General features: G+C 45.5%; 3 protein-coding genes across 5 annotated transcripts in view; 2 read left to right on the top strand and 1 right to left on the bottom strand.

The window, feature by feature from the left end:
- Positions 1-30972, top strand: part of LOC146959822 (kinesin heavy chain-like) — a 72965-nt gene extending 41993 nt beyond the window's left edge. Inside the window, exons 9-27 of the mRNA XM_085772874.1 lie at positions 5307-5411; positions 7797-7945; positions 8332-8480; positions 13643-13803; positions 14056-14124; positions 14658-14864; positions 16280-16426; positions 17708-17896; positions 18986-19103; positions 19215-19291; positions 19390-19499; positions 25190-25291; positions 26095-26155; positions 27422-27493; positions 27581-27685; positions 29635-29851; positions 29920-30075; positions 30804-30832; positions 30865-30972. Coding sequence (XP_085629000.1) covers positions 5307-5411; positions 7797-7945; positions 8332-8480; positions 13643-13803; positions 14056-14124; positions 14658-14864; positions 16280-16426; positions 17708-17896; positions 18986-19103; positions 19215-19291; positions 19390-19499; positions 25190-25291; positions 26095-26155; positions 27422-27493; positions 27581-27685; positions 29635-29851; positions 29920-30068 — 2187 coding nt within the window. The 3' untranslated portion in view covers positions 30069-30075; positions 30804-30832; positions 30865-30972. The remainder of the gene's footprint in view (positions 1-5306; positions 5412-7796; positions 7946-8331; positions 8481-13642; positions 13804-14055; positions 14125-14657; positions 14865-16279; positions 16427-17707; positions 17897-18985; positions 19104-19214; positions 19292-19389; positions 19500-25189; positions 25292-26094; positions 26156-27421; positions 27494-27580; positions 27686-29634; positions 29852-29919; positions 30076-30803; positions 30833-30864) is intronic.
- A 2262-nt stretch (positions 30973-33234) lies between these two features.
- On the bottom strand, positions 33235-56333 carry arhgap15 (Rho GTPase activating protein 15). Of its 3 annotated transcripts, none has more exons than XM_085772875.1 (13): positions 56276-56333; positions 44068-44317; positions 43442-43522; positions 43193-43336; positions 40864-40953; positions 40686-40784; positions 40449-40602; positions 39265-39399; positions 38484-38582; positions 37126-37203; positions 36528-36662; positions 35648-35753; positions 33235-33799 (listed from the first exon to the last, which is right to left on the bottom strand). In XM_085772875.1, the coding sequence occupies exons 1-13, from the start codon at positions 56287-56289 to the stop codon at positions 33616-33618; spliced, it is 1569 nt and encodes a 522-aa protein (XP_085629001.1). In that variant the 5' UTR covers positions 56290-56333; the 3' UTR covers positions 33235-33615. The 3 variants fall into 3 exon arrangements, with proteins under 3 accessions (XP_085629001.1, XP_085629002.1, XP_085629003.1); XM_085772876.1 differs by having other exon boundaries at positions 33238-33799; positions 43442-43510; positions 56276-56332; XM_085772877.1 differs by lacking the exon at positions 43442-43522 and having other exon boundaries at positions 33246-33799; positions 56276-56331.
- Positions 56334-58541: 2208 nt separating this feature from the next.
- Positions 58542-62553, top strand: LOC146959820 (myosin light polypeptide 6-like). The gene is made up of 7 exons (XM_085772878.1): positions 58542-58664; positions 59072-59099; positions 59197-59340; positions 60702-60775; positions 60864-60963; positions 62007-62084; positions 62167-62553. Exons 1-7 carry the CDS (start codon positions 58557-58559, stop codon positions 62193-62195), a joined length of 561 nt encoding a protein of 186 aa, XP_085629004.1. The 5' UTR covers positions 58542-58556; the 3' UTR covers positions 62196-62553.
- Positions 62554-71655: the final 9102 nt, after the last annotated feature.

The following is a 71655-nucleotide window of genomic DNA, read 5'->3' as shown; positions in this document are numbered from 1 at the left end:
ACAAGTAAAGTTTCAAGGAAGTTTATTGGACGCATCTAGAAAATGGAATAACAAAACATGAAACTAAGACAAGCTACATACACTATGTACACGTGTGTGTGTGTGTGTGTGTGTGTTGGTGAGAGTGTATGGCTATGTGTCAGTGAGGTGTGAAGTGTGACCTCAGACAATGGAAAAGATGGAGGATGGTTGCCTTGTCCTGAGACAAAGGGGGTTACAACCAAATGGCCTCCAAGATGGCCTCTAAGGCCAACCACATGTGATGTGGGGGAGGTGAACAAAGGTGTGTCCTTTGTTCAACGCTCAAGTTGCATGTTAAACATAGGTTAACTGAATATGAGACTATAGCTGACAACAACAAAGCAACAACAACAAAACTCAAGTATTTTAACTGATTTCAATCAATACATACATTGGCATGGTTGAAGTACTCTATGCTTAGTCAAGGTGCAAGGTAATCTAACTAGGCCCAGTTACGTTACCAAGTCACATGAAGGCGAGAAGATCCCGGTGCTGGTGGGGATCCTGCGGTTGCAGGGTTGCCGGTCCTGTTGCGGTTTGTCAAGTCCAGTGATTGTGTCTTTGTCCAGTGAACTACAGCCGCCCTGGCTGTGTAGTTTGAGTTCTGTTGAGGAGAGTCCTTGGTTGCTTGCTTTGTTTTGTGTTGTGGCTCCGTTGACTCAACTAGCAGAGCTTGCGTCGTGTTAGCTGGTTCCTTTTCTTTAATCCGTTGGTAGGCACTCGCGGCGCTACCAGTGGAGGCGTCTGCCTTTGGCCAGGCCTCATGGAGATTGGAGAGCTGTAGCAGTAGCTCCAGGTGAGGAGCTGAGAGGAGCGGCAGCTCCTGCTGAAGAGCGGGGAAGAGAAGAGGGCGAAGAGAGAGAGAGAAGAAGCGAACTTCTCCTTTTTATATGGCCTGTGACCTCACAGGTCCTGGGGCCATACCTGACCAATGGGGGGTCAGTAGTGGAGGTTCCACACCTAGGTGTGAAAAGGTGAAGGACGCTGGGAGGCTGAGTTCAATGGTTTTCCTTTGTCTGGGAGACAAAGAAGCCATGCAGTCTTATACTCCATTTTGACTGGGCTGAGTCCCAACATATATATATATGTATATGTGGCTGTGGGCGGCTGTGGCTCAGGAGGTAGAGCGGGTCGTCCACTAACCGGAAGGTCGGTGGTTCGATTCCAGGCTCCTCCTGGCGACATGTCGAAGTGTCCTTGGGCAAGACACTGAACCCACACTTGCCCCCCGATGTGTCCATCGGGGCATGAATGTGTGTGAATGGTTAGATTCCTGCGCTACAGCGCTGTATGAATGTGTGTGAAAGGGTGAATGTGACCTACAGTGTAAAGCGCTTTGAGTGGTCCAAGAGACTAGAAAAGCGCTATATAAGTGCAAGTCCATTTACCATTTACCATTTATATCAGTGGCGGCTGGTGAAAAATATTCTAGGTGGGGCTGTTTGTCCCTTAAGTTTTTGGTGACCATCTTGATAAAAGAACCCCATACCAATTTTTAGGGATAAACATTAATTATTTATTTGCCTTTGATAAATCAGCAGTTTGACAGATAATGACAATGAACAAACAGTTGTCTTTCACTGGTGGCACACAGTGGACGTGAAATATACAGCAGTGATTAATGTTAACTATAGACAAAGTGTGACAGGAACACTATAGGAGGAGCATAACGTGATTAAGTTTAGTCTGACCTGATGTGAGATGTTAACTGCTGCATTATCAGGTTTGATGACGAGTCTAACTGTGAACGTACTGGTCACACCTGTAAACATATTGAACAGTGCTGCAGCCTGATGCTCCGCATCACAGACGTCCTGTCACAGCCTGGGTGAGTAGTTTCCCCTGGTGTCACTCAGGAATAACAGTGTCCAGTCCAGTGTCCCAGAAGCTGGATGAACTAATAAAAACGCTCTCGGACGAGCTGTGAACGCACCGCGGACCAACCAACAGCATGTAGTCCAAAAGTTGTCTCCGAGCATCAAGAGAGAGCAGTCTCTGACGTGCCGGTTAACGGTGCTCCGGTCCTCCGGTGCTCCTCTCACACACTACGGCCTCCTGTCACATCATAACAGCCTCCCGCCACCGGCCCACAGAGTTTTATCCACCTGTTCGTTGTATTTCCTCACCGTGAAACTGTGTTTTTCATCCAGCTGTGAAGCTCTGCTGCTAGTCCTGACTTCTGCCTAGCTTGGCTAACATTAGCTGACAGCACCGTTCATGTGTCCCTTGAGAGTTCATTTTTGTAATCCGTTCAGATAAATAGGTCTCTAACTCCAGTAACAGCCCCTGTGGTATCTGTCCTCACTGTTTTAAAAAAGTAAATTATACGGGAAACAGAATTTGAAACTGATGAAAACTCCGCAGCCATCCTGCTACCGAGGACAGCTCCTCGGTTAATTTCCCCCTCGATTTCTGGTTGCCACGGGAGACCAAAATGTTGGTTTGGGGCGATATTTTCTGCGCCCCAAAGGCTTAAAATCCGACGACGCTGATTGGCTAAATTACCTGTTGCTCCGTATATTTTTTACTTAGCAACAGTCACTGATTGGCTGAGCCGGTACACTGCTCGGGCGACTTCTCCAGCGCCCCAGACACAGAGCGATAGATATAACAGAGACAGTAATGAACCTGTAGGCAAATTAGCCTCTAAATAATGGTTTAATTTTATATACAGCTCGATTTTAAGAATTCCTATCACATTCACAGGTACAATAAGAAAAAAATATTAATTTTAAATTATTATTTTGAAAAAAATAATAATCATTAAAATTCGCTTTTCATCAGGGGGGGGCGGCGCCCGAGCGCCCTCTATTGACCAGCCGCCACTGATATATATATATATACTGTATACATATATGCATAACGGGAGGGTTTTAACAGCTGACGTCCTGCTGTTAGCTTAGCTGCTGCTGTTAGCTGTCAGCAGCAGCTAAGCTAACAACTACGACAACCATGACTAATTACAGTAACGTGCACACAGAAATAGTAATGTTTGTTCAATAATTCGTTTTCTAGTCTTAACAAACATCAGATTTAGTCAAAACGGTTTTGGCAGCCCGGAGCCCCCACATTTGGTACCTACACAGGTCAGACCCCACCCCCCTTCACTGTGGTGTACCCCAAGGCTCCGTCCTGGCCCCTCTCCTATTGGCCCTCTACCTGCTCCCTCAGTCATATCACCAGAAAGTTTCCAGGCATCTCCCATCACTGCTATGCTGATGACATCCAGCTCCATCTATCATTCAACCCTGAAAACGTAGAGCCTCAGCATCCTCAGTGATTGCCTGGCAGCTATTGAGGGCTGGTTGGCCAAAAACCTCCTGCAGTTAAACACCACCAACAGAGGTCCTAATCATGGCATCTGACAGTGTTACAGCCGAGGTCCAAGAACATCTGGGTCCCCTCAAAAACCACATCCATACCGACATCAGGAACCTCGGGGTGCAACTCGACCAATCCATGCACCTAGACAAACATGTAAAATCACTATCCAGAAACTGCTTTTTCCATCTGAGAAACATCTCCAAACTCCGCTCCATAGTCTCTCACTCGGAATTAGAAATGGCAATTCATGCTTTCATCTCATCTAGACTGGACTAATTCATTATTCACATGCCTCAATCAGTCATCCATCGACCGCCTTCAACTCATCCAAAACGCAGCAGCCAGACTTCTCACCCGGTCAAAAAAGTCCTGTCACATCACTCCCATACTCGCCTCGTTGCCCTGGTTACCAATATCCTTCAGAATTCAATTTAAAGGGACAGTATGGGACATTTACCCCCATCTAGCGGTGCGGTTGCATGTCGGCACGTATTCTTGCTGTTGCGTTTACGTAAACTCGGGCAGAAGTCAGAAAAACAACACACGCTGCATGTATCAGGATAAACAAGCCTCTATGTAAACAAACGGCGTGACAATATGTTGTCATGGCGATGTCGTATTGTTTACCCGACCCACGTTTTACCGGCTTTCTCTCGTCGAGTAAAATAACATCCGGTCGGTTTGCCGACGGCGTCGCTCACGGCGTCATTCAGGTGTCTGACTGCACCTGAAGGCAACACCAGTGCCTCCGTCCTTCCTCACACTAGCTACACGGTGGTGACAGTTTTAACAGGCGCTGTCTGGAAAACTTTCTCCCCGAGCCGAGAAGCTCCGGCGGCCCGAGTTTGTGGTTACTGACGGCCACGGTGACACTGAACGTAAAACATGGCGATTCAACATGGCAGAGAAGGTTCGGTGAACCCCCCCTGTATGTTTGTAACGACTTGTAACATCTCATTCTAAGGTACGAGAAAGCGCTCGTTTGTATGCGGGCGCGATTCCACTTCAGTGAAATACGTATTTATGAAAGCGATATTTGATTTTTGTCAATAAAAAGCCAATAAAGTCCCATACTGTCCCTTTAAGGTTTTACTGCTTACATACAAAGCTTTCTATGGCCAAGCTGTGACCTCATTCACCACCACACCCCCCGTCGTTCCCTCAGATCAGCAGACCAGGGCCTCCTGTCAGTCCCTCGGACCCGTCTGAAAACCAAGGGGGACCGGTCCTTTGGGGCAGTGGCCTCGAAGCTGTGGAACGTGCTCCCACTGGAGCTAAGATTTGCCCAGTCGGCAGACTGTTTCAAGGGTCAACTGAAGACTTTTCTGTTTAAAAGGGCTTTTGGGTGTTAGATGCTGTGGGATGTGACTCACCTCTCATTGAACATGGTTTTTGATGTGAAGCACTCTGTGTATTCGTACTGAGAAGGGTGCTATACAAATAAAGTACTTACTTACTTACTTACTACACCGGTGGCTAACGCTACCAGTTAGCCGCTAACGCTACCAGTTAGCCGCTCGCTAGAACCAGTGGCTAACGCTACCAGTTAGCCGCTCGCTAGAACCGGTGGCTAATGCTACCAGTTAGCCGCTAACGCTACCAGTTAGCCGCTCGCTAGAACCGGTGGCTAATGCTACCAGTTAGCCGCTAACGCTACCAGTTAGCCGCTCGCTAGACTGCTACTAAAACCCACTTCCGTTGTGGTGTGACGCAATGAATCATGGGAAAATAAAGTGGTGGATAAACTCCAGCTGCATGATGATGATGATGATGATGATGATGATGATGATGATGATGATGGTGATGATGATGATGATGATGATGATGATGATGATGATGATGATGATGGTGATGATGATGATGATGATGATGATGGTGATGATGATGATGATGATGATGATGATGGTGATGATGATGGTGATGATGATGATGATCACCATGGTTACGATGATGTCATGCAGGTCAGTAAAACCGGAGCTGAAGGTTCCGTGTTGGACGAAGCCAAAAACATCAACAAGTCTCTGTCGGCGCTCGGCAACGTGATCGCTGCTCTGAGTGAAGGAACGGTGAGTACACAACTACACAACTACTACACAACTACATCTACACACAACTACACAACTACTACACAACTACACAACTACATCTACACACATCTACACACAACTACACAACTACTACACAACTACACGACTACAGACAGCTCGGCAACATGATCGCTGCTCTGAGTGAAGGAACGGTGAGTCACAGACACACAACTACTACACAACTACATCTACACACAACTACTACACAACTACATCTACACACATCTACACACAACTACACAACTACTACACAACTACACGACTACAGACAGCTCGGCAACGTGATCGCTGCTCTGAGTGAAGGAACGGTGAGTACACAACTACTACACAACTACATCTACACACAACTACACAACTGCAACTACATCTACACACAGCTACACAACTACAACTACAGAGACTCAGGGTGTTTTCACACATGTGTAGTGCAGCACCAAATGTTTCATGTTTCAGTTAGTGCGGTTGCTTTCACACCTGCTTTTTGTCACTCGGGACCAAACTTGGAGAACGTCGCGTCTCCATGACGACCGGCTGAAACCTGGAAGCGCTGATTGATAAAACTTTCATGATGGAGACTCCAGTAGCTCTGGTCATTTATTTCTAGATTGTTTCATGTATAACTCTGTTTGGTACTTCCGTTCACCCAGCTCGGTCCCGTTAGTTCCCGGTTAAACGTTAAACACGGCGGACTTCTGCTGCTCGGTAACCACGGTAACCAGCTGCTCCGCGGACACAAGGGACGGACTCAGCGGACACACACCGACCGGCTGCTGCTGCTTCGTCTGTGGGACAGAGCTGCGTCTCCCCGCTGCGTTAACCCGTTGTCAACGACTACGGGAGCCCTTTTAGCTCAAACGTGTTGAGTTCACCTGGCAGTTGGGTCGCACCAGAGTTCTGCTGGAGCCGAACAGAGACCAGACCAGTCCAGACCAGACCAGTCCAGACCAGACCAGTCCAGACCAGTCCAGACCAGACCAGACCAGACCAGACCAGACCAGTCCAGACCAGACCAGACCAGACCAGACCAGACCAGACCAGACCAGACCAGTCCAGACCAGACCAGACCAGACCAGACCAGACCAGTCCAGACCAGACCAGTCCAGTCCAGACCAGACCAGACCAGACCAGACCAGACCAGTCCAGACCAGTCCAGACCAGACCAGTCCAGACCAGACCAGACCAGACCAGACCAGTCCAGACCAGACCAGACCAGTCCAGACCAGTCCAGACCAGTCCAGACCAGACCAGACCAGTCCAGACCAGACCAGACCAGACCAGACCAGACCAGACCAGTCCAGACCAGTCCAGACCAGTCCAGACCAGACCAGACCAGTCCAGTCCAGACCAGACCAGTCCAGACCAGACCAGACCAGTCCAGTCCAGTCCAGTCCAGACCAGTCCAGACCAGACCAGACCAGACCAGACCAGACCAGACCAGACCAGTCCAGACCAGACCAGACCAGACCAGACCAGACCAGACCAGACCAGACCAGACCAGACCAGTCCAGACCAGTCCAGACCAGACCAGTCCAGACCAGACCAGACCAGACCAGACCAGACCAGACCAGACCAGACCAGTCCAGACCAGTCCAGACCAGTCCAGACCAGACCAGACCAGACCAGTCCAGACCAGACCAGACCAGACCAGACCAGACCAGACCAGTCCAGACCAGTCCAGACCAGACCAGACCAGACCAGACCAGTCCAGACCAGTCCAGACCAGACCAGACCAGACCAGACCAGTCCAGACCAGACCAGACCAGTCCAGACCAGACCAGTCCAGACCAGACCAGTCCAGACCAGACCAGACCAGTCCAGACCAGACCAGTCCAGACCAGACCAGTCCAGACCAGACCAGACCAGACCAGTCCAGTCCAGACCAGACCAGACCAGACCAGACCAGACCAGTCCAGACCAGACCAGACCAGACCAGACCAGTCCAGACCAGACCAGACCAGACCAGACCAGACCAGACCAGTCCAGACCAGACCAGTCCAGACCAGACCAGTCCAGACCAGACCCTCCTCAGGCCGAACTAGTTCTGGTGCATTAGAGTGAGATGAGCTTTCACACTGACCCAAACTGGACCAAATTTTGTGCGATCTATTAGTGCGCACTAACACTGCAGGTGTGAAAACACCCTAAGATGAGTGTTGTGTGTTGTGTTGTGTGTTACAGAAGACCCATGTCCCCTACAGAGACAGTAACATGAGTGTTGTATGTTGTGTGTTGTGTGTTGTGTGTTGTGTGTTGTGTTAAATGTTGTGTGTTGTGTTGTGTTGCAGAAGACCCATGTCCCCTACAGAGACAGTAACATGAGTGTTGTGTTGTGTTAAATGTTGTGTGTTGTGTGTTGTGTTACAGAAGACCCACGTCCCCTACAGAGACAGTAAGATGACTCGGATCCTTCAGGACTCTCTGGGAGGAAACTGTCGCACAACCATCATCATCTGCTGCTCCCCGTCTGGCTACAACGAGGCCGAGACCAAGTCCACACTCATGTTCGGACAGAGGTACGCACCCCGCCACAATAAGAGCCTCTAGGAACACCTCGCCACAATAAGAGCCTCTAGAACACACCCCGCCACAATAAGAGCCTTTAGGTATGCACCCCGCCACAATAAGAGCCTCTAGGAACACCTCGCCACAATAAGAGCCTCTAGAACACACCCCGCCACAATAAGAGCCTCTAGAACACACCCCGCCACAATAAGAGCCTCTAGAACACACCCCGCCACAATAAGAGCCTCTAGGAACACACCCCGCCACAATAAGAGCCTCTAGAACACACCCCGCCACAATAAAAGCCTCCAGACACCCGACAATGTGTTTATTCAACCTGTGTGTGTCTGTGTGTGTCTGTGTGTGTGTGTCTCTGTGTGTGTCTGTGTGTGTGTAGAGCTAAGACCATCAAGAACACGGTGAGTGTGAACCTGGAGCTGACGGCGGAGGAGTGGAAGAAGAAGTACGAGAAGGAGAAGGAGAAGAACCGCAGTCTGAGCGTCACGGTGCAGAAGCTGGAGAACGAGCTGAAGCGCTGGAGGAAAGGTAGCTGCTCTCTGATTGGTCCAATCTGAGCTGCTCTCTGATTGGTCCAAGCTCAGCTGCTCTCTGATTGGTCCAGTCTGAGCTGCTCTCTGATTGGTCCAAGCAGAGCTGCTCTCTGATTGGTCCAGTCTGATTGGTCCACTCTGATTGGTCCAGTCTGATTGGTCCACTCTGATTGGTCAGATGGTGATGTGTGTTCAGTTTGAACTTATGTTTTATTGTTGCTTTCTCGTTGACGTTCAGCGAACTCAAACTTTTGACCCTTAAAAAGGCAAGGCAGTTTTATTTGTATAGCCCGTTTTTACCACCAGTTTGTCTCAAGGGGCTTTACATCCCATCATAACAACATCCTCTGTCCTTAGACCCTCACATCCACTGAGGAAAAACTCCATGGAAAACCCTTTTAACAGGGAAAACCAGGAGAAACCTCAGGGTGAGCAACAGAGGAGGGATCATCACCCAGGACAGAGATGTTGTTACAGACAAGAAAACAGTTTATAACAGAGAATGTGAGAAACATGGAAATGTTAACAACAGCTGAAGGAGGAAGCTGCTGGTAGGCAAGGGAGGCAGGGAGAGCAGACCAGCTTAATGGGAGGACTGGATGGCAGACTGGTTCATAGGAAGAGAGGACAGACCAGCTTAATGGAGGACTGGATGGCAGACTGGTTCATAGGAAGAGAGGACAGACCAGCTTAATGGAGGACTGGATGGCAGACTGGTTCATAGGAAGAGAGGACAGACCAGCTTAATGGAGGACTGGATGGCAGACTGGTTCATAGAGGACAGACCAGCTTAATGGAGGACTGGATGGCAGACTGGTTCATAGAGGACAGACCAGCTTAATGGAGGACTGGATGGCAGACTGGTTCATAGAGGACAGACCAGCTTAATGGGAGGACTGGATGGCAGACTGGTTCATAGAGGACAGACCAGCTTAATGGGAGGACTGGATGGCAGACTGGTTCATAGGAAGAGAGGACAGACCAGCTTAATGGAGGACTGGATGGCAGACTGGTTCATAGAGGACAGACCAGCTTAATGGGAGGACTGGATGGCAGACTGGTTCATAGGAAGAGAGGACAGACCAGCTTAATGGAGGACTGGACGGCAGACTGGTTCATGGGAAGAGAGGACAGACCAGCTTAATGGGAGGACTGGATGGCAGACTGGTTCATGGGAAGAGAGGACAGACCAGCTTAATGGGAGAACTGGATGGCAGACTGGTTCATAGAGGACAGACCAGCTTAATGGGAGGACTGGATGGCAGACTGGTTCATAGGAAGAGAGGACAGACCAGCTTAATGGGAGGACTGGATGGCAGACTGGTTCATAGGAAGAGAGGACAGACCAGCTTAATGGAGGACTGGATGGCAGACTGGTTCATAGGAAGGGAGGACAGACCAGCTTAATGGGAGGACTGGATGGCAGACTGGTTCATAGGAAGGGAGGACAGACCAGCTTAATGGGAGGACTGGATGGCAGACTGGTTCATAGGAAGGGAGGACAGACCAGCTTAATGGGAGGACTGAATGGCAGACTGGTTCATAGAGGACAGACCAGCTTAATGGGAGGACTGGATGGCAGACTGGTTCATAGGAAGGGAGGACAGACCGGTCTAACAGCAGGTCAAACTGCTGGTCAGTTGATAGAGCAGCTGCCCCATGTGTTGAGACTATGGTCCTCGAATCCCACATCGAGTGGCCCTTTGCTGCATGTCATCCCCCCCTCTCTAACCCTAGACATAAATACGTAAACACATGCGCCCCCTGTCCAATGCGCCCCCTTCCCGACCCCCAGACGTTAAGCAGAATTAAATAAAGGCGATTGAACGTGTTTTCCATGTAAACCCCAATTCGGAATTACTATTTCCACCTCTCAAAGGAGTTTTCAATCAAAAGCAACTGAACTTAGTTATTTGTCTAGGAAGACGTTTCACCTTCATCAGTTCATGTAGAATCTGACCAGGCTGGGACTGGTCCAACTATCTGGTGTGGAGACTCACTATTTAACCTCTTGTGTGGGCGTTCACAAGGGTGATGATGTCACTGGTTCCCTTTTGTGCTCCAAGTGCCAACGACAGTCGTTTAAGTGACTGTCTTTGGTGGAAAGTTGGTTCCGACTTCGTTAGTGCCCTATGTTGTTATAACGACAGTCGTTGGTGGAAAGTTGGTTTCGACTTCGTTAGTGCGCTATGTTGTTATAACGACAGTCGTTTAAATGACTGTCTTTGATGGAAAGTTGGTTTCGACTTCGTTAGTGCCCTATGTTGTTATAACGACAGTCGTTGGTGGAAAGTTGGTTTCGACTTCGTTAGTGCCCTATGTTGTTATAACGACAGTCGTTTAAATGACTGTCTTTGATGGAAAGTTGGTTTCGACTTCGTTAGTGCCCTATGTTGTTATAACGACAGTCGTTGGTGGAAAGTTGGTTTCGACTTCGTTAGTGCGCTATGTTGTTATAACGACAGTCGTTTAAATGACTGTCTTTGATGGAAAGTTGGTTTCGACTTTGTTAGTGCGCTATGTTGTTATAACGACAGTCGTTTAAGTGACTGTCTTTGATGGAAAGTTGGTTTCGACTTCGTTAGTGCCCTATGTTGTTATAACGACAGTCGTTTAAATGACTGTCTTTGATAGGAAGTTGGTTTCGACTTCGTTAGTGCCCTATGTTGTTATAACGACAGTCGTTTAAAGGACTGTCTTTGATGGAAAGTTGGTTTCGACTTCGTTAGTGCCCTATGTTGTTATAACGACAGTCGTTTAAGTGACTGTCTTTGATGGAAAGTTGGTTTCGACTTCGTTAGTGCGCTATGTTGTTATAACGACAGTCGTTTAAGTGACTGTCTTTGATGGAAAGTTGGTTTCGACTTCGTTAGTGCCCTATGTTGTTATAACGACAGTCGTTTAAATGACTGTCTTTGATGGAAAGTTGGTTTCGACTTCGTTAGTGCCCTATGTTGTTATAACGACAGTCGTTGGTGGAAAGTTGGTTTCGACTTCGTTAGTGCGCTATGTTGTTATAACGACAGTCGTTTAAATGACTGTCTTTGATGGAAAGTTGGTTTCGACTTTGTTAGTGCGCTATGTTGTTATAACGACAGTCGTTTAAGTGACTGTCTTTGATGGAAAGTTGGTTTCGACTTCGTTAGTGCCCTATGTTGTTATAACGACAGTCGTTTAAATGACTGTCTTTGATAGGAAGTTGGTTTCGACTTCGTTAGTGCCCTATGTTGTTATAACGACAGTCGTTTAAAGGACTGTCTTTGATGGAAAGTTGGTTTCGACTTCGTTAGTGCCCTATGTTGTTATAACGACAGTCGTTTAAGTGACTGTCTTTGATGGAAAGTTGGTTTCGACTTCGTTAGTGCGCTATGTTGTTATAACGACAGTCGTTTAAGTGACTGTCTTTGATGGAAAGTTGGTTTCGACTTCGTTAGTGCCCTATGTTGTTATAACGACAGTCGTTTAAATGACTGTCTTTGATGGAAAGTTGGTTTCGACTTCGTTAGTGCCCTATGTTGTTATAACGACAGTCGTTGGTGGAAAGTTGGTTTCGACTTCGTTAGTGTGCTATGTTGTTATAACGGCAGTCGTTTAAATGACTGTTTAAATGACTGTCTTTGATGGAAAGTTGGTTTCGACCTCGTTAGTGCCCTATGTTGTTATAACGACAGTCGTTTAAATGACTGTCTTTGATGGAAAGTTGGTTTCGACTTCGTTAGTGCCCTATGTTGTTATAACGACAGTCGTTTAAATGACTGCCTTTGATGGAAAGTTGGTTTCGACTTCGTTAGTGCCCTATGTTGTTATAACGACAGTCGTTTAAATGACTGCCTTTGATGGAAAGTTGGTTTCGACTTCGTTAGTGCCCTATGTTGTTATAACGACAGTCGTTTAAATGACTGCCTTTGATGGAAAGTTGGTTTCGACTTCGTTAGTGCCCTATGTTGTTATAACGACAGTCGTTTAAATGACTGCCTTTGATGGAAAGTTGGTTTCGACTTCGTTAGTGCCCTATGTTGTTATAACGACAGTCGTTTAAATGACTGCCTTTGATGGAAAGTTGGTTTCGACTTCGTTAGTGCCCTATGTTGTTATAACGACAGTCGTTTAAATGACTGCCTTTGATGGAAAGTTGGTTTCGACTTCGTTAGTGCCCTATGTTGTTATAACGACAGTCGTTTAAATGACTGCCTTTGATGGAAAGTTGGTTTCGACTTCGTTAGTGCCCTATGTTGTTATAACGACAGTCGTTTAAATGACTGCCTTTGATGGAAAGTTGGTTTCGACTTCGTTAGTGCCCTATGTTGTTATAACGACAGTCGTTTAAATGACTGCCTTTGATGGAAAGTTGGTTTCGACTTTGTTAGTGCCCTATTGTGTTATAACGACAGTCGTTAGAGTCACTTGCCACTTACAGTAGTTGTTCTTTGAGGCTAGATTGTTGAATCTCCTGGGAAGGGATGAAAGGGCAGCATTGTAAATTGGAGATAGGTGGTGTCTGAGGCCACCTCCCCTGTTGAGGGATGGTTTCTCTACTTTTACATAGATGGCTTCTTTAACTCCTCTTTCAAACTATCTGTCCTCTCTGTCCAGGATGTGGACATTGCTGTCCTCAAAGGAGTGGGCTTTCTCCTTGAGATGTAAATGGACAGCAGAGTCCAGGCCTGAGGAGTTTGCTCTCCTGTGTTGGGCCATGCGTTTATGCAGTGGTTGTTTTGTTTCTCCAATGTAGAGGTCTTTGCATTCCTCGTTGCATTGGACTGCATACACCAGATTGCTTTTGTGGGTGTGTGGTGTTCTGTCCTTGGGATGTACCAGTCTCTGTCTGAGTGTCAAATGGTCAGATGCTACATGAACTGATGAAGCCTCTTGGATGAGAGGTGAAACGTCTTCCTAGACAAATAACTAAGTCCAGTTGCTTTCCATTTAACCTCCTTTGAGACACTATGACCTGGACAAATGAGAATATGCACAGGCTTACTATTTCCACGTAAACTTGAAGGAGAATATTTTAATTCCAAACTATTTAATTTGTAATTATTAATTCCGAATTTTAAAAAAAACTTGCAACCGTGGCCGGTGAGTGTGAGCAGGTCACCGTGCCGACCAATAAGAGCTCGTTGAGGGAAGCTGAGCGTGTGATTGGCTGCCTCTCAGGTGAGTCGGTTCCCGTGGAGGAGCAGCTGAGCCGCAGCAAGAAGAGCGACGTCGCCGCGGTGACGGACAGCTCGGCCCCGCCCCCCGCCCCGCTGGCCAATGAGGAGAAGACGCAGTACGAGACGCTCATCACCGACCTGTACCAGCAGCTGGATGACAAGGTGAGTCTCGACTGGCGATGACGTGGCGCATCCTGATTGGTCGGGAGGATTTATACAAGTTGTAGGTAGACGACAGTGAGCTGTTTATATTTTCTAATGATAACATTAAACATTTACACAACTAACAGTGACCAAAATGGTTAAAATACTGTAATTAGCATGTTTGTTTGACGTTGCCATGGAGATCTGAGCCCCCTTGGCTCCGTTTACAGGTGAGAAGCATCAAAATAACCGGAGTGATTTATTTTAAAGGACGACGAGATCAACCAGCAGAGTCAGACCAGTGAGACGCTGAGACAACAGCTGCTGGACCAGGACGAGGTACACACACACACACACACACACACACACACACACACACACACACACACACACACACACACGCACACACACACACACACACACACACACATTAGGGGTGTCATGATTTCGATTTTTTATCAGAATCGATTGAAATGACGCCATGTTCTCGAGCATCGAAGTCAAAGAGAGGATCGACGATCTAACCCTGGATCATGAATTTTGGGGGCATTCTTGGTAAAATTGTTTCCTTTATATTGTAAATAAATTATATATATGTGACCATTAGTGCCTGATGTGATACATTATGGAAATTGCATCACTTATATGTAGCCCATCTTTTGAAATAAGATTTACTGTACAACATTTGATGAATAAAACCAATGATGGTAGACTAGACTAGTCTGAAAATGACATAGACCTCTGTGCTGGAAGAAAAAGAAAGAAAATCGAGAATCGAATAGAATTGAGGATTTGGAGAATCGTGACACCCCTAACACACACACACACCTACACACCCCCCCACCCCTACTAACTCCTAACTCCCCTTGCAGCTGCTGGCCTGCAGCCGGCAGCACGCGGAGCGGCAGCAGGAGGAGGCGGCGCGGCTGCAGAGCGACAACGAGGCGGTGAAGCAGGAGGTGAAGGAGGTGCTGCAGGCGCTGGAGGAGCTCGCCGTCAACTACGACCACAAGAGTCAGGAGGTGGAGGAGAAGAACCGCCGCAACGAGCAGCTGCAGGACGAGCTGGCGCACAAGACCGTCAGTACACTGCTTTTTATTTATTTGCACATATAAAACAAAACAAAACATTTACTTCTCTCTCTTACTAGTGAGAAAGATACGATAAAAGAAATGTGCAGCTGAGGTCTGAAACCCCAAAGGCTTCTAACACGACCTCACCTTGATCTAACACAGAACTGAAGCACAGTCAAGAAATAATAATCACAGACCTTGTGCAAGGTAGAGAAATAATAAAATTTAAAAAATGAAAAATACCGGGAAGATGTTGAAAAGCGAGACAAGGGTTAGAAGAGAACTGGTACAGATGAATTAAGTTCATGTAAACACTAAAAAGAAAAGAAAAACTAAAACAACATGGGGCGCTAGGAAAGCAGAATTAAAAAGTCAAACCATTGTTTGACGTTATGTTAATTATTTTTTAGTTTTTTTTAGTTTCTTTTTAAATATTGCCGAGGAGGAGGAGCTGTCGGCTAGTTGACTATGTTCATTCTGTATTTGATGGAGTACTCTACTGCCCTCTGGTGGTATTACAACGGGCTCGGTGTATTTGATGGAGTACTCTACTGCCCTCTGGTGGTATTACAGTATTACAGCGGGGTCGGTGTAGCTGACCTGCTTGTCTTGTTGCGTGCGAGTGGAAACTTGAATTTATGTGAAAATATAGTTGAAATTGATTTGTTAAAACGTGACTTTGGTGCATTGCTGCTTTGTATATGAAGATACAGATTAGCGAGAAACTGTAAACTACTATAAACTGTTCATCGGCTTTAAAGCAGAAGTAAGCGATCCGGTGGTTTTGGCTAATGCTGCGTTCCAGGCAGGCTTTTGAAATCGTAAATTACAGCTTCAAGTCACGACTTACGACTTTGTAGCGTTCCAGGCAACCCACTCGTGTTTCTCCGACCTGTTTTACCTGTGAAAGTCACTATAACGGCCACTCGTAACTTCTGACCTGTGAAGTCGTACCAGATCGAACTGGTACGACTTCACAGGTCGGAAAAACACCAGTTACGAGTTGCCTTGAACGCACCATAACGTCTTGTCAGCAGATGGAGTTAGCAGCCCCCGCCCTCGTCATGGATCTATTGGTCCTCGTCCCTACGTCACCACATTCAGGCGCATCCCTTGGCTGCACACACAGAGAGGACTGCCCCTTTATGCCGTTCTCTCTCCTCATTGGATAAAGGTTGTAGGATACGATAAATGTTTTCTCCTGGGCTCAGAGCAGAGCAGAGTGACTGACAGACCCGTGTTTCAGACCAAACACTCTATAGAAGTGATTGCTGTCGGAAGATATAACTATTTAAGACTTAGATTAACACAAATATATCACTTACTTCTGCTTTAACTCTCTGAGCGTCTGTTCCCTCGTCACTGGTCTCCACGGCGACACGCACTGACAGACAGGTGTGTGTGTTTGTGTGTGTGTGCAGGTGAGTCTGGAGGCGGTCCAGAGGGAGTTCTCCTCGCTGCAGGACCTGAGCTGCCACCACAGGAAGCGCTCGGCCGACATCCTCAACCTGCTGCTGCGAGACCTCGGCGACATTGGCGCCGCGCTCGGCACCACCGAGCTCCGAGCCGTGAGTCAGACACAGAGAGCCGCCGCCGCTCCATGCCGCCACTAGAGCGCTGGAACAGAGAGTCAGGACAGCATCGGTCCAATGGAAGCGCCTCCTGGTGGAGGAATATGGGAATTGCTAAAGTGCCCAAGAACTGACATCTCTGCTTTTTTTTTTTAACAATGTTTTTATTAATTTTATTAAGAACATACAAAGCACATTGACATATGCCACACAAGTTGCACAATGAGATGCAGGTGAACATACATACAGAAAAGATAAACACACACACAAACATACATACCCACATAAAATAATAACAATAATAAATAAAATAGAATAAGATAAAATAAAATAAAATAAAATTGTCAAACACAGAATAGCTCTACAGATAAATATAATCTATTGTTGCTTGAGAAAGTCCATTAAGGGCGCCCACACTTCTTCAAATTCTTGTACTTTACCCCGATTACATAAGTTAGCTTTTCTAGTGTAACATACATTGACATCTCTGCATTGTTGGTGAATGAGCAGTGTGGTGTTTTCAATAATTTAAGGACATTTATAGATCACCCACGTTAATAGCATCATTGAGGATCCTTTACAGATAAACATTAACACATAGGAGAGTAAAAAAAACAAAAACAGTTTTCTACATTAATGTTTCAATCTAGAGTAAGTCTAGACTTAAATGTAGTTAGAGTGTCTGCCTCTTTGACCCATGGAGAGAGCTGGTTCCACAGTAAAGGAGCCCGGTAACTGAAGGCTCTACCTCCCAGTCTGTTTTTAGAGATACTGGGAGTCACTAACAGACCTGCGTTCTGGGAGCGGAGTGCTCTGGTAGGACAGTAAGGAATGATTAGTTCTTTCAGATAGGTTGGAGCTTTATCATTAAGAGCCTTATAAGTCAGCAGAAGGATTTTGAAGTCTATTCTAAATCCTACAGGAAGCCAGTGGAGAGAAGCTAAGGTGGGAGAGATGTGCTCTCTCTTCCTAACTCCTGTCATAACCAAATTATAAGTATAATCTGATATGACCAAGATACCTAAAAAACAAAAACACGGCCGTTTTCATCAATTTACCAGCAAGTGGGCAACACACATACATTGGAGTGAATGGGTTTTCTGGGTGCTTTTGCAATACCCATATCCTGCCACTAGGGGGCATGAGGCTTTAACCACGGGAGTCAATGGAGATGTCGTTACTCTCTATTCCAGCGCTCTAGCTTCACCACTGACCAATCACAGAGTCCCGACAGCACCGACCAATGGCTGAGCAGCATCTGACTCCTCTTCTCCCCAGATGACGGAGGCGAGCGGCGCGATGGAGGAGGAGTTCACCACCGCTCGTCTCTACATCAGCAAGATGAAGTCTGAGGTCAAGTCCGTGGTCCACCGCTGTAAACAGCTGGAGGTCGCCGTGGCGACGAGCAGCGGCAAGATGGAGGCCAGCGACAAGGAGCTCAACGGCCTGCAGCTGCTGGTGTCTCAGGTGAGTCAGCGTTTACCTGAGTCACGATGACATCATATCAGAAACAGCTGGAGAACGGACGGACTGGGAGCGAGCCACTCATTTGAGGTCCGTAACATATTTGGGGGCTCGTCCGTAACATATTTGGGGTGTGAGAGGTCCTGGGTTCAAATCCCGGAAACAACTGTTGCCACCAAATAATAACAAATATTTATTGGTTCAAACAAACAAATACTTAAGAAAGCAACGAACCAAAAGGGTTGGAGGGTCCCGGCCAAAACAAACAAAAGAGAGGGGAACACTGAGCCAGCCATCGGCCGTCGTACTCAGTGTTCTCCCCCAAAACTAAGACTGCCTGACTTTTTTTTTTTCCCCCCTCTTCCTCTCATTCGCACCGCTTCTTTAATTCATTTTATTAATCAATCAAATTACCTGTCTATTCTTATTTATTCACTCATGTCCAATTCCACTTAAGCACCCATCCTCTGCCCCCTCTTCCCTTGTTTCATTCTTTCATTCTTTCATCCTTGATCCCGGCTGTCCCCTTTTCTTCCTTCTCACCTCCAGAATTAATGCTGTCATCAGTACTGTTATGTTTGCTATATGTTTGCTGTCATAGCTGTTATACCCTTTGTATCGTTTTTGTTGTTGAGACCTAGGTCACCGTCGTGATTCTTTAATTTCTTTCCTTTTCTTTGCACTATCACCATCACCACACTACACTGCACTCGAACTACACATGCACACCTTCTGTATCCATTGCTGTATGTCCGTTATGTTGTTTGTCTTGTGTTTCACAATAAAATTTTTTTAAAAAAAACTAAGACTGCCTAACCACCCACTAAGGGAAAAGGTAACCCGAAAACAGGACTACCGGGAACCTCCGAACCAAAGTCAAAATAACAAAGGCTCAAAGGACTTCTGGCGTGGGGGAAACCGGAGCCTCGGTCTCCTCACCCGTTCACCTGCAGGGAAGAATAGAGAGAGAGAAAGGGATTCACAGCCGCCTTAAGTCAGCTCCAACTGACGAGATGATGAGTCTTTATGTTTATTGTTTGTTTGTTTGTTGTTGATGTTGTTGCTGATGGTATGGTTGTCATGGCGATGCAGCTGCAGGCCAAGCTGGCGTCTCTGAGCGACGACCTGCAGAGGGCGGAGCAGAAGAAGCGGCAGCTGGAGGAGAGTCAGGACGCTCTGATGGAGGAGGTGGCCAAACTCCAGGCTCAAGGTCAGACAGCGTCACCATGGTTACAGTGCAGTCTCGGCCTCTGATTGGCTGGTTAACTTCAACCAGACGATAACACTCTGCACGTGTGTGTGTGTTTGTGTTCTATCAAAGACAAAATGCACGAGGTGTCGGTGATGGACAAAGAGAAAGAACACATGAGCCGCCTGAAGGACGCCGTGGAGGTGAAGGTAGACATCCCATAATATCCACTCAGTCGATGTATAACATCCGTGTTCACACTCAGATGTGACTGGGTGAATGTTGATGTGGTGTCTGTCTTCTACAGAGAACTCTGGAGGAACAGATGGAGAACCACAGGGAAGTTCATCAGAAACAGCTGAGTCGCCTCCGAGACGAAATCCAGCAGCAGCAGAGAGACCTGGACCACGTCAAGGAGTAAGTCTCTAGTCTGGGGGTTAGTCTACAGTCAGAGAGTTAGTCTATAGTCTGAGGGTTAGTCTACAGTCTAGTCTCTAGTCTGAGGGTTAGTCTACAGTCTAGTCTCTAGTCTGAGAGTTAGTCTACAGTCTAGTCTCTAGTCTGAGGGTTAGTCTACAGTCTGTGAGTTAGTCTACAGTCTGGGAGTTAGTCTACAGTCTGAGGGTTAGTCTATAGTCTGAGGGTTAGTCTATAGTCTGAGGGTTAGTCTACAGTCTGGGGGTTAGTCTACAGTCTAGTCTCTAGTCTGAGAGTTAGTCTACAGTCTGAGAGTTAGTCTACAGTCTAGTCTACAGTCTGAGAGTTAGTCTTTAGTCTGAGGGTTAGTCTACAGTCTGAGAGTTAGTCTACAGTCTGGGAGTTAGTCTACAATCTGAGAGTTAGTCTATAGTCTGTGAGTTAGTCTACAGTCTGAGGGTTAGTCTACAGTCTGAGAGTTGGTCTACAGTCTGAGAGTTAGTCTACAGTCTGAAGGTTAGTCTACAGTCTGAGAGTTGGTCTACAGTCTGAGAGTTAGTCTACAGTCTGAGAGTTAGTCTACAGTCTGAGAGTTGGTCTACAGTCTGAGGGTTAGTCTACAGTCTGAGAGTTAGTCTACAGTCTGAGAGTTAGTCTACAGTCTGAGAGTTAGTCTACAGTCTGAGAGTTGGTCTACAGTCTGAGAGTTGGTCTACAGTCTGAGAGTTAGTCTACAGTCTGAGGGTTAGTCTACAGTCTGGGGGTTAGTCTACAGTCTAGTCTCTAGTCTGAGAGGTAGTCTACAGTCTGAGAGTTAGTCTACAGTCTGAGAGTTAGTCTACAGTCTGAGAGTTAGTCTACAGTCTGAGGGTTAGTCTACAGTCTGAGAGTTAGTCTACAGTCTAGTCTCTAGTCTGAGAGTTAGTCTACAGTCTGAGGGTTAGTCTACAGTCTGAGAGTTAGTCTACAGTCTGAGAGTTAGTCTACAGTCAGAGAGTTAGTCTACAGTCTGGGGGTTAGTCTACAGTCTGAGAGTTAGTCTACAGTCTGAGAGTTAGTCTACAGTCTGAGAGTTGGTCTACAGTCTGGGAGTTAGTCTACAGTCTGAGGGTTAGTCTACAGTCTGAGAGTTGGTCTACAGTCTGGGGGTTAGTCTACAGTCTAGTCTCTAGTCTGAGAGGTAGTCTACAGTCTGAGAGTTAGTCTACAGTCTGAGAGTTAGTCTACAGTCTGAGAGTTAGTCTACAGTCTAGTCTACAGTCTGAGAGTTAGTCTACAGTCTAGTCTACAGTCTGAGAGTTAGTCTCTAGTCTGAGGGTTAGTCTACAGTCTAGTCTACAGTCTGAGAGTTAGTCTCTAGTCTGAGGGTTAGTCTACAGTCTGAGGGTTAGTCTACAGTCTGAGAGTTAGTCTACAGTCTGAGGGTTAGTCTACAGTCTGAGAGTTAGTCTACAGTCTGGGGGTTAGTCTACAGTCTAGTCTCTAGTCTGAGAGGTAGTCTACAGTCTGAGAGTTAGTCTACAGTCTGAGAGTTAGTCTACAGTCTGAGAGTTAGTCTACAGTCTAGTCTACAGTCTGAGAGTTAGTCTACAGTCTGAGAGTTAGTCTACAGTCTAGTCTACAGTCTGAGAGTTAGTCTCTAGTCTGAGGGTTAGTCTACAGTCTAGTCTACAGTCTGAGAGTTAGTCTCTAGTCTGAGGGTTAGTCTACAGTCTGAGGGTTAGTCTACAGTCTGAGAGTTAGTCTACAGTCTGAGGGTTAGTCTACAGTCTGGGGGTTAGTCTACAGTCTAGTCTCTAGTCTGAGAGGTAGTCTACAGTCTGAGAGTTAGTCTACAGTCTAGTCTACAGTCTGAGAGTTAGTCTACAGTCTGAGAGTTAGTCTACAGTCTGAGGGTTAGTCTACAGTCTGAGGGTTAGTCTACAGTCTGAGAGTTAGTCTACAGTCTGGGAGTTAGTCTACAATCTGAGAGTTAGTCTACAGTCTGAGGGTTAGTCTACAGTCTGAGAGTTAGTCTACAGTCTGAGAGTTAGTCTACAGTCTGTGAGTTATTCTACAGTCTGGGAGTTAGTCTACAGTCTGAGGGTTAGTCTACAGTCTGAGGGTTAGTCTACAGTCTGAGAGTTAGTCTACAGTCTGAGGGTTAGTCTACAGTCTAGTCTACAGTCTGAGAGTTAGTCTACAGTCTGAAGGTTAGTCTACAGTCTGGAGGTTAGTCTACAGACTGAGAGTTAGCCTACAGTCTAGTCTACAGTCTGGGAGTTAGTCTCTAGTCTGAGAGTTAGTCTACAGTCTAGTCTACAGTCTGAGAGTTAGTCTCTAGTCTGAGGGTTAGTCTACAGTCTGAGGGTTAGTCTACAGTCTGAGAGTTAGTCTACAGTCTGAGGGTTAGTCTACAGTCTGAGAGTTAGTCTACAGTCTGGGGGTTAGTCTACAGTCTAGTCTCTAGTCTGAGAGGTAGTCTACAGTCTGAGAGTTAGTCTACAGTCTGAGAGTTAGTCTACAGTCTGAGAGTTAGTCTACAGTCTAGTCTACAGTCTGAGAGTTAGTCTACAGTCTGAGAGTTAGTCTACAGTCTAGTCTACAGTCTGAGAGTTAGTCTCTAGTCTGAGGGTTAGTCTACAGTCTAGTCTACAGTCTGAGAGTTAGTCTCTAGTCTGAGGGTTAGTCTACAGTCTGAGGGTTAGTCTACAGTCTGAGAGTTAGTCTACAGTCTGAGGGTTAGTCTACAGTCTGGGGGTTAGTCTACAGTCTAGTCTCTAGTCTGAGAGGTAGTCTACAGTCTGAGAGTTAGTCTACAGTCTGAGAGTTAGTCTACAGTCTAGTCTACAGTCTGAGAGTTAGTCTACAGTCTGAGAGTTAGTCTACAGTCTGAGGGTTAGTCTACAGTCTGAGGGTTAGTCTACAGTCTGAGAGTTAGTCTACAGTCTGGGAGTTAGTCTACAATCTGAGAGTTAGTCTACAGTCTGAGGGTTAGTCTACAGTCTGAGAGTTAGTCTACAGTCTGAGAGTTAGTCTACAGTCTGTGAGTTATTCTACAGTCTGGGAGTTAGTCTACAGTCTGAGGGTTAGTCTACAGTCTGAGGGTTAGTCTACAGTCTGAGAGTTAGTCTACAGTCTGAGGGTTAGTCTACAGTCTAGTCTACAGTCTGAGAGTTAGTCTACAGTCTGAAGGTTAGTCTACAGTCTGGAGGTTAGTCTACAGACTGAGAGTTAGCCTACAGTCTAGTCTACAGTCTGGGAGTTAGTCTCTAGTCTGAGAGTTAGTCTACAGTCTAGTCTACAGTCTGAGAGTTAGTCTCTAGTCTGAGGGTTAGTCTACAGTCTGAGGGTTAGTCTACAGTCTGAGGGTTAGTCTACAGTCTGAGAGTTAGTCTACAGTCTGAGGGTTAGTCTACAGTCTAGTCTACAGTCTGGGAGTTAGTCTCTAGTCTGAGAGTTAGTCTACAGTCTAGTCTACAGTCTGGGAGTTAGTCTACAGTCTGAGGGTTAGTCTCTAGTCTGAGAGTTAGTCTACAGTCTAGTCTATAGTCTGTGAGTTAGTCTACAATCTGAGAGTTAGTCTACAGTCTGAGGGTTAGTCTCTAGTCTGAGAGTTAGTCTACAGTCTAGTCTACAGTCTGGGAGTTAGTCTACAGTCTGAGGGTTAGTCTGCAGTCTAGTCTCTAGTCTGAGGGTTAGTCTACAGTCTGAGAGTTAGTCTACAGTCTGAGAGTTAGTCTACAGTCTGAGAGTTAGTCTACAGTCTAGTCTCTAGTCTGAGGGTTAGTCTACAGTCTGAGGGTTAGTCTGCAGTCTGAGGGTTAGTCTACAGTCTAGTCTACAGTCTGGGAGTTAGTCTACAGTCTGAGAGTTAGTCTACAGTCTGAGAGGTAGTCTACAGTCTGAGAGTTAGTCTACAGTCTGAGGGTTAGTCTCTAGTCTGAGAGTTAGTCTACAGTCTGAGAGTTAGTCTACAGTCTGGGAGTTAGTCTACAGTCTGAGGGTTAGTCTGCAGTCTGAGGGTTAGTCTACAGTCTGAGAGTTAGTCTACAGTCTAGTCTCTAGTCTGAGGGTTAGTCTACAGTCTGAGAGTTAGTCTACAGTCTGAGGGTTAGTCTACAGTCTGAGAGTTAGTCTACAGTCTGAGAGTTAGTCTACAGTCTAGTCTCTAGTCTGAGGGGTAGTCTACAGTCTGAGAGTTAGTCTACAGTCTAGTCTCTAGTCTGAGGGTTAGTCTACAGTCTGGGAGTTAGTCTACAGTCTGAGGGTTAGTCTACAGTCTGAGGGTTAGTCTACAGTCTGAGAGTTAGTCTACAGTCTGAGAGTTAGTCTACAGTCTGAGAGTTAGTCTACAGTCTAGTCTCTAGTCTGAGGGTTAGTCTACAGTCTGAGGGTTAGTCTACAGTCTAGTCTCTAGTCTGAGGGTTAGTCTACAGTCTGAGGGTTAGTCTACAGTCTGAGGGTTAGTCTACAGTCTGAGGGTTAGTCTACAGTCTGAGAGTTAGTCTACAGTCTGAGGGTTAGTCTACAGTCTGAGGGTTAGTCTACAGTCTAAGAGTTAGTCTACAGTCTGAGGGTTAGTCTACAGTCTGAGAGTTAGTCTACAGTCTGAGGGTTAGTCTACAGTCTGAGAGTTAGTCTACAGTCAGAGAGTTAGTCTACAGTCTGAGGGTTAGTCTACAGTCTGAGAGGTAGTCTACAGTCTGAGAGTTAGTCTACAGTCTAGTCTACAGTCTAGTCTACAGTCTGAGGGTTAGTCTGCAGTCTAGTCTCTAGTCTGAGGGTAAGTCTACAGTCAGAGAGTTAGTCTGCAGTCTGAGAGTTAGTCTACAGTCTGAGAGTTAGTCTACAGTCTGAGGGTTAGTCTGCAGTCTAGTCTCTAGTCTGAGGGTAAGTCTACAGTCAGAGAGTTAGTCTCTAGTCTGAGAGTTAGTCTACAGTCTGAGAGTTAGTCTACAGTCTGAGGGTTAGTCTACAGTCTGAGAGTTAGTCTACAGTCTGAGAGTTAGTCTACAGTCTGAGAGTTAGTCTACAGTCTAGTCTACAGTCTAGTCTACAGTCTGAGGGTAAGTCTACAGTCAGAGAGTTAGTGTACAGTCTGAGGGTTAGTCTACAGTCTGAGAGGTAGTCTACAGTCTGAGAGTTAGTCTACAGTCTGAGAGGTAGTCTACAGTCTGAGGGTTAGTCTACAGTCTGAGAGTTAGTCTCTAGTCTGAGGGTTAGTCTACAGTCTAGTCTCTAGTCTGAGAGTTGGTCTACAGTCTGAGGGTTAGTCTACAGTCTAGTCTACAGTCTGGGAGTTAGTCTACAGTCTGAGGGTTAGTCTACAGTCTGAGAGTTAGTCTGCAGTCTAGTCTCTAGTCTGAGGGTTAGTCTACAGTCTGAGGGTAAGTCTACAGTCAGAGAGTTAGTCTACAGTCTGAGGGTTAGTCTACAGTCTGAGAGTTAGTCTACAGTCTGAGAGGTAGTCTACAGTCTGAGGGTTAGGCTACAGTCTGAGAGGTAGTCTACAGTCTGAGAGTTAGTCTACAGTCTGAGAGTTAGTCTACAGTCTAGTCTCTAGTCTGAGAGTTAGTCTACAGTCTGAGGGTTAGTCTACAGTCTGAGAGTTAGTCTACAGTCTGAGAGTTAGTCTACAGTCTGATGTGTTCAGTGTGAACCAGGTGTAAATGTTGATGTGTTGATGTGCCTTGCCTTGCCTTGTTCAGTGTGAACCAGGCGCTGCAGCTGGAGAACAGGAAGCTTCACTCTGACTTTGACAAACTGAGAGTTGAGGATCACAACAAAGACCAGAAACTCCAGAAACTGCAGTAAGTTAGTCCCTCTGTGTTCACCGTAGACTCTACATTACACCTAACCCTAACGCTCTGTGCTCACCGTAGACTCTACATTACACCTAACCCTAACGCTCTGTGCTCACCGTAGACTCTACATTGCACCTAACGCTCTGTGTTCACCGTAGACTCTACAAGTTCGTCCCTCTGTGCTCACCGTAGACTCTACAAGTTCGTCCCTCTGTGTTCACCGTAGACTCTACATTACACCTAACGCTCTGTGTTCACCGTAGACTCTACAAGTTCGTCCCTCTGTGCTCACCGTAGACTCTACATTACACCTAACGCTCTGTGTTCACCGTAGACTCTACAAGTTCGTCCCTCTGTGCTCACCGTAGACTCTACATTACACCTAACCCTCTGTGCTCACCGTAGACTCTACAAGTTTGTCCCTGTTTGTCATGTTCTCATGGTGGTCAGATCTAGACCATGTTCTCCTCATGGTGGTCAGATCTAGACCATGTTCTCCTCATGGTGTTGGGCTAGTTACTTCCTGCATTTTAAAGTAATACGTTTCCTTCAATATTCCATTCTATGTAAAGTATTAAGTTACTGATTACTTTTTAGTTACTTTCACCAAAACTCTTTGGACAAATCATTACAAAATGGAGGCAGGTGATCTTCTGTCATGGTGAATAATCCTCAGTCAAACTCCTGAAGGCCTTCAGCTGACTAACCCTCTGTGTGTCTGTGTGAACTCCTGAAGGCCTTCAGCTGACTCTGTGTGTCTGTGTGAACTCCTGAAGGCCTTCAGCTGACTCTGTGTCTGTGTGGTTCAGGTTCCTGAATGAGAAGAGGGAACAAGCCAAGGAGGATCTGAAGGGTCTGGAGGAGACGGTGGTAAGTGATGTTGTTCACCTCCTCTTCACCTCCTCCATCTCTATGAGTCATGTGATGCTCTTCACCTCCTCTTCACCTCCTCCGTCTCTATGAGTCATGTGATGCTCTTCACCTCCTCTTCACCTCCTCCATCTCTATGAGTCATGTGATGCTCTTCACCTCCTCTTCACCTCCTCCATCTCTATGAGTCATGTGATGCTCTTCACCTCCTCTTCACCTCCTCCATCTCTATGAGTCATGTGATGCTCTTCACCTCCTCTTCACCTCCTCCGTCTCTATGAGGCTGTGTCCTAATCCCCTCTACTCACTATATAGTGATCACGCCATTTTGTAGTGGTGTCCGAATGTTTAGTGATTATTAATGTTCACTATCTAGTGACTGAATCTATCCCATAATTCACCGCCAAATGTAGTGAACATCCGATGGAGCAAGATATCCCATCATGCATTGCGGTCACAGATCGCCGTTACCACAGCGGCCCAGAGCAACCGGTGTAGCTACCAAATAAATGAAGTAGTGACCGGTGTAGCTACCAAATAAATGCAATAGTGACCGGTGTAGCTACCAAATAAATGAAGTAGTGACCGGTGTAGCTACCAAATAAATGAAGTAGCGACCGGTGTAGCTACCAAATAAATGAAGTAGTGACCGGTGTAGCTACCAAATAAATGCAGTAGTGACCGGTGTAGCTACCAAATAAATGAAGTAGTGACCGGTGTAGCTACCAAATAAATGAAGTAGTGACCGGTGTAGCTACCAAATAAATGAAGTAGCGACCGGTGTAGCTACCAAATAAATGAAGTAGTGACCGGTGTAGCTACCAAATAAATGAAGTAGTGACCGGTGTAGCTACCAAATAAATGAAGTAGCGACCGGTGTAGCTACCAAATAAATGAAGTAGCGACCGGTGTAGCTACCAAATAAATGAAGTAGTGACCGGTGTAGCTACCAAATAAATGAAGTAGTGACCGGTGTAGCTACCAAATAAATGAAGTAGCGACCGGTGTAGCTACCAAATAAATGAAGTAGTGACCGGTTTAGCTACCAAATAAATGCAAGTAGCGACTGTGTGAGTCCACTATATAGTCACTATATTGAATTCACTATATAGGGAGTAGGGAGTAGGGGATGAGGGAGGGATTTAGGACACAACCTGAGTGTGATGCTGTTCACCTCCTCCATCTCTATGAGTCATGTGATGCTGTTCACCTCCTTCGTCTCTGAGTCGTGTGATGCTCTGACAGTTCTTCTGTTTGCTCCAATAGGCCAAAGAGCTGCAGACGCTCAATAACCTTCGTAAAGTCTTCGTCCAGGAGATCGGCTCTCGCGTCAAGAATGTGAGAAAAGCACGAGTGGATCTGTGTGAATATCTGGTGTCTGGTTGGTCAGACGAGATGAACCTCAACATCTCTCTTCTGTTTCAGAGTTTAGAGAACGACAGCGACGAGGCCGGTGGCAGTCTGGCTCAGAAGCAGAGGATCGTCTTCTTGGAGAACAACTTGGAGCAGCTGAGTAAGGTCCACAAACAGGTGAGAGTCCCGACTGAAGGAAAACCACCGTGGTCCTTCAGTCTCCCTCCAGATCTAACCAGATCTAACCAAACCTCCCCGGCCCTTCAGTCCCCCTCCAGATCTAACCAAACCACCTTCAGTCTCCCTCCAGATCTAACCAGATCTAACCAAACCACCACGGCCCTCCAGATCTAACCAGATCTAACCAAACCACCACGGCCCTCCAGATCTAACCAGATCTAACCAAACCACCTTCAGTCTCCCTCCAGATCTAACCAGATCTAACCAAACCACCACGGCCCTCCAGATCTAACCAGATCTAACCAGATCTAACCAAACCACCACGGTCCTCCAGATCTAACCAGATCTAACCAAACCACCTTCAGTCTCCCTCCAGATCTAACCAGATCTAACCAAACCACCACGGCCCTCCAGATCTAACCAGATCTAACCAACCCACCACGGCCCTCCAGATCTAACCAGATCTAACCAGATCTAACCAAACCACCACGGCCCTCCAGATCTAACCAGATCTAACCAACCCACCACGGCCCTCCAGATCTAACCAGATCTAACCAGATCTAACCAAACCACCACGGTCCTCCAGATCTAACCAGATCTAACCAAACCACCGTGGTCCTTCAGTCCCTCCAGATCTAACCAAACCTCCCCGGCCCTTCAGTCCCCCTCCAGATCTAACCAAACCACCTTCAGTCTCCCTCCAGATCTAACCAGATCTAACCAACCCACCACGGTCCTCCAGATCTAACCAGATCTAACCAGATCTAACCAAACCACCACGGTCCTCCAGATCTAACCAGATCTAACCAAACCACCGTGGTCCTTCAGTCCCTCCAGATCTAACCAAACCTCCCCGGCCCTTCAGTCCCCCTCCAGATCTAACCAAACCACCTTCAGTCTCCCTCCAGATCTAACCAGATCTAACCAACCCACCACGGTCCTCCAGATCTAACCAGATCTAACCAGATCTAACCAAACCACCACGGTCCTCCAGATCTAACCAGATCTAACCAAACCACCGTGGTCCTTCAGTCCCTCCAGATCTAACCAAACCTCCCCGGCCCTTCAGTCCCCCTCCAGATCTAACCAAACCACCTTCAGTCCCTCCAGATCTAACCAGATCTAACCAAACCACCACGGCCCTCCAGATCTAACCAACCCACCAAACCACCTTCAGTCCCTCCAGATCTAACCAAACCACCTTCAGTCCCTCCAGATCTAACCAAACCACCATTCAGTCCCCCTCCAGATCTAACCAAACCACCATTCAGTCCCCCTCCAGATCTAACCAAACCACCATTCAGTCCCTCCAGATCTAACCTAACCACTACGACCCTTCAGTCCCCCTCCAGATCTAACCAAACCACCTTCAGTCCCTCCAGATCTAACCAGATCTAACCAAACCACCACGGCCCTCCAGATCTAACCAACCCACCAAACCACCTTCAGTCCCTCCAGATCTAACCAAACCACCATTCAGTCCCTCCAGATCTAACCTAACCACTACGACCCTTCAGTCCCCCTCCAGATCTAACCAACCCACCACGGTCCTTCAGATCTAACCAGATCTAACCAAACCACCACGGCCCTCCAGATCTAACCAGATCTAACCAAACCACCACGGCCCTCCAGATCTAACCAGATCTAACCAAACCACCTTCAGTCCCTCCAGATCTAACCAAACCACCATTCAGTCCCCCTCCAGATCTAACCAAACCACCACGGCCCTTCAGTCCCCCTCCAGATCTAACCAAACCACCTTTTAGTCCCTCCAGATCTAACCAAACCACCACGGCCCTTCAGTCCCCCTCCAGATCTAACCAAACCACCTTTCAGTCCCTTTAGATCTAACCAAACCTCCATGGTTCTTCCTGTGTCTAAATCACACAACACCAACAACCATGAGGTTCCTTAGCAGCATCATCTGAAGTCTTTGTGCTCCTCAGCTGGTGCGGGACAACGCGGACCTTCGTTGTGAACTTCCCAAACTGGAGAAGCGTCTGCGGGCGACGGCGGAGCGAGTGAAGGTTCTGGAAACGGCGCTGAGAGCTGCTAAGGAGGCGGGGCTTAGGGACCGCAAACGATACCAACAGGAAGTGGACCGCATCAAAGAAAGTGTGCGCTCCAAGAACGTCTGCAGGAGGGGCCACTCGGCTCAGATCGGTCAGTTGGTTGGTTGGGGGGGGGGGTAGCATAGTAGTGCATTCATCTGATCATCTGTTTCTTTACAGCTAAGCCAATCAGAGCTGGCCATCAGCACCCGTCGTCCTCTCCTTCCGTCAGACCGACCATCAGAGGCGGGGGGGCGGCGTCCAGTCCCCGACACCCCCCCCCTCGACAGCAACCACCACAACAACCCAACCAGAGCCACAGCAAGTAGGCAACCGGTGAGTCAACCACCGGCCGTCATGGCAACCACACAGCAACCATAGCAACTACTACAACAGGAGCTTGACTTGTGTTGTTAGCTGTGTGAAGGTTTCTCATGGTTTTAGTCCTGGGGAGCGCGTTGTGTCTGTTCAGTGTCGGGGCTGCAGCTGCAACCAGCTCAGCAGAGCCAGAGTTTGGTTTGTCCCCTCTGGGCCACCGTAGGCTTCAGGTTGGAGTTTAAACTAGGGCATTGATACTTCCCAAAGGTCAACGTATAGTCGAATATTCACTGGAAAGTTGTTTTTTTTCTTTTTGGCAATGACAATAAATACACAATGTATTTGCTGTCATACGTTGTGTATTTGCTGTCACATGTTGTGTATTTGCTGTCATACGTTGTGTATTTGCTGTCATACGTTGTGTATTTGCTGTCAGACGTTGTGTATTTGCTGTCATACGTTGTGTATTTGCTGTCATACGTTGTGTATTTGCTGTCATACGTTGTGTACTTGCTGTTATACGTTGTGGATAAGTGTGAATTTTGTTCACCCTCGTTCAGAGTGAGAGGCAGAGAAAGAGTATAAACTAATGAAAATGAATCAGGAATAATACGTCTCATTTCTCCCTCAGTCAGTCTGGACGGTTCTGGTTGCTGAGTCGTTGCTAAGTTGCTGAGTCGTGCTGTGTCATGCTTTGTTAACATGGCTGTGTATAAATAAAGGTTGGTCACTTCCTGTCTTCACAGTGTGCAGTCGACTGGATCAGATTTCATCTCTGTGGATCTTTGGATTTGTGAATTCTCCTCTTCTCACCGTTCTGCCTTGACTGGAACCAGACTACTCGTTTCCACAGCTTTTCCACCTTAACAGCCATTCCACCTTAACAGCCAACAAGTGCTTTCTTCTGACTTTCTCTTTCTTTCTGACAGAACACAGCTGAGCTCTGTTTCGGATGATTAGTCAAAGTTTGATGAGTATTTATTCCACAGATGTGTCATAAAAAAACTGGATGAATGAAAAGTAAGGAAAGAAAAAAATCAAATCCCTGTTACTGCCTAGACCAGACTTTGATTAAAAGTGAATATTTTAATTAGTTAAAATCCAAGTAAAATCATGCTAATGTAGAGAATGTGACATGAAACAGAAGGAGAAGGATTCAGTTGTGTTTCAGTTTCTCGTGGCTCGGTGTTTCTGAAGTCTCAAGACTCATGTTGTCACTCCTTAAGCCATATTTATAATATAACTTTTAAATGAATTATGACAAATACATTGAAAGATAAATCGAAAGAAGTTGTGCTCATGTGGACATGTTTTATACAAGATCATTTTTTAAAGTGTTTTTATTTATTTATTTATTTATTTATTACCTCATGCTGTTTGACATTCCCCTGGACTAAAGTTTGTTTTTATATTTCATATTTATTTCTGAATAGTTTTTATAAATGTTTTTTATGTTTCTACACACGTGACTTCCCTCAGTGTGAAATGGTGTCGACCTGCTGTGTTTGTGATGTCATCAACTGTGGTGCAGCTGTTGTGTATCGTGCAGGAGGCGATGTTAGTGTTCACTAACTGTAATCCTCTGGTTAGAGTAATCTTCTAGTTACTGAGATCAGCTGGTTATTAACCCTTTGCAGACACGTCACAATCATCACGTGACGCGAGAGGCGACGCCATGACGACGGCAGAAAGTGCTCAGTGATAATGTATTGTCTATACAGACTGTATGGTGCCGTCCAACAATGTGGCTCGATCACTTCACACTACAACCTCACAGCATTATCACTTATTTAAAATAGAATATCTACTCATCCGTTGCAATATTCTGTTTGTTTTTTTTGTTATTCGCTGTAGAATATCTCAGTTAACTGCTTTTCCACTGGTAAGGAGCTAACGTCAAGTCAGTGCCACACTCCCCATACAGCAGCTGCTGCTAACTACAGTTAACGGACCTGTAAAGTAAAACCTGGTCCGACCCGTGGGTGTTGAAGACCTGACCCGACGTCTGTATAATTAGTGATCATTCTCTGATTAAACCCGGCTGAAAAATAAAATAAAACAGGTGCTTCCCAGCAAGGAGTTGGTGCTTGGGACCAGTTTTAAGGACCAATAACCGGTTCTTAAGCGGTGGAAAAGCAAAGAACCGGTGCTAGTCGGGCTCTGGCTCCAAACCAGCACTGGAACCAGCTCAGTGGATAAGGAGGGGAAACCCTACAACCCCGGTATGTCACAAAACTATAACGAGCCCATTGAATTAAATTGACGTCCACTGTTCTTTTGCCGTCCATCATGGCGTCCATAGCTACCGCGAGTGGAACCTGACGTCACGTGCAAAGGGTCAATAGTGATCAGTTACAGTGATCACTGATAAACGGAGACTCTGTTAACGAAACTGTGTTTGTAGCGATGGATCTGTTGAGGGTTAACGGAGTCATCGTGTGTTTGTAGCGATGGATCTGTTGAGGGTTAACGGAGTCATCGTGTGTTTGTAGCGATGGATCTGTTGAGGGTTAACGGAGTCATCGTGTGTTTGTAGCGATGGATCTGTTGAGGGTTAACGGAGTCATCGTGTGTTTGTAACGATGGATCTGTTGAGGGTTAACGGAGTCATCGTGTGTTTGTAACGATGGCTCAGCTCCTCTGATCTGGTGAACATCTGGACCATCTGTCACCAGACTCTGGAGGAACATCTGGAGCAGCTTTGACTTGCTGACTCCTATATGTGTGTGTGTAAATAGACGAGTGTGTGGTCCATCGGAGTCTCACAGTGTGGTGCACATTAATGTGACAGTGACGTGGTTCAGAGTTCAGAGGTTCAAGTTCACGACTGAAGCACAAGTGTTGTAATGTTTCTCTGTAATAAACTTCTTTATGTCCCATGTTTGGCCTCGTTCTGTCTCTTGGCTTTGAAGGGTGAAACAAACGTAACCATGGAAATACACGATTCACACAACAAACACTGATAAAGCTTTATAGAAAAGGTTAATGGTCCTTACAGTCAGAAAACTTGATTTGTTTCAACTTCAGAAAAAAACAAAAGTCTGATTAGAAGACATCTAGCTGCTGTTTGTGTTGTTTGTTGTTCACGTGGACACACTGAAGTGTTGTTGTTCTCAGTGAGGAAGCAGCAGTAGCTCCTCTTCATCACATCGCACATATCTTAATATATTATTTATTACTGTTTTATCATGGTCACATCAGTTGGACTGTGGTGCTGGTTTCAACTCTCGCTCCACATTGTAATATTTGCTGGTTTTGAAACTGCTGAAACAAGAACCCTAACCCTGACTGTTGCGGATCTGAACCTTTGGACCGAATCTTGTGCTTTGTGGCTGAAAATCAAAGTTGAGTTTCTCCTTTGCTTCATGATGTCGAACCACAGTTATTACAGGTTACCACTGTATAATATCATATACATATAAATCTCCTCCCAGTGTCAGCTGAGTTCATTACAAATTCATCTTCACACACAGAAAAGAGTTTATTTGATACAGTCCATTAATGTGACTTCATGTTCCAGAGCAAGTCCATCAGCGATCCACTCCACCTCAGGAACCTTCACTTCCTGTCCAGGTTGAAGATGTCTCGGCTCTCGGTGAGGATGAACTCCACGATCTGGTTCTGGTACACCATGTTGACCGCCATGTTTCCTGCGTCCAGCTCGGGCCACATCAGCGTGGGGCCGAACACGATGCCGATGCCCTGAGTGGACATCAGGTTCTTCCTGGAAAAGGCCAGAAGTCTGAAAACAGAGAGTTGGACTTTTAGAGGGTTAGGTCTTTGTGTAGATCCCAGTAAAACAGTTTACGTATGATGCTCATTTGGAAGGGTGAGGGTTCATGCGATCATGTGAAGACATTGGACATCAGATAGGGGAGGACAGGAGGAACATCAGTCCACGGTGTCATGTTATTTTATACTAGTTGACTACTTATCCCTACTTTCTGATATTCAATGAAAATTAAACAGTAAAACAATGTCTTACAAGATTTCTTAAAAACAACATAATTTTATTCAATCTTACTGTTTTCAGATTAACGAGGGCCTAATGAAAAAGACAGAGCATTTATCATGGATGTGGGATGTAAAAAAAAAAGAAGCAGGCCAGTTGTAACCCGTCTTTTCTGCTTCCCCTCTTCCTAATGATGAAGTTGAATCTGCAGAGCACTTGTTTTATGATTGCAGGTATGTTAATGTTTTTTGGGAGGATCTGAATGACTGGTTGTCTTCCAGATTTGCCAATTTCTCTGGTGTAAAGAAGGAGACTATCTTGTATGGTATACATATAAATGAACCTTCAAATGACCTCGGAATCAACACAATAATTATCCTTGCCAAATTCTTTATACACAAAAACAAAGTTATGAAGACAAGGCCCCGGATCTATGTCTTTCATAAGGAGCTGTGTCACCACTTCTCTTCTTTAAAATGTATGGAAAAAAAGAATGCTGTGAAACTTCAAACTCAAGAAGACAGTATGTCACTGCCGATGTCGCTGGAGAGGTCCAGCGGTACATGATGGAGCCAAACATTGTCAGACAAGAGGATCCTCTCAAGTACTGGGAACGACACATCTACCCCAGCTTGCACAAGCCTGCACAAGCTTGCAATCGCGTTCTTGAGCACACCAGCATCCTCTGTGCCTTGTGAGAGGGTGTTTTCAAAGGCAGGTGAAATCCTTTGTAAGAAACGAAATCGCCTTATTCCGAAAACTGTAGAAAAATTGTTGTTTCTCAATAAAAATGAATGAAAATGGTTCCATAAGTTTCACAAGCACAGTCAGTGTCTCACAACCCACGTCAACACAAGCAAGGCAAGGCAAGGCAATTTTATTTGTATAGCCCGTTTTTACAGTTTGTCTCAAAGGGCTTTACATGGCTTCGTAACAACATCCTCTGTCCTTGGACCCTCACATCCACTGAGGAAAAACTACATGGAAAACCAAGCATATTCATTGTCTACACCCCCATTCCCACTTTCCCTTAAGACTCTTTATGAACACAAATGGCCTATTTAAACCAGTACGAAGTTCAAAATATACGTCTATCTACAGACCACTAATATCATTGTGATACTTTTGTTTGGCCAGTAGATGGCGTAGTAGAGCAAATGAAGCCCCAAGAAGCTTTGTGCTTGAGTGAACCAATTTGATGAAAAGCTTCAATGCTTCATAAAGCTTCATCTGGCCATCACTATTTGTCATTAATGTTTTTCCACAGTTCACAATTAGGTACGAGTAACTAAACAATTATAATCGGATTATCAATGAACTGCTTTACCTGTGGATTAATTTAAATCTGCTCATCAGTCAAACATTGACAAAGTTAAACGCTACTTTGTCAACAACTCACTCTGAACTGGAGTGTGTGAACGGAGACGAGTCGAGTGAGTTCAACTGTCACAGTCTGAAGTAGAACTAGATGTTTGTTCTGATCCAGTCTGAAGTAGAACTACATGTTTGTTCTGACTCTCCTCTAGATGTCTCAGCTGGGAGTAGCGAGTACTGACAGTAGTGAAGTAGTAGTGAAGTAGTAGTAGTAGTGATGCAGTAGTAGTAGTGATGTAGTAGTAGTAGTAGTAGTAGTAGTACCTATGCAGATGGCTGAACAGCAGCTTCATGGTGTCCTGGTTCGGTTTGGGCAGATCCTGGATCAGTTTCTTCACAGCCTGGATTTTCTGCTTGGACTCTTTGATCTCTGTTTGTGGTAGGAAGGGTTCACGTTAGTAGGTTATAGTATGTATATATATATATATATATATATATATATATATATATATATAAATATATATATATATATATATGCAGTAGTATAGTATATAAGGCTTAGGGTTAGTAGGTTATAGTATATATATAGTAGTATAGTATATAAGGGTTCGGGTTAGTAGGTTTAGTCAGGTTCACTGTGTACTTTTGTGGGAATTTTTGGGGGGATTTGTTGACCTAAACATTTTTTGGAATCTGCAGACCTTGGGGATTCCAAAACCCAATGTTGCCACTTACACAAACACCTGTATGGCGGCCATTTTGGAATTTCAAAACGGGCGTCATACAGGTGTCTGTGGTTTGTCTCAGTAAGAGTCCAACAGTGACTCTCACAGAGACAGTTATGAGACAGACGTTGACAGAAGCTGGAACAGAAATATACCGTTGATGACCAAATAGTCGCCCACGTGCAAATAAGCGCCGGTGCTTGAACAACCGCCGGCGTCCGAGCTCATTCAGCAGAATAAACGTCTGTTCAATAAAACGTGTTCACCATAGTCTGGCACAGAAGAATAAAAGTTTTTGAACAGCGTTTCTCCGGCTCTCTCACATGCAGACAGACACACACACACAAACACACACACAGACACACACACACACAAACACACACAGACACACAAACACACACAGGTGTGCTAGCGGGACAGGTCGCGCTGGACTACAAATAGACAAAAACAAATAGATAACTGCGCTGACGTCTACTCACTGACGGCCTCCACGAACGGCTGGAAGGAGCTGAACGGGAACAGCGGCTCTGGAAGTTCACGGAAAAACAACTTGAGTGCTCCGGTGACGACGTGAATGTCTTCCCACTGACTGTGGTCCAGGTCCAGCTCCTCCTCTGGGGACACAGGACAACACGGTCATGACTACAATGATGTGTAACATGTCTGAGTTTGCACAGTAAATGAATAAATATAGAATAACCCCACCCCCCACTCTGCTTGTCTGCAGCTGTGTGACGTTGTGTCAACTGGAAGAGGCATCGTTGGTTTCAATACTGTTGCAAATAAATATCTAATCCAACAACGGATGGAAAATCCGGCTTGTTTACAGTTCTATATGTTTTGTTCATGAACTTGCATTGTCCCACCCCAACACTAATATGAAGCATTGATAAGTATGTGAGGAATGAGTTGTTGTTCATCTGTGTTTGAATCTTTGTTGCATTTGAAACAGCCCCCAAATGATTCTGAACTGAACCTGGATCAGTTTGTATGTTGACTATTCATTAGTCCACTGGGATGTTCACTGTCGTCAGAGCCTCTGGCTGCTGTAGCTGCTGTTCTGCGTAGGAAACCAACCTTCATCCACCATGAAGCGAAGTTTCTGGATGGTGGCCAGGTTTCCACTGACTCTGTAGATGCCGTCCACCTCCAGCCCTGCAGACAGTCACAGCCAATCAGGACGTTCATCAACCCACATCTGTTGTAGTTATGTTATTGTATGTTTCCTATTAAAGTGTGAACTGTGGGTCTCTCTAGTAAATGACACACTCGGAGGTGAGGCAGTTACTCGTGCTTCACTTTAGTAGCCGCTCAACTCAACAACAACAAACAGCGGAATCAATCCCTGAGCACCTGGAGTCACAGTCATAAACAGTCGAGCACAGAGTGATCGATCAGATACACCACAGACATCGACCGTGTCAACCAGTAGAAACAGAGTCCTAGTGGACCGTATCAACCAGTAGATACAGAGTCCTAGTGGACCGTGTCAACCAGTAGATACAGAGTCCTAGTGGACCGTATCAACCAGTAGAAACAGAGTCCTAGTGGACCGTGTCAACCAGTAGATACAGAGTCCTAGTGGACCGTATCAACCAGTAGAAACAGAGTCCTGGTGGACCGTATCAACCAGTAGAAACAGAGTCCTAGTGGACCGTGTCAACCAGTAGATACAGAGTCCTAGTGGACCGTGTCAACCAGTAGATACAGAGTCCTGGTGGACCGTATCAACCAGTAGAAACAGAGTCCTGGTGGACCGTATCAACCAGTAGAAACAGAGTCCTGGTGGACCGTATCAACCAGTAGAAACAGAGTCCTAGTGGACCGTGTCAACCAGTAGATACAGAGTCCTGGTGGACCGTATCAACCAGTAGAAACAGAGTCCTGGTGGACCGTATCAACCAGTAGATACAGAGTCCTAGTGGACCGTGTCAACCAGTAGATACAGAGTCCTGGTGGACCGTGTCAACCAGTAGAAACAGAGTCCTGGTGGACCGTATCAACCAGTAGATACAGAGTCCTGGTGGACCGTATCAACCAGTAGAAACAGAGTCCTGGTGGACCGTATCAACCAGTAGAAACAGAGTCCTAGTGGACCGTATCAACCAGTAGAAACAGAGTCCTAGTGGACCGTATCAACCAGTAGAAACAGAGTCCTAGTGGACCGTATCAACCAGTAGAAACAGAGTCCTAGTGGACCGTATCAACCAGTAGATACAGAGTCCTAGTGGACCGTATCAACCAGTAGAAACAGAGTCCTAGTGGACCGTATCAACCAGTAGAAACAGAGTCCTAGTGGACCGTATCAACCAGTAGAAACAGAGTCCTAGTGGACCGTATCAACCAGTAGAAACAGAGTCCTAGTGGACCGTGTCAACCAGTAGATACAGAGTCCTCGTGGTAGCAGCGCTCGAAGCAGCTGCTGGTGAACGTACCTCGTTTATCCACGGCCTCCACACAGGTCCTAACGAACCGGGGCACCGTGGTTCCTTCTCGCTGGCAGAGGGTGGCCAGGTGGGAGCCGAACACTCGGTCTGGAACGTCACAACAACAACATGGACGTTACTGTTGGTTCAGTGTGTTGAAACATCTCTTCACTGCAGATAAACTGTATTTTGACTTTGAAGCTGCTTCTTCTGCATGTTTCAAAGCTCAGCATGTGAACGTGTGAGGGATTCTGAGGCCAAAGCGCTTCAGTTACACATTCTAGTTGGTGCTTGATTCACACGTGACCACAAACCAACGGAAACAACTTCAGCTCATGTGTTTGTGTCTAAACCACAGAGAGGACAAGAGACATTTTATTCTCAGAGCTTTCAAGTCTTTTATTTAGTGACTCGTCGTCGGCTGGACCTGCTCGTCCTGACACATCAGGTTCCCATGGCGACAGCTCTGTATCTCTGTACTGGTACTCGCTGTGATTTATTGTTAGCACTTAGTGAACCAAGCTGATCAATGACATCACAGCAGGTGGTCACACTGATGTGTCAACATAGGAGACAGTCGTAGAGCCATTTGTGTCACAGAGAGAGTTTCAGTCTGCACTGTCACAGTCCTGAACAGTTGTCATTAAATCAACCACAAGCTTTTTCTCACAGTTATCTCTGTAGTCGACAAACTCTACAAACATTCATAACCTCCGTAACTCAGTTCATAGAAAAACTGAGCTGGGATTTGTTTTTATCAATGCAAAGACACAGAAGAGGAGGTGGGAACCTTTGATGATGCCTTTCTCCTGCAGCGTCTTCATGGACGGACGTCTGTTGATGAACTTCTTCAGTCTGTTCTTCACTCCGTTCTTGTCGGCGCTGTCTGACGCGCTGTGCTTCAGCTTTGAGCTGCTGAACATGTCTGAGGAGAAACAACAACACAAGGGATGTGTAGTTACTATAGTAACAGCTGTGTTTGTGGCTCCAGCTGCCACACATCAACACTGGTTCATGTGCTGTGCTGATAGTAGTTGCGTTTCCATCCACCTTTTTTTATTCGCATTTTCAAAAATTACGAATAAATACTTGGATTGAAACACCGGAAATTCGAAAAAAGGTAGTAAATGCCAATAAAAGTTTTTACTCTTTGGGGGGGTGGATTTGTCAGCGTATCGATATAAGGAAAATGCAACTTTTTGTTATGGAAACAGGTTATGTGAATTGAGCCAGAGTTTGTGGGTGAAGTGCTGCTGGAGGACGACTTCCCAACAGTCCTTCATCCGCCGACGTTCCCAAACAAATGGGGAACGAGGCGGTGTCCCAGCTCTCGTCTCAGCACCGCAACACAAACACACTCCGTAACCGTAATCTTTTGTTCATGACGGTTAAGACTACACAATCACACGCTGTAACATCGTATATGTTATGTAACGTTATCCACCGCTCCAGTTATTGATGTTTCACCGGCTTCATTGTAACCAAATGCACATGGAGGAGAGGAGCGTCACCAGAACAGACTGTCACAGTTCCCGACTGTTTTTCTGTCCAACAATAATTGCCCTACGGGGACACAAATAAAAACCTTGAACCTTGAACCTTGAACCTTTCTGTGGAAATATCTCATGTTACAACATGAAAACCTGACCCTTATATTCAAGTGTTTAACATTTAGCTGGTGCGGATTATGTACAGGTGCGTCTAGTCCGGAAAGTAAGTAAATTGTTCATGATGTTGAGTGTCAACTGAGTGTCAACTGTTGGACACATTCACGCTCTCTTATGACGTAATCTCACGGTGCACTCCTCCTCTCCCAATAATCGCAAAACAATAACGAATGGAAACGGCCATAAATTCGCATTTGCTTTTTGCGCATTTTCACAAAATCTACTCTTAAATTCGATACATTTGGATGAAAACCCAGTTAGTGTCATCTATTGTTGTGTTGCTCATTCACTGGTACAAGTCACTGACTGATGGAGCGGCGGTGCACCGGGTTGCGCTGCTTGGGGTTGGGGGAGGCGGAGCCGTGTCCCGGCAGCGAGCCGTGGGCCGGCAGCGAGCTGTGTCTCGGTAGGTACTCGGTGCTGCTTGACCTCTGTAGGGGAAAACCTCCATCTGCTTTACTCTGGAAACACAAAGAGCATCGTTACATCAGGAATCTCTGACAGTGAAGTATTCCAGTGCGTGTGAAGACTTGAAGGTTCTTACTGAAGAGTTGATGGCCATTCTGATGGCGTCGTACCATTTGCCGGCGGTCATGGGACTGTCGACCTGTAGGAGGTATTCGCTTCCTGTGTTTGTTGTGACCTGTAGTGGTCAGAACAAAGAGCTTCAGTGTGAGGCTGAACCCTGAACCCGGTTCTACGTCAAGCAACAGGTTTGATACCTGGAAGACATTTTTCCTGCTCGACTTCTCTGTTGTCCACTCGACCACCGCTCCACTCAGCAGAACCACATCGGTCTTTCCTCCTGGTTTCTGTTAGAGTGAGAGAGAAAGAAATGTTTGATTTCTGTTATAGAGTTTCAGTCATCAGCTCTCTGGCCTTCAAGACGCTCCTCTGTCCTATCTAAAGGTCTCTGGCCTTCAAGACGCTCCTCTGTTCTATCTCTGGCCTTCAAGATGCTCCTCTGTCCTATCTAAAGGTCTCTGGCCTTCAAGACGCTCCTCTGTTCTATCTAAAGGTCTCTGGCCTTCAAGACGCTCCTCTGTTCTATCTAAAGGTCTCTGGCCTTCAAGACACTCCTCTGGTCTCTGGCCTTCAAGACACTCCTCTGTTCTCTGGCCTTCAAGACGCTCCTCTGGTCTCTGGCCTTCAAGACACTCCTGTGTCCTCTGGCCTTCAAGATGTTCCTCTGTTCTATCTAAAGGAAGAAGGGAAAAAGCTCTGGAGAACACCAGCCTCACTCCACCCTAACCCCCTAACCCCCTAACCCCCTAATCCCCTAATGCTCAAATCCCCTAACCCCCTCATCCTCCACCACAGCAGGACCTGTGGCCCAGAGCCAGGTGAGCTCATCAGGAGCTCATCTTCACTAGGAGCTCGTCCTCACTAGGAGATCGTCCTCACTAGGAGATTGTCCTCACTATAAGCTCGTCCTCACTATAAGCTCGTCCTCACTAGGACATTGTCCTCACTAGGAGCTCGTCCTCACCCTGTCACTGAGGCAGCAGGAGAGGACTGACATACCGAGTTTAGTCTATAATGAACTGAATTGATAGTTTTTGGGCAGAGGAAGGTTTAGGGTGAAGGGTCGGCGTCTTCTTTTGACTGGTGGACTGTTGTTATTGTTTGGAACCTTTGTGGACACACTGCTGAGTATCTAAGAATTGAGTTTCATTAAAGGTTGTGTGCTCCTTTGTTTGGGACCCTGACTGACTCCCTGACTGCCCCCCCCCCCCCCCCCCCCCCGCCCCGCTGAAGCAACCAGTAGATAGGGACAGTAGCAGACAGTAGAGACAATAGAGACAGTAGATACCAGAGTCGTCTCCTGTTGTCTGATCTGGTGTCAGTACCGTCCACATGGAGCTCAGAGACAGTAGAGACAGTAGATAAAGTAGAGACAGTAGAGACTGTAGAGACAGTAGAGACAGTAGAGACAGTAGAGACAGTAGAGACAGTAGAGACTGTAGAGACAGTAGATAAAGTAGAGACAGTAGAGACTGTAGAGACAGTAGAGACAGTAGAGACAGTAGAGAAAGTAGAGACAGTAGAGACAGTAGAGAAAGTAGAGACAGTAGAGACAGTAGTAACAGACAGTAGAGACAGTAGATACCAGAGTGGTCTCCTGTTGTCTGTCCTTATAAAACAGCAGCTGGTCTGGAGTCAGCACCGTCCACATGGAGCTCAGAGACAGTAGAGACAGTAACAGACAGTAGAGACAGTAACAGACAGTAACAGACAGTAACAGACAGTAGAGACAGTAGATAAGGACAGTAGATACCAGAGTGGTCTCCTGTTGTCTGTCCTTATAAAACAGCAGCTGGTCTGGAGTCAGCACCGTCCACATGGAGCTCAGAGACAGTAGAGACAGTAACAGACAGTAACAGACAGTAGAGACAGTAACAGACAGTAACAGACAGTAGAGACAGTAACAGACAGTAGAGACAGTAACATACAGTAGAGACAGTAACAGACAGTAACAGACAGTAGAGACAGTAGATACCAGAGTGGTCTCCTGTTGTCTGTCCTTATAAAACAGCAGCTGGTCTGGAGTCAGCACCGTCCACATGGAGCTCAGAGACAGTAGAGACAGTAACAGACAGTAGTAACAGACAGTAGAGACAGTAACAGACAGTAGAGACAGTAACAGACAGTAGTAACAGACAGTAGAGACAGTAACAGACAGTAGAGACAGTAACAGACAGTAACAGACAGTAGAGACAGTAACAGACAGTAGAGACAGTAGAGACAGTAGAGACAGTAACAGACAGTAGAGACAGTAACAGACAGTAGAGACAGTAACAGACAGTAGAGACAGTAACATACAGTAGAGACAGTAACAGACAGTAACAGACAGTAACAGACAGTAGTAACAGACAGTAGAGACAGTAGATACCAGAGTGGTCTCCTGTTGTCTGTCCTTATAAAACAGCAGCTGGTCTGGAGTCAGCACCGTCCACATGGAGCTCAGAGACAGTAGAAACAGTAGAGACAGTAACAGACAGTAACAGACAGTAACAGACAGTAGTAACAGACAGTAGAGACAGTAGATACCAGAGTGGTCTCCTGTTGTCTGTCCTTATAAAACAGCAGCTGGTCTGGAGTCAGCACCGTCCACATGGAGCTCCAGTTCTTCCTCTGCTTCTTCCCACTCTCTGAGACTTTGGCTATGTTCAGGTTTTCACCTTTCAGCTCCACCTGGCAACACAAACACAAACACAAGCACACAGCTGAGTGTCGGGGTCGGGGTCGGGGGGGTCGGGGGGTCAGACTGAGGCGTCGGGTGTCGAGGTTCCTCCTCACCAAAGGGCCGAACGCTGCAGCTCCTGCAGCGACGTTGTGCTGCGACTGGTTCCTGCGGTGGCGTGAGATCTGACCTGAGATCTGCTGGCAGAACATAGTCAATACAAAGACCTGAGATCTGCTGACAGAACACAGTCAGTACAAAGACCTGAGATCTGACCTGAGATCTGCTGACAGAACACAGTCAATACAAAGACCTGAGATCTGACCTGAGATCTGCTGACAGAACACAGTCAATACAAAGACCTGAGATCTGACCTGAGATCTGCTGACAGAACACAGTCAGTACAAAGACCTGAGATCTGACCTGAGATCTGCTGACAGAACACAGTCAGTACAAAGACCTGAACCTGGAGCTGCTGGTCTGGTACGTACAGGTTTATATATATAGTAAAGATAGATATAGATATAGATATAGATAGTATAGATAGACACAGTCAGTACAAAGACCTGAGATCTGGAGAAGCTGCTGGTCTGGTACGTACAGGTTTATATAGTATAGATAGATAGATAGATAGATAGATAGATAGATAGATAGATAGATAGATAGATATAGATATAGATAAAGATATATAGTATAGTATCTATAGATAGGTATAGATAGATAGTATCTATCTGGTACGTACAGGTTTCTGAGGGAGGTCGGAGTCCTGCAGCACCATGGACTTGGACTGGCTCAGCCGCTCCGTGGTCGTCTGGGAGCTCTTGATGCGCATCTGCACGGGCGGCAGTGGAACCGGCGGCGGCTGCTTCTGCACGGGCGGCGGTGGAACCGGCGGCGGCTGCTTCTGCACGGGCGGCGGTGGAACCGGCGGCGGCTGCTTCTGCACGGGTGGAGGTGGAACCGGCGGCTTCACACTCCGCAGGTTTGTGACTCTGAGGACCAACAAAGAAGAAGTGAGTGTGTTTAGCTTCCACTTCCTGTTGGCAGCTGTGATTGCTTCACCGTGGTTACACAACCGCTGTCCCTCTGCTGCCAAGTAGAGAGGACAGCTGAGCTGCAGCTGCCAGAGCTGGGGCAACAACATGACCATCAATACAAAGATCTTTTTATATATATATTATATATATATTAGGATCGGGACTCGATTAAAAAAAATTATCTGATTAGAGGCTTTGTAATTAATTAATCGAAATTGCATTTTTAATCGCATATAAATATTTGACTTGAGAACAGTGAGAAGCAATTTCTTTCACATGGATTTTAGTATACCATTGAATAATGACTGAATACATAAGCTTAAGCAACAAAACATTGTTTATTTTTTTCAAGGCGGTACTTAACCAAGACCAACAGAGTAGGGATGCAAATCATCGATTAATTCATTAATCATTATTTAATGGACCTTATCGATCAATTAACGATTACCTGATAAGCGCCGATTTTCCTGAGAACCTAAATTTAAGGGGAAAATTTAAGCTGAACATTCCTTATAGGACTCTACACTAGTATTTGTTAGTTTATTTTTAGAGCACAGCACAATGAAAAATGTTTAAGTAACAAGACATTTGGTAAATGGTCTTTCCTGCCACTACACTATGTTGATTACTGTATTTAACTACTTAAATCACAGAAGCATAAACTGATGTAAACATTAATAAAACTCAGTAACCAATCACAGCACAGCTCCATGTTGTCCCTGTGTGATGTTGAGGGACAGGTCAGGACAGTCTGAAGACAGACAGCTCTGAGGTTGAAGTTTATAATAATGAAATGCACCGTGAGACAGTGACAGGTTTGTAGCTACGTCTTGGTTTGAGCTGCGTTTAGGCTACATTGAAACTTTATAGATCCATGGGCAGTGATCAATGTCGGCGGCTTTTTAACTCGTTATTGTGCCAGTATAATCAGTATGCCTGAAACTCATCCAGTGAGAAACGTTCCACGGTGCAAAAATAAGTGCGATTAAAATGTGTTAATTCTTTTAACACGTTCATTTTTGTGTAATTAATTAATCTTAATTAACGTGTTAAAGTCCCAGCCCTGTATATTATATATAATATATATATTATACTTTCAAAGGACCACAGAGGCCGGCGGTCATCACACCTGTGAAGGTTTACACTTTGTTTGAGGCAGTGGCAGGTTAAGTGTTAAAGCTGTACAGAAAAGAAAATTGAATTTGATTCCACTCTGGGTCTTAACATTAGTGTAATAACTCATCTATCAGACAACATAGACAACAACAGGACTCTGAAGGAGACAACAACAGGACTCTAAAGGAGACTCCAACAGGACTCTATAGGAGACAACAACAGGACTCTATAGGAGACCCCAACAGGACTCTATAGGGGACAACAACAGGACTCTATAGGGGACAACAACAGGACTCTAAAGGAGACTCCAACAGGACTCTATAGGGGACAACAACAGGACTCTATAGGAGACCCCAACAGGACTCTATAGGGGACAACAACAGGACTCTAAAGGAGACCCCAACAGGACTCTATAGGGGACAACAACAGGACTCTAAAGGAGACCCCAACAGGACTCTATAGGGGACAACAACAGGACTCTAAAGGAGACCCCAACAGGACTCTAAAGGAGACCCCAACAGGACTCTATAGGGGACAACAACAGGACTCTATAGGGGACAACAACAGGACTCTAAAGGAGACCCCAACAGGACTCTAAAGGAGACAACAACAGGACTCTATAGGAGACAACAACAGGACTCTAAAGGAGACCCCAACAGGACTCTATAGGAGACAACAACAGGACTCTAAAGGAGACTCCAACAGGACTCTATAGGGGACAACAACAGGACTCTATAGGAGACCCCAACAGGACTCTATAGGGGACAACAACAGGACTCTAAAGGAGACCCCAACAGGACTCTAAAGGAGACCCCAACAGGACTCTATAGGGGACAACAACAGGACTCTAAAGGAGACCCCAACAGGACTCTATAGGAGACCCCAACAGGACTCTATAGGGGACAACAACAGGACTCTAAAGGAGACCCCAACAGGACTCTATAGGAGACCCCAACAGGACTCTAAAGGAGACAACAACAGGACTCTATAGGAGACAACAACAGGACTCTAAAGGAGACCCCAACAGGACTCTATAGGAGACAACAACAGGACTCTAAAGGAGACTCCAACAGGACTCTATAGGGGACAACAACAGGACTCTATAGGAGACCCCAACAGGACTCTAAAGGAGACAACAACAGGACTCTATAGGAGACCCCAACAGGACTCTATAGGAGACAACAACAGGACTCTAAAGGAGACTCCAACAGGACTCTATAGGGGACAACAACAGGACTCTATAGGAGACCCCAACAGGACTCTATAGGAGACGACAACAGGACTCTAAAGGAGACCCCAACAGGACTCTATAGGAGACAACAACAGGACTCTAAAGGAGACTCCAACAGGACTCTATAGGGGACAACAACAGGACTCTATAGGAGACCCCAACAGGACTCTATAGGGGACAACAACAGGACTCTAAAGGAGACCCCAACAGGACTCTATAGGAGACAACAACAGGACTCTAAAGGAGACTCCAACAGGACTCTATAGGGGACAACAACAGGACTCTATAGGAGACCCCAACAGGACTCTATAGGGGACAACAACAGGACTCTAAAGGAGACCCCAACAGGACTCTAAAGGAGACCCCAACAGGACTCTATAGGGGACAACAACAGGACTCTAAAGGAGACCCCAACAGGACTCTAAAGGAGACCCCAACAGGACTCTATAGGGGACAACAACAGGACTCTATAGGAGACCCCAACAGGACTCTATAGGGGACAACAACAGGACTCTATAGGAGACAACAACAGGACTCTAAAGGAGACCCCAACAGGACTCTATAGGAGACCCCAACAGGACTCTATAGGAGACCCCAACAGGACTCTATAGGGGACAACAACAGGACTCTAAAGGAGACCCCAACAGGACTCTATAGGAGACCCCAACAGGACTCTATAGGAGACCCCAACAGGACTCTATAGGAGACCCCAACAGGACTCTATAGGGGACAACAACAGGACTCTAAAGGAGACCCCAACAGGACTCTGAAGGAGACAACAACAGGACTCTATAGGAGACCCCAACAGGACTCTATAGGGGACAACAACAGGACTCTATAGGAGACCCCAACAGCACTCTATAGGAGACCCCAACAGGACTCTAAAGGAGACCCCAACAGGACTCTAAAGGAGACAACAACAGGACTCTATAAGGGACAACAACAGGACTCTATAGGAGACCCCAACAGGACTCTATAGGGGACAACAACAGGACTCTAAAGGAGACCCCAACAGGACTCTGAAGGAGACAACAACAGGACTCTATAGGAGACCCCAACAGGACTCTATAGGGGACAACAACAGGACTCTATAGGAGACCCCAACAGCACTCTATAGGAGACCCCAACAGGACTCTAAAGGAGACCCCAACAGGACTCTAAAGGAGACAACAACAGGACTCTATAAGGGACAACAACAGGACTCTAAAGGAGACCCCAACAGGACTCTATAGGGGACAACAACAGGACTCTATAGGAGACCCCAACAGGACTCTATAGGGGACAACAACAGGACTCTATAGGAGACCCCAACAGGACTCTATAGGAGACAACAACAGGACTCTAAAGGAGACTCCAACAGGACTCTATAGGGGACAACAACAGGACTCTATAGGAGACCCCAACAGGACTCTATAGGGGACAACAACAGGACTCTAAAGGAGACCCCAACAGGACTCTAAAGGAGACCCCAACAGGACTCTATAGGGGACAACAACAGGACTCTAAAGGAGACCCCAACAGGACTCTATAGGAGACCCCAACAGGACTCTATAGGGGACAACAACAGGACTCTAAAGGAGACCCCAACAGGACTCTATAGGAGACCCCAACAGGACTCTATAGGGGACAACAACAGGACTCTAAAGGAGACCCCAACAGGACTCTATAGGAGACCCCAACAGGACTCTATAGGAGACCCCAACAGGACTCTATAGGGGACAACAACAGGACTCTAAAGGAGACCCCAACAGGACTCTGAAGGAGACAACAACAGGACTCTATAGGAGACCCCAACAGGACTCTATAGGGGACAACAACAGGACTCTATAGGAGACCCCAACAGCACTCTATAGGAGACCCCAACAGGACTCTAAAGGAGACCCCAACAGGACTCTAAAGGAGACCCCAACAGGACTCTATAGGAGACCCCAACAGGACTCTAAAGGAGACAACAACAGGACTCTATAAGGGACAACAACAGGACTCTATAGGAGACCCCAACAGGACTCTATAGGGGACAACAACAGGACTCTATAGGAGACCCCAACAGGACTCTATAGGAGACAACAACAGGACTCTAAAGGAGACCCCAACAGGACTCTATAGGGGACAACAACAGGACTCTATAGGAGACCCCAACAGGACTCTATAGGAGACAACAACAGGACTCTAAAGGAGACCCCAACAGGACTCTATAGGGGACAACAACAGGACTCTAAAGGAGACCCCAACAGGACTCTAAAGGAGACCCCAACAGGACTCTATAGGGGACAACAACAGGACTCTATAGGAGACCCCAACAGGACTCTAAAGGAGACCCCAACAGGACTCTAAAGGAGACCCCAACAGGACTCTATAGGAGACAACAACAGGACTCTATAGGAGACCCCAACAGGACTCTATAGGAGACAACAACATGACTCTAAAGGAGACCCCAACAGGACTCTATAGGAGACAACAACAGGACTCTAAAGGAGACCCCAACAGGACTCTATAGGGGACAACAACAGGACTCTAAAGGAGACCCCAACAGGACTCTATAGGGGACAACAACAGGACTCTAAAGGAGACCCCAACAGGACTCTAAAGGAGACCCCAACAGGACTCTATAGGAGACAACAACAGGACTCTATAGGAGACCCCAACAGGACTCTATAGGAGACAACAACAGGACTCTAAAGGAGACCCCAACAGGACTCTAAAGGAGACAACAACAGGACTCTAAAGGAGACCCCAACAGGACTCTAAAGGAGACAACAACAGGACTCTAAAGGAGACCCCAACAGGACTCTAAAGGAGACCCCAACAGGACTCTATAGGAGACAACAACAGGACTCTAAAGGAGACCCCAACAGGACTCTATAGGGGACAACAACAGGACTCTAAAGGAGACCCCAACAGGACTCTAAAGGAGACCCCAACATGACTCTATAGGAGACCCCAACAGGACTCTATAGGAGACAACAACAGGACTCTAAAGGAGACCCCAACAGGACTCTAAAGGAGACAACAACAGGACTCTAAAGGAGACCCCAACAGGACTCTAAAGGAGACTCCAACAGGACTCTAAAGGAGACTCCAACAGGACTCTATAGGAGACCCCAACAGGACTCTATAGGAGACTCCAACAGGACTCTGTAGGAGACCCCAACAGGACTCTATAGGAGACCCCAACAGGACTCTATAGGAGACTCCAACAGGACTCTAAAGGGGACCCCAACAGGACTCTAAAGGGGACAACAACAGGACTCTAAAGGAGACCCCAACAGGACTCTATAGGGGACAACAACAGGACTCTATAGGAGACAACAACAGGACTCTAAAGGAGACCCCAACAGGACTCTATAGGGGACAACAACAGGACTCTATAGGAGACTCCAACAGGACTCTGTAGGAGACCCCAACAGGACTCTATAGGAGACCCCAACAGGACTCTATAGGAGACCCCAACAGGACTCTATAGGAGACAACAACAGGACTCTGAAGGAGACCCCAACAGGACTCTAAAGGAGACCCCAACAGGACTCTATAGGAGACTCCAACAGGACTCTATAGGGGACAACAACAGGACTCTAAAGGAGACCCCAATAGGACTCTATAGGAGACCCCAACAGGACTCTATAGGAGACCCCAACAGGACTCTATAGGAGACCCCAACAGGACTCTATAGGGGACAACAAAAGGACTCTAAAGGAGACCCCAACAGGACTCTAAAGGAGACCCCAACAGGACTCTATAGGGGACAACAACAGGACTCTATAGGAGACAACAACAGGACTCTATAGGAGACCCCAACAGGACTCTAAAGGAGACCCCAACAGGACTCTAAAGGAGACCCCAACAGGACTCTATAGGAGACCCCAACAGGACTCTATAGGAGACCCCAACAGGACTCTATAGGAGACCCCAACAGGACTCTATAGGGGACAACAACAGGACTCTAAAGGAGACCCCAACAGGACTCTATAGGGGACAACAACAGGACTCTAAAGGAGACCCCAACAGGACTCTAAAGGAGACCCCAACAGGACTCTATAGGAGACAACAACAGGACTCTATAGGAGACCCCAACAGGACTCTATAGGAGACAACAACAGGACTCTAAAGGAGACCCCAACAGGACTCTATAGGGGACAACAACAGGACTCTAAAGGAGACCCCAACAGGACTCTATAGGAGACCCCAACAGGACTCTAAAGGAGACCCCAACAGGACTCTATAGGAGACAACAACAGGACTCTAAAGGAGACCCCAACAGGACTCTATAGGGGACAACAACAGGACTCTAAAGGAGACCCCAACAGGACTCTAAAGGAGACCCCAACATGACTCTATAGGAGACCCCAACAGGACTCTATAGGAGACAACAACAGGACTCTAAAGGAGACCCCAACAGGACTCTAAAGGAGACCCCAACAGGACTCTAAAGGAGACCCCAACAGGACTCTATAGGAGACAACAACAGGACTCTAAAGGAGACAACAACAGGACTCTATAGGAGACCCCAACAGGACTCTAAAGGAGACCCCAACAGGACTCTATAGGAGACAACAACAGGACTCTAAAGGAGACAACAACAGGACTCTAAAGGAGACTCCAACAGGACTCTATAGGAGACTCCAACAGGACTCTGTAGGAGACCCCAACAGGACTCTATAGGAGACAACAACAGGACTCTAAAGGAGACCCCAACAGGACTCTATAGGAGACTCCAACAGGACTCTATAGGAGACAACAACAGGACTCTAAAGGAGACCCCAACAGGACTCTATAGGAGACCCCAACAGGACTCTAAAGGAGACTCCAACAGGACTCTATAGGAGACTCCAACAGGACTCTGTAGGAGACCCCAACAGGACTCTATAGGAGACCCCAACAGGACTCTATAGGAGACCCCAACAGGACTCTAAAGGAGACAACAACAGGACTCTAAAGGAGACAACAACAGGACTCTAAAGGAGACTCCAACAGGACTCTATAGGAGACTCCAACAGGACTCTGTAGGAGACCCCAACAGGACTCTATAGGAGACAACAACAGGACTCTAAAGGAGACCCCAACAGGACTCTATAGGAGACTCCAACAGGACTCTATAGGAGACCCCAACAGGACTCTAAAGGAGACCCCAACAGGACTCTAAAGGAGACCCCAACAGGACTCTATAGGAGACCCCAACAGGACTCTAAAGGAGACAACAACAGGACTCTAAAGGAGACTCCAACAGGACTCTATAGGAGACCCCAACAGGACTCTATAGGAGACTCCAACAGGACTCTGTAGGAGACCCCAACAGGACTCTATAGGAGACCCCAGCAGGACTCTATAGGAGACAACAACAGGACTCTATAGGAGACTCCAACAGGACTCTGTAGGAGACCCCAACAGGACTCTAAAGGAGACCCCAACAGGACTCTATAGGAGACCCCAACAGGACTCTAAAGGAGACCCCAACAGGACTCTATAGGAGACCCCAACAGGACTCTAAAGGAGACAACAACAGGACTCTATAGGAGACCCCAACAGGACTCTATAAGGGACAACAACAGGACTCTAAAGGAGACCCCAACAGGACTCTAAAGGGGACAACAACAGGACTCTAAAGGAGACCCCAACAGGACTCTATAGGGGACAACAACAGGACTCTATAGGAGACCCCAACAGGACTCTATAGGAGACCCCAACAGGACTCTATAGGAGACAACAACAGGACTCTGAAGGAGACCCCAACAGGACTCTAAAGGAGACCCCAACAGGACTCTATAGGAGACTCCAACAGGACTCTATAGGGGACAACAACAGGACTCTAAAGGAGACCCCAATAGGACTCTATAGGAGACCCCAACAGGACTCTATAGGAGACCCCAACAGGACTCTATAGGAGACCCCAACAGGACTCTATAGGGGACAACAACAGGACTCTAAAGGAGACCCCAACAGGACTCTAAAGGAGACCCCAACAGGACTCTAAAGGAGACCCCAACAGGACTCTATAGGGGAAAACAACAGGACTCTATAGGAGACAACAACAGGACTCTATAGGAGACCCCAACAGGACTCTAAAGGAGACCCCAACAGGACTCTAAAGGAGACCCCAACAGGACTCTATAGGAGACCCCAACAGGACTCTATAGGAGACCCCAACAGGACTCTATAGGAGACCCCAACAGGACTCTATAGGGGACAACAACAGGACTCTAAAGGAGACCCCAACAGGACTCTAAAGGAGACAACAACAGGACTCTATAGGAGACCCCAACAGGACTCTAAAGGAGACCCCAACAGGACTCTAAAGGAGACAACAACAGGACTCTAAAGGAGACCCCAACAGGAGTCTATAGGAGACCCCAACAGGACTCTATAGGAGACCCCAACAGGACTCTATAGGAGACCCCAACAGGACTCTATAGGGGACAACAACAGGACTCTAAAGGAGACCCCAACAGGACTCTAAAGGAGACAACAACAGGACTCTATAGGAGACCCCAACAGGACTCTATAGGGGACAACAACAGGACTCTAAAGGAGACCCCAACCATGGTCCAGTGAAACCAGTACCTTTGTAAACACACCCACAGCTACTCTGGTGACCACTCCCACACAGATTAAATACTGGGTCTCACTCCACTGTCTTTGTCTAGCTAGTGCGGAGTAGTGAGACTTGTTGCCTATAAACTGATGAAGCCCCTTGGATGAGAGGTGAAACGTCTACCCAGACAAATACAAGTCCAGATGCCTACGATTCAATTTGCCCAGAATATCTACACTATATTACCAAAAGTATTCGCTCACCTGCCTTTACTCATTCTATGAACTGAAGTGCCATCCCATTCCTAACTCATAGAATTCAATATGATGTCGGTCCACCTTTTGCAGCTATTACAGCTTCAACTCTTCTGGGAAGACTGTCCACAAGGTTGAGGAGAGTGTTTATAGGAATTTTTGACCATTCTTCCAAAAGCGCATTGGTGAGGTCACACACTGATGTTGGTCGAGAAGGCCTGGCTCTCAGTCTCCGCTCTAATTCATCCCAAAGGTGTTCTATCGGGTTCAGGTCAGGACTCTGTGCAGGCCAGTCAAGTTCATCCACACCAGACTCTGTCATCCACGTCCTTATGGACCTTGCTTTGTGCACTGGTGCACAGTCATGTTGGAAGAGGAAGGGGCCCGCTCCAAACTGTTCCCACAAGGTTGAGAGAATGGAATTGTCCAAAATGTTTTGGTATCCTGAAGCATTCAAAGTTCCTTTCACTGGAACTAAGGGGCCAAGCCCAGCTCCTGAAAAACAACCCCATACCATAATTCCTCCTCCACCAAAGGCCAAGTGATTAGGACACCTGATTCTGATCATTTGAATGGGTGAGCGAATACTTTTGGTAATATAGTGTATATAGATATAGATACTATAGATAGATAGTATCTATAGATGGAGATAGATATAGATACGTATATAGTTTAGTATCTATAGATAGGTATAGATAGATAGTATCTATAGATAGATATAGATATATAGTATCTATAGATATAGATATATAGTATAGTATCTATAGATAGATGTACAGTAGATACAGATATATAGTGTAGATAGATATAGATATACAGTATAGATAGATAGTATCTATAGATAGATGTAGATATAGATAATAGATACAGTATATAGTATAGATAGATATAGATAGATAGTATCTATATATAGATATATAGTACAGATATATATATATAGATATACAGTATAGATAGATAGTATCTATAGATAGATGTAGATATAGATACAGTATATAGTATAGATAGATATAGATAGATAGTATCTATATATAGATATATAGTACAGATATATATATATAGATATATAGTATAGATAGATATAGATATAGATAGATAGTATCTATATATAGATATATAGTACAGATATATATATATAGATATACAGTATAGATAGATAGTATCTATAGATAGATGTAGATATAGATACAGTATATAGTATAGATAGATATAGATAGATAGTATCTATATATAGATATATAGTACAGATAGATATATATAGATATATAGTATAGATAGATATAGATATAGATAGATAGTATCTATATATAGATATATAGTACAGATGGATAGATATAGATATATACTGTAGTATAGATAGATAGTAGTAGTCAGATGTCAACATTGTGTGTGGAGGAACGTGATGAGGAACAGAACACACTGCGTCGCTCGCGGCAACACGTTGTGTATGTGATGCATAATGTGTTGCAGAGTGTGGAAGTTGTCGTCACTGACACAACAACTTGTGTTCACGCTCCGACTGTTGACTTGTGTGTTTTCATCACGCATCGCTACCTGATGACATCACCATCCTGCCTCTGATTGGACCACAGCAGTGTCTCCACGGTAACAGTTGATTTGGGTTTAATTCCCTCAGTATGAGGGGACCGTTGTCATGGTTACAATGATGACAATGAACGGTGATGGAAACAAGGTGGAAATCACAATAAAGTGCAGCACCGACGACCTTTGACCTTGTGTCACAGGCGTGAACAAGTCCTGAGGTCAAAGGTCAGACACACGTCAGCTAGAGCAGAACCAGAACCAGAACCAGAACCAGAACCAGAACCATTAAGATTTGTAACAGATTTAGGTTTTCGTACTCATCACTGTAGTCTTTGTGAGAGTGTTGGCTGGCCTTCTTTGTACAATCGTAGATGGGAACACTGGTATTGTTTTCTTTATAAGGCCATCCTGTGTGACTTGCCTCCTTATTTGTGTTCTCTCTTGGTTCCTAAAGTCAACACCAGCAGCTGTCGTCTCAGGCCGATAGATTGATAATGTATCTACTGTTCCTCGTACGCGGACTGTCTTTGGAGAAAGTGACTTCAAAGCATTCGCACCCTCGTCCTGGTACAAGTTACAGAGTCATCTTAAACTGGATTATCTCCCAAGTATGGAAGATGTTAAAGCTATAGGATCAAGGACTATTTGACTGCTGCATGCACATGTTCTCTCACCGAACGCAGCTGGTGATTCTACTGTAGTGATGTGATTTGCTGTTACTGTTTTAGCTGTTTTTATGTTTGTTTAGTTGATGTTGTCCAAGTGTGTACTTGATGTGGACCTACTGTGCTGCTCTCTGGGCCAGGACCCCCTTGCAAAAGAGATTCTGAATCTCAATGGGATTATTCCTGGTTAAATAAAGGTTAAATTAAATAAAACAAACAGAACCTACCCCCCCCCCCCCCCAACTGAACCTCCTGAACAGATTTGACGAGAACTGAAGTAACAGGAAACAAAATGAAACAAACTTGTATCATCACGACGTGAGCAACAGTTCACCACACACACACACACACACACACACACACACACACACACTCTCTCACACACACACACACACACACACACACACACACACACACACACACACACACACACACACACAAACACACACACACACAGGCCTGAAGGAAACACTCAGGAAGATTTACTGTTGTTCGATCAGAAATCTGCACTAACACAAACCGATCGCCACCACACGAGGTCAGAGGTCACGGCGGCGGCGGGTCAGTAGATCTTACCTGGAACTCGCCATCTCTGCGTCTGTGTCACCGTGTCGACTGAACGCCGCGGAGCTGAACGCCGCGGAGCGAGGCGACTGTTAGAGGAAGTGTGAGTCATCACGTGGTTTTCAAACGTCTCGCTGCAGCTGCTGCTGCTGCTGCCGCCACTTCCTGAAAGGAGCACGCAGAGTGGTAGAGAGGTAGAGAGCTGACTCCGCCCACTGGCAGAGCTGACTCCGCCCACTGGTAGAGAGCTGACTCCTCCCACTGACAGAGAGCTGACTCCGCCCACTGACAGAGAGCTGACTCCGCCCACTGACAGAGAGCTGACTCCGCCCACTGAACTGACTCCGCCCACTGACAGAGAGCTGACTCCGCCCACTGGCAGAGAGCTGACTCCGCCCACTGGCAGAGAGCTGACTCCTCCCACTGGCAGAGAGCTGACTCCGCCCACTGGTAGAGAGCTGACTCCTCCCACTGAGCTGACTCCGCCCACTGGCAGAGAGCTGACTCCTCCCACTGAGCTGACTCCGCCCACTGACAGAGAACTGACTCCTCCCACTGGCAGAGAGCTGACTCCGCCCACTGAGCTGACTCCGCCCACTAGCAGAGAGCTGACTCCGCCCACTGAGCTGACTCCGCCCACTAGCAGAGAACTGACTGCGCCCACTAGCAGAGAACTGACTCCGCCCACTGAGCTGACTCCGCCCACTGGCAGAGAGCTGACTCCGCCCACTGAGCTGACTCCGCCCACTGACAGAGAACTGACTCCGCCCACTAGCAGAGAGCTGACTCCGCCCACTGAGCTGACTCCGCCCACTGACAGAGAACTGACTCCGCCCACTGACAGAGAGCTGACTCCGCCCACTGAGCTGACTCCGCCCACTGGCAGAGAGCTGACTCCGCCCACTGAGCTGACTCCGCCCACTGACAGAGAACTGACTCCGCCCACTAGCAGAGAGCTGACTCCGCCCACTGAGCTGACTCCGCCCACTGACAGAGAACTGACTCCGCCCACTGACAGAGAACTGACTCCTCCCACTGGCAGAGAACTGACTGCGCCCACTAAGCTGACTCCGCCCACTGGCAGAGAGCTGACTCCGCCCACTGACAGAGAGCTGACTCCGCCCACTGACAGAGAGCTGACTCCTCCGCCCACTGGCAGAGAGCTGACTCCTCCGCCCACTGGCAGAGAGCTGACTCCTCCCACTGGCACAGAGCTGACTCCGCCCACTGGTAGAGAGCTGACTCCTCCCACTGGCACAGAGCTGACTCCGCCCACTGGCACAGAGCTGACTCCGCCCACTGGCAGAGAACTGACTCCGCCCACTGAGCTGACTCCGCCCACTGACAGAGAGTTGACTCCGCCCACTGGTAGAGAGCTGACTCCGCCCACCTGACCCTTGACCCTTTAAGGTGGCATCATTAGATGAGCTCAGTGTCTATTTAAGGCGGCGCTGGGAGTTCCTCAGAGCAGGCCCCTGCAGAGACCTTTGGAGGGGCAGGTGCTCAAAAAAAAAAAAGCATAAAAACTATATATAAACTAAATGTACCGGCGATGCTGAGATTCGAACCCATACTAGAAAATGGTTCTGCTTACGAAGGTAGCTGTTTTACCAGGTGAGCTATCAGTCATAATGTTATAAAGTGACTACTGTCTTTAAGAGGTTGCTGGCGGTAAAACAGCTGGTCCCAACTGACTTCTATCTTGATCACATCAGCAGGACAGCATCTTCACGCAGCGGTCGCAGTCACCTCGGTCCGACACATCCCCCTATGGCCAGTCCATCACTACTCCCGTTTCATAGCGTAAATGCAACGGGGGGCACGGCGGGGCAGGTCGGGGCACGGCGGGGCACGTCTTGGTGCATGATGTGACCAAGGGGAGCCAGGTCATTTCATTTAGAAATAAATGAAAAAATATTATAATTATTTGTTAAATGTTATTCTTGAAGGGCTACTGACAGGCCTTCACACTAACACACACGCAAAAAAAAGAAAAAAAAACATAGCACCGACAAAAGGGCACTTTGGGCATCAAGGAGCAAAGGGGCAGGTGCTTAAGCACCCTCCGCCCCCCCCCCCCCCTGCCTCAGAGAGTTGTGGAATCGACTTCAGATCTATTTGCAGTTTGTCTCTTGAGGTGAATCTTCATTAGTGAACTCTCTGACCATAAAAGGAGCTGATATATAAATATAAATATATTCACGCAGTATTTAAAGTGTCTCACACAGGAATCTGTCCACTCCTCTTCCTCTTCTCTCACTTCATCATCTGGCTCCACTCGGGGTTTTTCATCATGGCCCCAAAGAAACAGACAAACTCAGAGCAGAAGAAGGAAACGGGGAAACTTCCTCCAGAAGCAGAACCTGCCAGAGAAGCCGACTTCGACCCACACAGCATCAAGGTCTCTCTCTGTTTCATTCAGTTTTCAAATTAACAAGATTTAATGACAAAATAACTAATGTTCATGGAATTATTAGAATAAAGTTTAATAATATGTAAAGTATTAGAATAAATTGATAAGAAAATGCAAAACATGTGCAGACATGAGTTGAAGCAGAAATTCACTTGAACACATGTAGTTTCTGTTCTATAAATAGTTTTAACTTTTCTTCTACTGCGGCGACAGGAAGTGACACGTTTAACTGACAACGCTGCAACTCTCTCTCTCTCTCTCTCTGTCTCTCTCTCTCTCTCTCTCTTTCTACCTCTCTCTCTCTCTCTCTCTCTGTCTCTCTCTCTCTCACTCTCTCTCTCTACCTCTTTCTCTCTGTCTGATTCATGACCAGTCGTTTCTCTTCTTGTTCTCAGATCGACTTCAACGCTGATCAGATTGAAGGTGAAGCGCACATACAAACACACACACACACACACACACACACACATAGTCATGTAACATTGTGTGTGTGTGTGTGTGTGTGTGTGTGTGTGTGCAGAGTTTAAAGAAGCCTTCCAGCTGTTTGACAACAACAACCAGATGAAGATCTCCTTCAGTCAGTGTGGAGACGTGATGAGAGCGCTGGGACAGAACCCCACCAACGCCGAGGTGCTGAGGGTGTTAGGACGCCCTAAAGCTGAAGGTACACACTGATGGTACACACTGATGGTACACACTACTGGTACACACTGATGATATACACTGATGGTACACACTGATGGTACACACTGATGATACACACTGATGGTACACACTACTGATACACACTGATGGTACACACTACTGATACACACTGATAGTACACACTACTGATACACACTGATGGTACACACTGATGGTACACACTACTGATACAAGGCAAGGCAATTTTATTAGTATAGCCCGATGTTACCACCAGTTTGTCTCAAGGGGCTTTACATCCCATCATAACAACATCCTCTGTCCTTAGACCCTCACATCCACTGAGGAAAAACTCCATGGAAAACCCTTTTAACAGGGAAAACCAGGAGAAACCTCAGGGTGAGCAACAGAGGAGGGATCATCACCCAGGACGGACAGACGGGACAGAGAAGTTGTTACAGACAAGAAAACAGTTTACAACAGAGAATGTGAGAAACATGGAAATGTTAACAACGGCTGAAGAGGAAGCTGCTGGTAGGCAAGGGAGGCAGGGAGGGCAGACTAGCTTACAGTAATGGAGGACTGGATGGCAGACTGGTTCATAGGAAGAGAGGGGAGGCCAGCTTAATGGGAGGACTGGATGGCAGACTGGTTCATAGGAAGGGAGGACAGACCAGCTTAATGGAGGACTGGATGGCAGACTGGTTCATAGGAAGAGAGGACAGACCAGCTTAATGGAGGACTGGATGGCAGACTGGTTCATAGAGGACAGACCAGCTTAATGGAGGACTGGATGGCAGACTGGTTCATAGAGGACAGACCAGCTTAATGGAGGACTGGATGGCAGACTGGTTCATAGGAAGAGAGGACAGACCAGCTTAATGGGAGGACTGGATGGCAGACTGGTTCATAGGAAGAGAGGACAGACCAGCTTAATGGAGGACTGGATGGCAGACTGGTTCATAGGAAGGGAGGACAGACCAGCTTAATGGGAGGACTGGATGGCAGACTGGTTCATAGAGGACAGACCAGCTTAATGGGAGGACTGGATGGCAGACTGGTTCATAGGAAGGGAGGACAGACCAGCTTAATGGGAGGACTGGATGGCAGACTGGTTCATAGGAAGGGAGGACAGACCAGCTTAATGGAGGACTGGATGGCAGACTGGTTCATAGGAAGGGAGGACAGACCAGCTTAATGGGAGGACTGGATGGCAGGAAGAGAGGGGAGGCCAGTCTAACAGCGGGGGAGGGGGGGGGGATGCAGGTGGCGGCTGGTGCAGAGAGATGGAGCTCCGGTGGATCTGTGGAAACACAGAGAGAGTGAGAGACAACAACCCTAACCCTGTGTCACAGTGTTGTTGTGTGTCTTTGTGTTGGACAGACATGGACAGGAACCTGGTGGACTTTGAGACCTTCCTGCCGATGCTGCAACATGTGTCTCAGTCCAAAGACAAAGTGAGATAAACATTTTCATCTGCACAGGTCAGAAGTTACTAATGTCATTATTGTTAAAACAATCATTTTCAACTGTGTGTGTTAACAGGGGACATACGAGGACTTTGTCGAGGGCCTCAGAGTCTTTGATAAAGAAGGAAACGGGACAGTGATGGGAGCAGAGCTGAGACACGTCCTGGTCACACTTGGTATGAGAAACACTAGTGTGTGTGTGTGTGTGTGTGTGTGTGTGTGTGTGTGTGTGTGTGTGTGTGTGTGTGTGTGTTTGTGTGTGTGTGTGTGTGTGTGTGTGTGTGTGTGTTTCTCTGCTACGTGGTTTCATATGTGACTTTATGTCTGATTGTTTAAGTGTGTCCATGTTTAACAGAAAATAACTCATTTAAATATTTAATGAATTTATCTTTAATTATTTTTCTTGTGCTTTAATTGATCAGCACCAAAACCCCAGTTTACACCGGATGCCGAGCGGCTCTGGAACGACCGCGTCCTCTGCCGTCCGCCAACACACACCGCCAACACACACTGGATGTGTTTGTGATGCACACTGGTGCGGCTCCGTGGGACACTGGGAATCGCGAGGACGCACGAGATCTTGCAAATTCACGCATAATCGCGCAATACCGCCGGCTGTAGACTTCGGGAAGAGAACCACAAAGCCATTGCAACAGTTTGTCCACAGGAGTAGGAGATCGACTCAGTCCTGTCCTGGGTCTCGATCTGTGGTGAACACTGAGTATTTTATTTCGAAAATCAACCAGGGTTTTATTTTGTACCCGATTTCCTGTTTCACACAACCTGCTCTGTGCTGATTGATGCGCCGTGCTCCGGCGTTCGGCAAAAATAGAAGCTCTGCGTGGGTTGCATGTCCATGCATGAAAAGTGCTATATAAATAAAGTTTGATTTGATTTGATTTGATTTGATTATACATTACGGAGGGCTGCCGGATGCTGGAGTTGTTCTGCAGCCAGTATAAACTCACACATTGACAAAAATAGAAACGTATCCGTTCTGGAGCCGTTCTGCATCCAGTGTAAATTGGGGGTAAGCCTTTAATTTGTGTTTGTTCTTTATGGATAAAAAAAAGTCATTCATTTTGTGACGATGAAGAATGAAATGATTGAATCATGAACTCAGTGCTACTTCTAGGAACACACAGACATGGATGTAACAGTTAAAATGTTGTTACACTCATCTGCTGTGCACATTTAGTTGAGTGATTTGTGTTATCAGGAGAGAGGATGACGGAGGGAGAAGTGGAGAAGCTGCTGGCAGGACAGGAAGATGGTAATGGATGTATAAACTATGACGGTAAATAGATCCTCAATAAAACACCATACACACAAACAGCTGTACATCAGAGACTCAACTTATGTCTGTATGTGTCTTTCAGCTTTCGTCAAGCACATCATGGCTGGCTGAGTGTAAGAGCAGCATCAACAAACACACTCGTGGGTGGAGGAATCCGACTTGTGTTCCTGCTTTGTTTCCTATTGCTGCTTTCAATAAAATGTCTGAACACTTTTCACTGTAGCTGTGATGGACTGAGGACACTTCCTGTGTCTTATACGCAATCATTCTTTAAAACCAGTTTTGATGCTTTGTGCTTCCATGCCATGGACATTTTGCACGTCTAATGACATTTAGAGAGAATAATAGAGAATAAACAACCTAAATAATAATGTACTGCATGTATATGAATGTAGAGGAGCATCAGTAGGCAAAATTTAGAATATAATGTAATAAATTGCCATGGGAGTTAGTTGACCAATGCCAGAGTCCGCCTATGTGTCACTTATGTCAGACTTGACATGGGTGGCCCACTAAGCCCACTCCTTTTCGCGATTGCCATTAAATCTCTTGCAATTGGCTTGTGCCCCTTTTTGCCGTTCTCTCTCCTCATTGGATAGAGGTTGTAGGATACAAGGAAAGTTTTCTCCTGGGCTCAGAGCAGAGCAGAGTGACTGACAGACCCGTGTTTCAGACCAAACACTCTATAGAAGTTTATTTGTTTATTTGTTTATTAAGATCCCCATTAGCTGCAGCAACGCCACAGCTATTCTTCCTGGGGTCCAACAGTATCAAATATACAGTTGAAAACACAAAACATAAACATTATAAAAATTTAAAACAAAAAAAAAACAAGTGAGCGATATGCTTAACCTAACAAAACAAAAACAGAATAAGTGTTTACATTTCTTAACTGTGCTTCATTCATTCTTCGTTATATTAATTGTTCACATACTAATCCGATTACCCACATTTCTACATATCATATATGTATACATCATTACACATCACACATCATACTTGTATATACATTCATTCTACCGAATATACATTATAATAACACATATCCTATATCCATCGAAATATACTCCATATATAAATATACCATGTTGTCTTACTTTGATAAATGCTGTTTTATTAATATTTTGAATTTCTTTGTGTTGGTGGTGAGTTTGATATTTTTCGGCAGTGAATTCCATTCTTTCATACCTCTATACAACACCGTACGCTTGATGGCGTTAGATCTTGCTTTAGGTAATGTAAAGTTTCCTACAGCTGCATGTCTGGTGATATATTTATGACTCTCTGCACTAAAAGCGAGGTTTTTAAACAAGATAACAGGTGTTTTTAGGACAGATATATTTCTAATAACAACAAACAGTGAGTACAATAGTCTGTCTTTGACCAGTAACCAGTTAAGTTTCTTGTGCATAGAAATTATCCTTGTCCTGTAGTCACACTTCAGTATTGTGCGGGCAGCTCTATTCTGTATACATTGTAGTTTATTTAACATGTCTCCAGTGGCATTTGACCAAACTGCTGGGCAATAGTCAAGATGTGATAATATTATCGATTGGATTGCTGTTTTCAAGATGTTTATATTTATAAAAGTTGCATGTCTTCTTAGAATTGATATACCTCTACCCATCTTTGCAATCATATTATTAATGTGTTTTTTCCATGATAATTTGTTGTCAACTGTCACTCCCAGCAATTTGGTCTCATGTACCTGGTCTATAGTGATATCTTTGATTTTAATATTTAATACAGGATTTCTATCAATATTATGATTTGAGCCTACAATCATGCACTTGGTTTTAGATATGTTCAGGACCAGCTTGTTTTCTTTAACCCATTCAGCCACACTTTCTAGTTCCTTATTCACAATAGTTTCTAATACATTATTAGTAGATGCTGATGTATATATGGTTGCGTCATCCGCATACATAACTGTGTTAGCCTTCTCTAATACATACGGTAAATCATTTGTGAAAATACTGAATAATAAAGGACCAAGGCAGCTCCCTTGAGGTACTCCACATGTCGTGGTTTTGGTTTCTGAGTAGCTGCCGTTAAAAAATACTGTTTGTGTCCTGTTTGATAGATAGCTATAAAACCAATTAAGTGCAGATTGCTCAAAGCCATAGCAGGACAGTTTTGTTAGTAGTAAGTGATGCTCAATTACATCAAAAGCAGCTGAGAAATCCAGAAATACAACACCAACCATATTTTTGTTATCAATTGCTCTAAGCCAATCATCAGACATGCTAGTCAGCGCCGTTGCCGTGGAGTGAGCCCTTCTATAAGCATGTTGAGAGTTACAGATAATGTTATTAGCAGATAAATAATTATTAATTTGTTCAAATACAATCGTTTCCATTATTTTTCCTAATACTGGTAATAAACTTATAGGACGGCTATTTGAGCTGGAAAAGGGCATTCTCTTGTTTTTTGGCAGTGAGATTATTTTCGCCTGCTTCCATGCTTGTGGACATGTACCACACATAAAACTTAAATTAATTATATGGGTTAATGCAGGAGCTATCTGATCAACAGCTATTTTGAGAAGCCTGCTGTCAAGGCCATCAACACCCGATGGTTTGTCTTTGCAATTTTTTAGGAAATCCTTTACCTTGTTAGTGCTTATATTCTCCAGTTTAAACTTGGGGTTTTTTCCATTCATGATTTTATTTCTTATTAATAGGTGAGATATATCATTACTTAGATTAGACATGTTTCCTCTTATTTTTTCTAGTTTGCTAATAAAATAATCATTTAAATAGTGATTGCTGTCGGAAGATACAACTATTTAAGACTTATATTAACACAGATATTCTGCTTATATACTGCATCTGTAAAGCATCTTTGGGTCACTGTAAAAGCGCTCTACAAAATTAATGAATTATTATTATTATTATTATTATTATTATTATTATTATTATTATTATTACTTCTGCTTTAAATACAAGTGAACTATTCACAATTAATAAGAAGCTCTTAAACTTAACTATACAGATCTCCCATTAAAGGTGGTGAAAGAATTTAATTACCTAGGAATTTGTGTCAGTAGAGAATTCAAAAATGTATTTAAATCCAAATTTCTCACTTTATTGATCAGGTCAGAACTCAACAAGTTACAGAGCGCAGGCGCCACCTACAGGTGACTATTCACATAATGCAAACATTAGTCTCATACATATAATTTCCTCCCCACTACGATATGTTGTCCATAAACACAAAACATATTTTCTTTAACACAACGTAAGATATGTTTCTTTTTTTCTTCTTAGCACCACAACAATGAAACTGTTTTTTTTTTACTTCAAATAACAGGGGGGTTATTCAACTTTAAAAAATGGAAAATCGTAAAGCGGAGGGTGCAGCGGCGGGCGGCTGCAACCCTGTACCCCCCTAACCAAGTCGTAAAAGGTCATGTATACTATATATATATATAGGTATATATAGGGTATCTGCCATCTGCTCGTAGGTGGTGGCCAAAAGTCCCCATAGTCCCCATAGGTCAGGGGTACTCAAATACATTTGTCGAAGGGCCAGAATTTTTCTTAACAGACACCTTGGGGGCCGCACATTCAAATAGGCCTAGATTGAAATTAAATTCACCTTTTTCGTCTAATAATTTAAATATTTTTATTTTACTTGTAAGCACATACTTTTTATTTATACACTTCATGGTGTTTTGTATGATATAAAATGAAAAATCTTGACATTGTCTTATCATCATTTCCATATCATGCTGGAGCTTTACACTGCTGACTTGTATCCTCAGACATGCCCTGTGATTTTCAACTTAAATATGACCTGACCATCACAGGACATGTCTGACTCTGTTCTGAGGATACAAGTCATTGGTCCTGAAATGTGTGTTTCTCTTCTATAACACACATTCTACATCTCGTGCATGCACCAGTTTCTCAGCATCACTCTGGGAGAGGATATTCCTAATCTTAGTGATACTGCGCAGATGGAAGAAGGCGGTCCTAGTCACGTGTTTTATGTGGGAGCTGAAGGAAAGGTCCTGGTCAAAAATGACTCCAAGGTTCCTCGCGGTAGTACTTGAGGTCTGGGTGATGCCGTCTAGAGTAGCGATCTGATTAGAGTCTGTTCAGTCCTGTTGAGCTCAAGTGATCACCTGGAAAACATGGAAATATAAAAATACCGCCACATCACATCAAAACATCGTTCATCTGATTTGTTTTACTCTGACTTTTCATTATTTCTCTAAAGCTAAACTGATTTTTCAAACACTCTTACATATCAGTCACAATGTTAGAGGTATCAGGGAAACTATTCATGTTTGCAATGCTAATTATATAATGAAAAGTCATAATCATTCATCATTTGCTCAGTGACATATTTGCCAAATATTGATCTTCTTAGTGTCTTTACATACACAATGTATTTTCTATACTTGGTGTTTTTCTTCTTCTATACATTTGTTGTACTTTGAGTGACAGACAGCACTTTGATGAGCTCCAGCTGTTTTAATCTGCTCCTGATATAAAGTTGACTGTAAATGTAGAGACTAAGTTGAATGTTTGTGTGTAACCACTGTGTGTGTGTGTGTGTGTGTGTGTGTGTGCGTGCGTGCGTGCGTGCGTGCGTGTGTAGCTGAAGCAGCTGAGAGTCGATGGTTGACGAGTGTGAGCAGGGCTGTTTCCTGAACAAAGTGAAACTGACCTGAGTTCAGTAGAGTGAGCTCAGTCCACACAGCATCAGCCCTTCAGTCCTGTAGTGTTGGCTCCACCTGGTGGTCACTACACAAACCAGCAGATACACACTGGATGAGTGTTGGTGATGAAGCTGGACTGAACATGAGCTCTGATGGTGGAGTGTGTTTCTCTGCTCAGTCACAATAAAGTCCAAGTGTTTGAGGAACAAAGACTAACAGACATTTATTGAATCAAGTTGAGCAGAAGCTTCAACAGAGTGAAGAAGCAGCTGATGATCCAGTCAAGACTCTGATCAAACTCATTTCATCAAGCTCAGCTTTTATTCAGGATTCACAGAAAACTGCATCAATCAGGACACGACTTCATGTTCAGTAACACAACAGAGTCAGTTCACTTCAATATGGCTGCTTCACTGATATAGCATCACAATAAAGCAACAATCAATAAAACAACAACCACCACAGAGGAGACTAACATCAGGGAGGGAGGGGCTGCTGTACTCGGCATCATTTTATCAAGCCGACAAGTTTAAACACAGAAACAAGTAGATTACACTGGTTCAGTTGATAAACATCTCATCACACATTATTATTACACACAAGTATTGCTTGTGTTACATTCTAACTTTTTCTCTTTTTTTAATTTTCAGCCTTCAGTATTTTTTTCTTATTTTGACTGTTTATGAGGACAACACTGTGGTTCAGCTTGTCTTAAAGTTAATGATCAGATAGAGAATCTGTCATATCCCACTGAGGCATCTTTCATCCATTCGACGTTTGTTCTTCCTCAGTTTCTGGATCTTCTCTGTGTCTCCTTTGTCCTTCATCTTCTCAATCAGGAAGTCCAAGTGGACATGAATGGACGCTGAATCCACCTTCAGGGCCATCTCATCCAGTCTGATCAGATGGCGGTAGGCCTCTTCAAGACACCGATCTTTGTCGCCCGTCAGATCTTTCATTTCCTCCTCTAGATTCTCCAGGAGACTCAACTTCGTCACTCTTTCAGTTTGGTTCCTTTCATACTTGTCTTTCATGTTTTGTTGGGTCATCTTAACTTTTCTTGTCTTGTTCACATAGATCATTTGTTCTTTCACATGATCTGATACAGGACATTTGTTTTTACAAACAGTGCAGCGTCCTTTTTGTATCTTGTCACAGTCTCTGGGATACCAGGCCGTTGTACATGGATGGTGACAGTTCTCTTTACAGATGTTACAGGTAACAGCTCCACTCCAACCAAGGAACCACCGCATACCCCCAAAGATCTCCTCTTTGTCTCTGTAGACCTCATCAACTTCTACAATGAAGTTTGCATTCATCTTCATCTTACCTTCATGTTTCTTCAGACCTTCTTGAATCTGTCTGATCTCAGTCTGTTTCAGTTCAGTTCAGTTCAGAGTTTCTGAGGCTCAGTTTTTTCCAAGACGTCCTTAAATCCACTCAGTCCCTCCATGGATACTTGCCAGGCAAACTTTAAAGTCATCCTTGTTAGGGTCCGGGCAGCTAAGCTGCCGGGACACTATTGTATTCCTAGGAATTCTTCTTCTTCTTCTTCTTTCTTTCTTCTTCCAAGGAAGTCATACTTCCCATGGGCGAAAACTCACCAAACTTTGCACAAAGGTTCAGTCCCATGCCAGATTCACTCAACTCCAAGGACATGTGCCCCCCCCTCCTAGGGGGGGCACAATAAGCGTTTAAATTTAAAAACTTTAAAAATTCCTACCAAACCAACGGTAGATGCTACAGTGTTGAAACTTCACCACAATGTCGCCTCAATACTGCTGAAACTTTTGTCCACTTAAACTCATTACAAATTATGAAGTCCATCACTCTGTTTTTTTCAATAACTGTAAAACTTTTAAAATGTATCTCCTCCCACAATTTTTGCTCAATTGACACCAAACTTGCTACAGAGCATCTCCAGACTGTCCTCCACAAAACTGAGCCTACAGTGCATGAAAACGTTTGACTGTAAACAGTACTGTAAACATATACCATCAAATTCTTGCTAAATACATTTTCAAACTTCCTGAAAAAAAATGACAATATTCTGGAGTCATGGTTGATGAAGTTTAGCAAATATCAGAATTTTAATTCAAAAACTGAATTTTCTAGAACATTTTGAATTCTGCTGTCATGGGAACAACTGCAGCCAATGTGAGAGTGGAATTTTTAAACATCATATTTTCTCTTATGAAGCAAAACACTTATCATTAAAAACAAATCACCAACATTTCCATGCTGTCAAGATGCAATTTATGTATTATCAGATTTTTGTTTAGATGACTGAATTATTGACATTTTGACCATTTCATCACAACAGCTGCCCGGGCACTGGCTCACCTGAGTGGATAAATGAAGCTACACAGCAGGTCTCACTACCAGCCAATTAGCTCAGCGAGTTTAGAGCTGGTTCTTCGTGTCAGAGATTGTGAGTTCGAGACCCAGCGAGGGTGATGGTGATGATGACAGATCAAAATGTCAGATGTCCTAAAGCTATTTTGCTGTCTAAATGCATTTTATGTATTAACAGATTTTTGTGCGTTCACAACTGCTGCCCGGACACTGACTCCCTGAGTCTATTTGAGAAGACACAAACCATGTCTCACTTCCAGATAATTAGCTCACTGAGTTAAGCGCTGATTCTTGGTGTCAGAGGTTGTGAGTTCAAGACCCAGCCAGGGTGATGATGATGATGACAGATCAAAATGTCAGTTGTCCTCAACACGAAACACAAGACAATTGTCCTAATGGTGGCATCACAGCAAGCTTTTTTAAATAGCTTGGACTGGACCATCTGCGAAGGCTCCTAACATCTTAGACTCATAGTAGATGTTTGACAAATACATATCATTATTTTACCTCAAAAACTGATTTTTCTTTTTCTGCCTACACGACAGTGAATGGCTTACTCAATTTGTGAAGCCACTATTGAACTGCCTCTTGTCGATTAGCTCAGTGCGATAGACAACGGTCTTTGGTTCCCGAGGTTGTGGGTTCAATCCTCAATTGATGCAAATTGGACATTATAAGGACAACTGTCTTGTCTTCCTATTCTCCTGTTTGTTGCTCAGAATTGCCTAAATTTGCCCAAAAGTAGCCCGGACCCGACCCATCGCTGCGCAGCAGCTATAATTTTCTTTGTTCTCTGTGTGGTCTGTGTGTTGTTGAACAGGAAGTAAACTGGTTCATTCTTCTCACTCAGCTGACAGTTGACACTCAGCTGACACTCAACATCATGGACAATTTACTAGTGAACCTGTCGGCTGCAGCCACAAATAAGAGAAACCAGCGTTGATGAGGTGCTGCTGACAACAATATACGGTGGCTGTGTCCACACACCCAGTTTGGTTTATGTGACTTGAGAGGACATTTCGGCGCAGGAGCGAGTGGAGCGTGGATGAGTGGAGTGGATCTCCTTTATTCATAAAAATGTTTTAGCAATATTTGAGAGGTTTTTCGAAATGAAGGTGTTTCCATTACCTGTTTTTTATTGAGATATTTAGGTTTTGCGCATTTCTAGGGGCAGACGCACCTAGAAGAGCGAGCGAGCGAGCGAGTCCGAGAACTGTGCTGTCTGTGGTACTGAAAAAGAAGAGGAAACAACTTTTGGTGTCTGATCGTCATTTCAATAGATCCTTATTTAATTTTGTAAGCAGTCACGAGTTCTGAACATCTCTCTTCTTTTAAACTGGGCATGTAAATTATATACAATAAAAAAGCAGATAACATAGACATAGCTAATCGCTGCAAGATAAAAGTGCAACATTTCAGGAAATGGCTTTGTTTGACAGGTGCATGTAAATTGCATAAATAAAACAGAGCAGGCAACATTAACATAGCTACTTAATAACTACAAGATAAAAGTGCAACATTTCAGGAAATGGCTTTGTTTAACAGGTGCATGTAAATTGCATAGGCCTACAGTAAAACAGAGCAGGCAACATTAACATAGCCTACTTGATAACCAGGCTCCAAGTGCAACATTTCAGAAAATGTAGACCTTTTTTTTAACAACAGGTCTATTTGAATTCAAGTCTCAAACAGTTCATTTCAAACATTACATTTCATTTCAAATACAAATCACAATACAAATATCAAATGATAAACAATACAAACTGATCTTATATTCAATGTGCTTATTTTTGTTCTCTACATTCTTTAGTATTTAAGTACTACTTTGTTGTACCTATAGTCTGTTAAGTAGACAGTTTTTCTGCTCTGTGCTTTATTTCTATTGGCCTTTGAGTACCATGGACAGCAGCAGCACATTACAGAGGCACTCTCTGGGCTTTCTTCTCGGCAAAATCATCAATAAAGTCCTTCAGGTCCAGCTTGCGGGCACGGGCGTTTTCAATGGACAGTGTGGCAAGTCCTGATAAGCGGGCCTGTCCCATCGTGTTTCTCAGGTAGGACTTTATTAACTTCAGTTTTGAAAATGAGCGCTCAGCTGATGCCACAGTCACTGGCAGAGTCAAAAAAAGTAGCAGCACTGTGCAGACCTCCCCAAAGCTGGAATCAATGCAGCTGTGGTCAACAATCAACAGTTTTGCAAGCTGTGCAATTGTTCTCACATTTGAAATTTTTGTTTTTAGACATGATCGAAAGGACATGAGTTGGATGGGGAATGCCGGTGTTAAGTCGTCTTTGTACAGGGGACAGCTCTCCATTCCGACACACCTCCACTTCGATACCCCCACTTCGAAACACCGCTGTTCCGACCGACCACCCACCCCCCCGCAGCTGTCCAAGGTGCTGAACCGCGTAACGTTGTTTACATTCTGCTTTGTGGCTTGTCTGTGAAACGTGCGCTGCTCAGAGACTGGGCAGATCTGTCCCACTTGCTTTCTCCCAGACTCCGTTGTTGGAGATCTCCCACACAGTAATAGAAATACACTTTTT

The sequence above is a fragment of the Trachurus japonicus genome, unplaced genomic scaffold, assembly GCF_045865225.1.
Source record: "Trachurus japonicus isolate A0001 unplaced genomic scaffold, Traja_1.0 AP031020.1".
Taxonomy (NCBI): domain Eukaryota; kingdom Metazoa; phylum Chordata; class Actinopteri; order Carangiformes; family Carangidae; genus Trachurus; species Trachurus japonicus.
Note: the sequence above shows the minus strand (reverse complement) of the source record. Positions and strands in the feature narration are given on the sequence as shown.

Bases quoted from the DNA above. Each gene is read 5' to 3' on its own strand.
- arhgap15 (XM_085772875.1), bottom strand. The intron at 43,523-44,067 runs GTACGTACCAGA...TTCTGCCAGCAG, and splicing joins CCGACCTCCCTCAGAAACCT to ATCTCAGGTCAGATCTCACG. The intron at 33,800-35,647 runs GTACTACTACTA...CTCTGTTTTCAG, and splicing joins CTGTTCAGCCATCTGCATAG to ACTTCTGGCCTTTTCCAGGA.
- LOC146959820 (XM_085772878.1), top strand. From the start codon at position 58,557: ATGGCCCCAAAGAAACAGACAAACTCAGAGCAGAAGAAGGAAACGGGG. The intron at 59,100-59,196 runs GTGAAGCGCACA...GTGTGTGTGCAG, and splicing joins CAACGCTGATCAGATTGAAG to AGTTTAAAGAAGCCTTCCAG. The intron at 60,776-60,863 runs GTGAGATAAACA...GTGTGTTAACAG, and splicing joins TGTCTCAGTCCAAAGACAAA to GGGACATACGAGGACTTTGT.